General features: G+C 44.6%; 3 protein-coding genes, 1 long non-coding RNA gene and 1 pseudogene across 7 annotated transcripts in view; 4 read left to right on the top strand and 1 right to left on the bottom strand.

Annotated features, from left to right (window-relative positions):
- Positions 1-11,485, top strand: part of LOC135531299 (synaptogyrin-1-like) — a 12,322-nt gene extending 837 nt beyond the window's left edge. The window contains exons 2-5 of one of the 2 annotated variants that reach the window (XM_064959420.1): positions 6,229-6,317; positions 6,496-6,644; positions 8,229-8,374; positions 10,613-11,485. In XM_064959420.1, coding sequence (XP_064815492.1) covers positions 6,229-6,317; positions 6,496-6,644; positions 8,229-8,374; positions 10,613-10,834 — 606 coding nt within the window. In that variant the 3' untranslated portion in view covers positions 10,835-11,485. Of the gene's footprint in view, positions 1-6,228; positions 6,318-6,495; positions 6,645-8,228; positions 8,375-9,172 lie in introns of both variants that reach the window. The other variant, XM_064959421.1, reaches the window with a different exon arrangement.
- A 366-nt stretch (positions 11,486-11,851) lies between these two features.
- On the top strand, positions 11,852-14,956 carry LOC135531298 (protein CutA homolog). The gene is made up of 7 exons (XM_064959419.1): positions 11,852-11,960; positions 12,346-12,435; positions 12,709-12,857; positions 13,854-13,913; positions 14,153-14,198; positions 14,341-14,390; positions 14,665-14,956. Exons 2-7 carry the CDS (start codon positions 12,361-12,363, stop codon positions 14,762-14,764), a joined length of 480 nt encoding a protein of 159 aa, XP_064815491.1. The 5' UTR covers positions 11,852-11,960; positions 12,346-12,360; the 3' UTR covers positions 14,765-14,956.
- A 13,819-nt stretch (positions 14,957-28,775) lies between these two features.
- Positions 28,776-31,396, top strand: LOC135531296 (protein CutA homolog). 3 transcript variants are annotated; one of them, XM_064959415.1, is made up of 7 exons: positions 28,776-28,864; positions 29,250-29,330; positions 29,612-29,760; positions 30,482-30,541; positions 30,781-30,826; positions 30,969-31,018; positions 31,271-31,396. In XM_064959415.1, the coding sequence occupies exons 2-7, from the start codon at positions 29,265-29,267 to the stop codon at positions 31,368-31,370; spliced, it is 471 nt and encodes a 156-aa protein (XP_064815487.1). In that variant the 5' UTR covers positions 28,776-28,864; positions 29,250-29,264; the 3' UTR covers positions 31,371-31,396. The 3 variants fall into 3 exon arrangements, with proteins under 3 accessions (XP_064815487.1, XP_064815490.1, XP_064815489.1); XM_064959417.1 differs by lacking the exon at positions 28,776-28,864 and adding an exon at positions 28,871-29,015; XM_064959418.1 differs by lacking the exon at positions 30,482-30,541.
- A 3,414-nt stretch (positions 31,397-34,810) lies between these two features.
- LOC135531297 (uncharacterized) lies at positions 34,811-35,243 on the top strand. Its single transcript, XR_010453993.1, has 3 exons — positions 34,811-34,858; positions 35,076-35,157; positions 35,196-35,243. It is a non-coding gene; the product is annotated as an uncharacterized LOC135531297 (long non-coding RNA).
- Positions 35,244-37,525: 2,282 nt separating this feature from the next.
- LOC135531294 (somatostatin receptor type 5-like) lies at positions 37,526-61,928 on the bottom strand (annotated as a pseudogene).
- Positions 61,929-72,089: the final 10,161 nt, after the last annotated feature.

Genomic DNA, 72,089 nt, shown 5'->3' with positions numbered 1-72,089 from the left:
CTCTCCAGTGGCTCAGCAGTCTAAGGCACTGCATCCCAGTGCTTGAGACCTCACTACAGCCCCGGTTTCAATCCCCGGTTTTGTCAGAGCCGGCCGTGACCGGGAGAATCCTGAGGCCAGATTTTCCTTGTTAGATCGTGCTCTAGCGACTCCTTGTGGCAGACTTGGTGCCTGCAAGCTGACCTCGGTTGCCAGCTGTACGGTGTTTCCTCTGACACATTGGTGCGGGTTAAGTTAGCAATGTGGCTTGTAAGGGTCTTGTTTCGGAGGACGCATAGCACTCCTGGGTCCATACGGGAGTTTCAGCGATGGGACAAGACTGTAACTACCAATTGGGGTAAAAAAGTACCAAAAATATACAAAGATTCATGCCTTTCTATTCCTTACTAAATTAACTTGAAACTAGTCCACATATAGTCTAGATATTGTTTATTTATAGTGATCCAGTGGGCCTATAGTACAAGAAAAAAACTGTCTGGTGTAGCAGCCTTCACAGGGGGGTGTGGGTGTGTTTTCAGAGGGTTATACATACCATTGAATGGTCACCTATAGGCCACAACAATGACAGAATAAGAAGTTTCACTGATAAGAAATACCCCTTTAGGGACAGACAGACGGAGAGACAGACAGACATGTAGTCTACTCATCCATTTCGTACCAATGCTACAGAACAGAAATAACATAACTCATCCACTCCCTGTAGTTTATGTGATGGATAACCATAGAAATATAATCTATAGAAGGGACCTTACCATTCAAGGCAATTATGGTATAATGGGTGGTAGATTGTATTTCTATGGGATAACAGTGTTGAGGTCGCAGCTCAATGAATAGACTCTGATTAGAGATGACATGTTGTGGGAAGGGAAGTGTGTGTGTGTGTTTATGTGTACGCGCACACATTTTTCACATTCACCATTAGTACAACTGTGTCACTTCCTGTTTTCACTTTGTGGATGATAATAATTTCCTGTGTAGACATCTGCAGCTCCGCCTCCAGGCGTGACCTCAGAGAAACACCTTGGTTACTGTACCTATGGTAACAGCAGCAATTAGGATTAAACATATAAAGGTGTCAGTTGTTTTCATGTTTTCCCTCTTTCTTATTCTTTCTCTCGAATCTCTCTTTATTCTCTTTCTCCTTATTCTCTATCTATCGCTCGCTCTCTCTCTCTCCTTATTCTGTCTGTCTCTACCTTTCTCTCTCCCTCTCCATCTCTCTGGCTGGTGTTGTTACAGTATATACAGGTTAAGTAGCAATAACGTTGCAGGATCACACATAGGTAGCAGAGAGAGAGAGAGAGAGAGAAAGGGACAGCTCTCATCTAACATCTTTCTTTCTCGTTCTCTCTTGTTTTCTTTCTCTCTCCTCCTGTAAAGTCATATGGACTACGCATGTATATTAGTAGTATAGTACCTATATGTTCAGTAGTGGAGGCTTTGGTAGTGGAGGCAACAGTGTAGAAATATAATCTCTAGAAGGGGCTTGGAACCTCTTGAATGGGCAGGAATCAGGATTCTATGTTTGGTACTGACAGGCCCCCGATGTGCCCCACATTCTGACACCATACTGCTAAACACATTAGGCTTAATGACTAGAGGTCAGAGTACTGTACACTCACTCACACACTGTCACACACGCAGGCATGCATGCTAATGCAGACACATACGCACACAGGCTCACATGCACACACAAATATAAATTATTCTGGCAAATCTAATGCCTACTTTCAAAATGTCCCATCGGATTGTCACAAGATCAGGACCCCACGTGGTGGCCTGCACAATGCCTGCTTTGATTTGGGCCTGGGGCCTTGAGATGAGAAGGCTACAGGACAGGGCCTTGGAGAAAACACATTTACCTACTAGAGGGAGAAAGGGAGAGAGAAAGAGAGAGCGAGAGAGGGGGTAGAGAGCGAGAGGAGAACAGAGGGAGGGAAAGAGAACATTCCATGTGATGCCAAATACAATTCTGACCCAAGACCTTTTCTAACCCAATTAGCTACTAAGTGTGAGTCCCAAATGGCACCCTATTCCCTAAATAACATAGGGTAATGATCAAAAGTAGTGTACTATATAGGGAATAGGATGCCATTTAATTTGCCTGTTGATCTGAAATGCAGTGGTGTGTGTGTGTAAGAGATCACTAAGTCCCAAGGGGGATGTTGATTCCCAAAGCATTGTGGGGGTTTTACTGGGGGAAACACCAGGGGGTTTTAATATAGAGAGTAAAAGGTCCAATTAATATGAAGGGAACTCCCCTATATACACTGCTCAAAAAAATAAAGGGAACACTAAAATAACACATCCTAGATCTGAATGAATGAAATATCCTTATTAAATACCTTTTTCTTTACATAGTTGAATGTGCTGACAACAAAATCACACAAAAATTATCAATGGAAATCAAATGTATCAACCCATGGAGGTCAGGATTTGGAGTCTTAAATTAAAGTGGAAAACCACACTACAGGCTGATCCAACTTTGATGTAATGTCCTTAAAACAAGTCAAAATGAGGCTCCGTAGTGTGTGTGGCCTCCACGTGCCTGTGTGACCTCCCTACAACGCCAGGGCATGCTCCTGATGAGGTGGCGGATGGTCTCCTGAGGATCTCCTCCCAGACCTGGACTAAAGTATATGCTAAAGCGAGACATGATGTCCCAGATGTGCTAAATTTGATTCAGGTCTGGGGAACGGGCGGGCCAGTCCATAGCATCAATGCCTTCCTCTTGCAGGAACTGCTGACACACTCCAGCCACATGAGGTCTAGCATTGTCTTGCATTAGGAGGAACCCAGGGCCAACCGCGCCAGCATATGGTCTCACAAGGGGTCTCAGGATCTTATCTCGGTACCTAATGGCAGTCAGGCTACCTCTGGCGAGCACATGGAGGGCTGTGCGGCCCCCCAAAGAAATACCATCCCACACCATGACTGACCCACCGCCAAACCGGTCATGCTGGAGGATGTTACAGGCAGCAGAACGTTCTCCACAGCGTCTCCAGCCTGTCACGTCTGTCACATGTGCTCAGTGTGAACCTGGTTTCATCTGTGAAGAGCACAGGGCGCCAGTGGCGAATTTGCCAATCTTGGTGTTCTCTGGCAAATGCTAAACGTCCCACCTGTGGACGTCGGGCCCTCATACCACCCTCATGGAGTCTGTTCCTGACCGTTTGAGCAGACACATGCACCTTTGTGGCCTGCTGGAGGTCATTTTGCAGGGCTCTGACAGTGCTCCTCCTGCTCCTCCTTGCACAAAGGTGGAGGTAGCGGTTCTGCTGCTGGGTTGTTGCCCTCCTACGGCCTCCTCCACATCTCCTGATGTACTGGCCTGTCTCCTGGTAGCGCCTCCATGCTCTGGACACTACGCTGACAGACACAGCAAACCTTCTTGCCATAGCTCGCATTTATGTTCCATCCTGGATGAGCTGCACTACCTGAGCCACTTGTGTGGGTTGTAGACTCCATCTCATGCTACCACTAGAGTGAAGGCACCGCCAGCATTCAAAAGTGACCAAAACATCAGCCAGGAAGCATAGGAACTGAGAAGTGGTCTGTGGTCACCAGCTGCAGAACCACTCCTTTATTGGGGGTGTCTTGCTAATTGCCTATAATTTCAACCTGTTGTCTATTCCATTTGCACAACAGCATGTGAAATGTATTGTCAATCAGTGTTGCTTCCTTAGTGGACAGTTTGATTTCACAGAAGTGTGATTGACTTGGAGTTACATTGTGTGTTTAAGTGTTCCCTTTATTTTTGGAGCAGTGTATATACTCACACACACACACTCTGATTTGAGTCTTCATGTGGAACGATATGCTTCCTTTCAGCTCCAATGGCAGGTGTAATATTCAAATAAGGCATCAGAAACCATTCTACCAAAAAGAATACCAAAAAGGTATGCATGAACGCCTTTCATGTGTGTATGTTTGGTCTATTTTGACATTAGAATGATAGACAAGGATTGGAATGAGGTGTGTGTGTGTGCTTCCTTTCTCAAGAGGAGCAAGGGGAGATGAGAGATCAGTAGCATCCATCCCTCCCTCTAGCCATCCCTCTCTCTCTCTCTTTCTTCACAGATCACTTCAATTAGATGAGTGCTGAAGAGGGACCAGTGCTCAAAATAGAAGAAAATAAAGGCACCCAGAACAGGAAAGGGGGGACACTTTTTCTCCCAGTGGTTTAGATAGATGGAGAGGACCTTTTCTCCCAGTGGTTTAGATAGATGGAGAGGACCTTTTCTCCCAGTGGTTTAGATAGATGGAGAGGACCTATCCATCTCCCAGTGGTTTAGATAGATGGAGAGGACCTATCCATCTCTCAGTGGTTTAGTTAGATGGATAGGACCTTTTCTCTCAGTGGTTTAGATTGATAGAGCCTTTTATCTTAGGGCAATTCATAATTCCATTGACATCAATAAACAACTAAGTGAACATTTGACTTGAGTGAAATATAGGATTTGCCCCTTCGTAGAAATAGCATGAGCCCTATATTCTGCCTGTGTTTAGTACTGTAGGTATATTCTGCCACTGTTTATACTGTAGTGTAGTACTGTAGGTATATTCTGCCAGTGTTTATACTGTAGTGTAGTACTGTAGGTATATTCTGCCAGTGTTTGTACTGTAGTGTAGTACTGTAGGTATATTCTGCCAGTGTTTATACTGTAGTGTAGTACGGTAGGTATATTCTGCCAGTGTTTATATTGTAGGTATATTCTGCCAGTGTTTATACTGTAGTGTAGTACTGTAGGTATATTCTGCCAGTGTTTATACTGTAGTGTAGTACTGTAGGTATATTCTGCCAGTGTTTGTACTGTAGTGTAGTACTGTAGGTATATTCTGTCAGTGTTTATATTGTAGGTATATTCTGCCAGTGTTTATACTGTAGTGTAGTACTGTAGGTATATTCTGCCAGTGTTTATACTGTAGTGTAGTACTGTAGGTATATTCTGCCAGTGTTTGTACTGTAGGTATATTCTGACAGTGTTTATACTGTAGTGTAGTACTGTAGGTATATTCTGACAGTGTTTATACTGTAGTGTAGTACTGTAGGTATATTCTGACAGTGTTTATACTGTAGTGTAGTACTGTAGGTATATTCTGCCAGTGTTTATACTGTAGTGTAGTACTGTAGGTATATTCTGACAGTGTCTATACTGTAGGGCAGTACTGTAGGTATATTCTGACAGTGTTTATACTGTAGTGTAGTACTGTAGGTATATTCTGCCAGTGTTTATACTGTAGTGTAGTACTGTAGGTATATTCTGACAGTGTCTATACTGTAGGGCAGTACTGTAGGTATATTCTGACAGTGTTTATACTGTAGTGTAGTACTGTAGGTATATTCTGACAGTGTTTATACTGTAGTGTAGTACTGTAGGTATATTCTGACAGTGTCTATACTGTAGTGTAGTACTGTAGGTATATTCTGACAGTGTCTATACTGTAGTGTAGTACTGTAGGTATATTCTGACAGTGTTTATACTGTAGGGCAGTACTGTAGATATATTCTCTCTGTGTGTTTCAGTAGAGATATCAATCAAATGTATTTATAAAGCCCTTCTTACATCAGCTGATGTCACAAAGTGCTGTACATAAACCCAGCCTAAAACCCCAAACAGCAAGCAATGCAGGTGTAGAAGCACGGTGGCTAGGAAAAACTCCCTAGAAAGGCCAGAACCTAGGAAGAAACCTCGAGAGGAACCAGGCTATGAGGGGTGGCCAGTCCTCTTCTGGCTGTGCCGGGTGGAGATTATAACAGAACATGTTCAAATGTTCATAAATGACCAGCAGGATCAAATAATAATAATCACAGTGGTTGTAGAGGGGTGCAGCAAGTCAGCACCTCAGGAGTAAATGTCAGTTGGCTTTTCATAGCTGACTATTCAGAGTATCTCTACTGCTCCTGTTGTCTCTAGAGAGTTGAAAACAGCAGGTCTGGGACAGGTAACACGTCCGGTGAACAGGTCAGGATTCCATAGCCGTAGGCAGAACAGTTGCAACTGGAGCAGCAGCACGGCCAGGTGGACTGGGGATAGCAAGGAGTCATCAGGCTAGGTAGTCCTGAAGCATGGTCCTAGGGCTAGTGTGTGTATAGTAGGAATAGACTATTATCTTGGTGTGTATGGTTGACACTCAACACACTTCTTTCTGATCCTTCCCTCCTCCCCTTTCCTAATCTCTCCCTCCCATCTTCCCTCTCTCCCTCCTATCCTTCTCTCGTTACAGTTTTTCTCTATTGTGATCTTTGGTTCGATAGCCAACGAGGGTTACGTGAACCGACCGGACGAGGCCCAGGAGTTCTGTATTTTCAACAGGTGACACACACACACACACACACACACACACACTGTAGTAGTTACTGCTCCTCTTCTATGACTCTGTCTGATCTCTTTGATATTCCATATGTGCATCTCATCTGTTATGGCTGTTGTTACTTGTTGTTGCCCGACACATTTCCCCATCGGGACAATACAGATATTGATTGATTGACAGGAACCAGAATGCGTGTAACTATGGACTCTTCATGGGAACCTTGGCCTTCCTCTGCTGTCTGGTCTTCCTGGCCCTGGATGTCTACTTCCCACAGATCAGCTCCGTCAAGGACCGCAAGAAGGCTGTACTGGCAGACGTAGGGGTTTCAGGTGAGTGGAAAGGGGGAGCAAGGAAGAGAGAGGGAGGAGATATATGGAGAGGGAGTAAAGGGAAATGAGCGAGAGGTTGGATGGAAAGAGGGGAGAGAGGGGATAGATGTGTGTGGAGGGAGAGGATGGAGAGATGTGTGTAGAGGGAGAGAGGGGAGAGATGTGTGTAGAGGGAGAGAGGGGATAGATGTGTGTAGAGGGAGAGGATTGAGAGAGGGGAGAGATGTATGTAGAGGGGGATAGATGTGTGTGGAGGGAGAGGATGGAGAGATGTGTGTAGAGGGGAGAGATGTGTGTAGAGGGGGAGAGATGTGTGGGGAGAGATGTGTGTAGGGGGAGAGGATGGAGAGAGGGGAGAGATGTGTGTAGGGGGAGAGGATGGAGAGAGGGGAGAGATGTGTGTAGAGGGAGAGGATGGAGAGAGGGGAGAGGTGTGTAGAGGGAGAGGATGGAGAGATGTGTGTAGAGGGAGAGGATGGAGAGAGGGAGAGATGTGTGTAGAGGGAGAGGATGGAGAGAGGGAGAGGTGTGTAGAGGAGAGGATGGAGAGAGATGAGGGAGAGGATGGAGGGAGAAGAGAGATGTGGAAGAGGGTGGGTAATGTCTGTGTCCCACCTGCTCATTTAATGAGATGGAGCTTAACAACAGAAAACAAAAACAAAATGGTCGATCTTCAGTGGTTTTCAACTACTGGTTGTCTATTGTTGCTGCTCACTTCCTGTCATGGGAGAGGGAGAGAAAGACACATCCATTACAAGCATATTAGACTGTGTGACGGGTTCTGCCTTCTGAGGTGGATGTAGTTACCGTAGGAACAGGTTTCTGAGTGACAAGAGGGTATGACATGGTCGCTGACTGTTGAGTTGTATAGTGAGCCTGCTTCTTTATTTCAAATCAAATCAACGTTTATTGGTTGCGTACACAATGTGCCGATGTTATCTCTCTCTCTCGCCATCTCTCCCTCTTTCTCTCTTCCTCTCTCTCTGTCTTGTTTTCTCTCTCTCTATTTCTCCATCTTTCCATGTATGTAACAAGCTGTATGTAACAAGCTGTATGTAACAAGCTGTATGTAACAAGCTGTATGTAACAACCTGTATGTAACAACCTGTATGTAACACAGTGATGAGGTAATATGTATCAGCAACCTCCCGTCTTCCACTCACCCCCCCCTGTCTTCCACTCACCCCCCCCCCCCCCCCTGTCTTCCACTCACCCTCCCCTGTCTTCCACTCAACCCCCCTGTCTTCCACTCACCCCCCTGTCTTCCACTCACCCCCCCCCCTGTCTTCCACTCACCCCCTTCTCTTTATCCTTTCTGTCCCTTTAGTTCTAGTGAACTGACATGTAAGATTCAATGTGACCTTTCTAACTTCTGTTTTCTCCCTCCTTTCCTTCCTTTCTGCTCCCTCATCCTCCTTTCATTCCTCCCTCCCCTCTCTCACCCTGTCCCTCTACCTCCCTCTTTCCCTTCCATCCTCCTCCTCTTCTCTCCCTCTCTCCCTCCTCCTTTTCATCCCTCTCTTTTCTCGCGTTTTCTCTCTCACTCACATATATTTATTTATTTATTTATTTTTCTCCCTGCAGCATTCTGGTCCTTCATGTGGTTTGTGGGGTTCTGTTTCCTGACCAACCAATGGCAGGTGGCAAAGCTGGAGGACAACCCCCTGAGGGAGGGAGGGGATGCCGCTCGTGCTGCTATCACCTTCGCCTTCTTCTCCATATTCACCTGGGTACGGTACACTTTACTCCTTTATAACACTATCACCTTCTTCTCCATATTCACCTGGGTACGGTACACTTTACTCCTTTATAACACTATCACCTTCTTCTCCATATTCACCTGGGTACGGTACACTTTACTCCTTTATAACACTATCACCTTCTTCTCCATATTCACCTGGGTACGGTACACTTTACTCCTTTATAACACTATCACCTTCTTCTCCATATTCACCTGGGTATGGTACACTTTACTCCTTTATAACACTATCACCTTCTTCTCCATATTCACCTGGGTACGGTACACTTTACTCCTTTATAACACTATCATCTTCTTCTCCATATTCACCTGGGTACACTCCTTTTGTAGCTTTTCAACTCACCTTCTTCATATTCACTTTATAACACTATCACCTTCTTCTCCATACTCACCTGGTACACTTTACTCCTTTATAACACTATCACTTCATCCCTGTCTTCATTTTACGGTATCTTCATTTTACGGTATCTTCATTTTACGGTATCTTCATTTTACAGTATCTTCAGTGAAAATGTTCAGAAGAACAGCCACCAATGGGCCTAGACATCTAAGTATAGGACCCTCGTCGTTTAGCAGGCACTTCTATCCAGAGCAACTTATTAAACTGTCAACACTGCAACATATTATTAGTACATGATCCATGTGGGAAGGGACTCCACAAAACTGTTGTTGCCAGCACCACGCTCAAGCCACTGAGCCATCGGGACCAACCAGCACCTCTGCCATGACCTTTGATCCCTAAGTCCTACCTGCTCTCTCTCTCCTCTAGGGTGGGCTGACTCTCTTCTCTATGGAGAGGCTAAAGAGTGTGTCCTTCCAAGAGGAATACCAGAAGCTGTTCACCCCTCAGCCCCCCATCCCACTAATATAATCTGTGTTCTTCTAATAACCTTCCAGCTCCCTTTGCTTTTAAAACTGCAGTCTGCAATTACAGCTTTTCACCCCCAGCCCCCCATTCCACTAATATAATGTGTTGTTCTTGTAGGAAACCTAGATCTCCAATCCCTCTTCAGCTAACCTCTTATTGCTTCTAGTCAGACGCTGCAGTGACTGTGATATCTCTGTATCACACACACACACGCGCAGACACGCAGATACACACAGATACACACACACACACGCAGACACACACACACACACGCAGACACACATACAGCGTCGGCAGGCATCTACGGTAGGCTACCTCCACAATTTTGTGAAAGGCTGGCAAATTAGTTTGGTGTCTTTATAACTCAAAAGTCTTTAAAATGTTTTAGCTATTCAATAAATATGCACATTTAGCGAAAATACATTTTTATCACAGTTACTGCATATCTTCTTGTGCTCTTGTCTTTTTTATCTGACGAGTGTGAATGATTGTTTGTTTTTACCAAACCAAAGAGTGAGATGTGAATGGCTAAACGACTGCTTTGATAACTAACTAACCTGAGTGACTCAAGGCTCGCGTCTCAAAGGGCACCCTAGTCCCTATGTAGTGCACTACTTTAGACCAGAGCCCTATTCCCTATGTAGTGCACTACTTTAGACCAGAGCCCTATTCCCTATGTAGTGCACTACTTTAGATCAGAGCTATAAAGGGAAAAGGGTGCAATTTGGGACACATTCAAGCAATTTAATAAAGATTTAACCTGGCTTTCCAGACAACTAATTCAATTCACTACCCTTTCCCTCTTTCTTTCTTTCTTTCTTTCTTTCCTTCTTTCTTTCAAACCTAATCCACAAATGCTGCATTTGTTTATCATCTCTTACACCTCTACCTAACCACACCCCATCCACCCCAAACCTCCACCTTCTACGATACCCATCCACCGTTCAACTACCCCCTCAAAACATCCCTTTCCAACCTACCCACTCCTCTCTACCTTACCCCTTAGCCTCTTCCACCTTCTTCACCCTCCTCCCTTCTATTTACCTCCACCTCACCACCCAATCTACACACCTCTATCTCTCTCCACCTACCCCATCCCCACCCTAACCTCCTCAACCCTCCCACCGCACCTTCTTCACCCCACCTCCGTCCCTCTTCCCTTCATCTCACCCCCAACCTACACCCCGCTACCTCCCCACCTCCGTCCCTCTTCCCTTCATCTCACCCCCAACCTACACCCCTCTACCTCCCCACCTCCTTTCCCTCTTCACTTCATCTCACCCCCAACCCCAACTATGCCCTACCACACCACTCTCTTCACCCACCTCCTCCCTCCCCAAGGCGGCCCAGTCCTTCTTCGGCTATCAGAGGTACCAGCTGGGGGCAGACTCTGCTCTCTTCTCCCAGGACTACATAGACCCCAGCCTGGATGCTGGGGCGGCCGGGGACCCCTACACCTCCTTCACGGCCGGGGGGGACGATCTGGGACAAGGAGCCCCTGTGGGGGGGTCCTCCTATCAGGGGATAAATGGCGAGGGGGGTGGGGGGTACCAGGAGTACTGAGGGAGGAAAGGGGGTGGGGCATTGGAGGGTTGAAGGGTAGGGAGCGGGACGGAGTGAAAAATGAAGGAGGCGTGGACCAGAGGGATGGAGGAAGGACAGGAGGAGGGGGAGTGGTTGGAGGGATGGACTGTAGTTTGACGTAGCCTATCGACCGACCGAATCTGTAATTTAATCTACGGATATTGGGGTGTTCAAAAATAACATGACTATATTTAAGGACATTACTATGTGCTTTCTGTAAAAAGTTTAACTTGGGCTACTCAGTCAGTATGCTGTGTTATTGTGCTCAGATACAAGGAGAGGAACTAGTTTTATCTCTCCCTTGACCTATTTCCTTTCAGGGTCCAGAGAATTCGTTTTTATTTTGGAATAAAAATAATTTCAGTTTAAATACTCAAATTTGGTTATTTACCAAACTATGGGGAAAAAAACGTTTGTTTTAATGTAACCTTTATTTAATTAGGCAAGTCCGTTAAAAACAAATTCTTATTTACAATGACCGCCTACACTGGCCAAACCTGGACGACGCTGGGCCAATTGTGCGCCGCCCTATGGACTCCCAATCACGGCCGGAAGTGATGTAGCTAGGAATGTGTGAACTTTCTTTCTTACAATAAACTGCAACAAACAAAAATATGGTGTTACATTTTTTTTGTTCTTGATGTGATGCTTTTTAAACAATTAAAAGAAAAGAAAATACAACACTGACAAACTTTACAGTGAACTCATTTCTGGTCTTGCTTGTCGTGGTGGTGTTATATATTTTATGGTTTAAGGTTGCCATCTGCTGGCCATTGCAGCCATAAACATTTACATTTTACATTTAAGTCATTTAGCAGAAACCAGTTTACAAATTTATATACGCTTACATCAATAAGCGAAACGACGTCAATAAAATCCCTACCACTGTCTGTATACCACTAGCATTACTACTAATAATACATTTTCCACATAATACGTTTGAAAATGTTACCATATCGACATAAATCTCGTGCGTCCAGCTCTGCTTTTGCATTTACGACCAATTGGTAAACAACCTATCCTGATTTACGGCAGAGCTTAATCTTTACGTTAGGGAGTGGCAACAGTACACATTGCATCTAAACTGCTAACATACTGTCTAAAGGTAATTTTAGCTGGGCAGTTTGAGTTGCTGTAGCATATGAATGTATTTGCTTTCCCGATATTGAAGAGCCTTTGGATGACATGATTGTGCATTTCGTATAGGAGGATTCTTTCGTTTCAAACCATTTCCGCAAAAGTCCTGTCCTGCATTTGTACGTGCCAAGTTACAGCGAGTTGAGCAAACACACAGTAAAGCAAATTATCCGCTAGCTTCGTATCGTATGCTGTTTTTATCTAGTGTTAGTCCATAAGCAGAATTGTACTTTTCACTATTTGGACGTTTGCCTGTGGTCGAACTTGTCATGCTATGAACTCATTGAACGTCATCTCTTCCGGGCTGCCATGTTTGATTGCTAATGCATGTATGTCACTTGCCCCTGCTGCAGAGTGCTGAATAGGCAATGCGCTTTGGACTGCCTGCTACAGAAGGATTGCAGGCTGGTGGACCTCTGAGGGTTATTCTTTGTGGTGAGTATGTGTCCCAAACCACAAGTAGTCAAGCTGTAGTCAAGTAGAATAGACACATTCAAGAAGTTGCTTAGCCGTCTGCAATCCAGTTTGTATATGCTTGTTGTCTTGCCAAATGTAACCTACAGTGTAGCAAAATGTAGCCTCGTCCTAGCCATTGTAATATGCAGAAACAGTGAAGTGGGTGGTTTGATTTAATGTATTTCTTGTGAAATATTTCCACCATAGAACATTGTCTGTCAGTTCTTCTCCTAACCTCTGTTTACATGGCGACCCCCTAGATTGCGTTGCTTAGCGTGTTGACGCTCACGCTGCTGAGGACTGTGGGATTGAGAGCGTTCTCCATGGCGTCCGAGACCTACATGTCGGGCACACACTCTGCTGCCTTTGTCACCTGCCCCAACGAACAGGTGGCCAAAGATCTGGCCAGGTAACGGATAGACACAGACATACACAAACATTCTAATCTGCTATGTATAATTGGGAATCAAGTCAGATGTCACCTCTATAAGACATTTCTATCGGCAATGTTCAGAAAGTTGCACTCTCCCGAATGCGCCGTTGATTCACACTATAGAGCCAAACTGAGCCAAGTTGAGCTGAACTGGTTACACATCCACCAGGGCTGAACTGGTTACACATCCACCAGGGCTGAACTGGTTACACACCCACCAGGGCTGAACTGGTTACACAAAGGGCTGAGCTGGTTACACACCCACCAGGGCTGAGCTGGTTACACACCCACCAGGGCTGAGCTGGTTACACACCCAGCAGGGCTGAGCTGGTTACACACCCCAGGGGCTGAGCTGGTTACACACCCACCAGGGCTGAGCTGGTTACACACCCACCAGGGCTGAGCTGGTTACACACCCACCAGGGCTGAGCTGGTTACACACCCACCAGGGCTGAGCTGGTTACACACCCACCAGGGCTGAGCTGGTTACACACCCACCAGGGCTGAGCTGGTTACACACCCACCAGGGCTGAGCTGGTTACTGAGCTGGTTACACACCCACCAGGGCTGAGCTGGTTACACACCCACCAGGGCTGAGCTGGTTGCACACCCACCAGGGCTGAGCTGGTTGCACACCCACCAGGGCTGAGCTGGTTGCACACCCACCAGGGCTGAGCTGGTTACACACCCACCAGGGCTGAGCTGGTTACACACCCACCAGGGCTGAGCTGGTTACACACCCACCAGGGCTGAGCTGGTTGCACACCCACCAGGGCTGAGCTGGTTGCACACCCACCAGGGCTGCTTGAACCGTGCTGGAAAGGACCCTGTCAAAAGAAACTATCAGAGCCGGTATGGTTCGTTGCCCTGTAGTCTGAATCATGGATTTGTTCACCATATTGTGCTGGATGCAGTTAATTGATCCAGTCTGATTGGTTGTTGTCATTGTCTCCCCCCCCCCCCACCTGACAGGGGAATCGTTGAGAAGAAGCTGGCTGCTTGTGTCAACATCGTCCCCCAAATCACATCTGTGTAAGTGTGGACCATGACGGATCAGAGATTAGAAACTGTGTGGTTTAAGTCCTGAATGCTGATTGGCTGACAGCCGTGGTATATCAGATCGTATACCATGGGTATGACACAACATGTATTTTTACTGCTGTAATTACGGCACCACGGCTAAGGGCTGTATCCAGGCACTCCACCACACATATGAAGGGAATGGAAGGGTTACTGATTGGGATTGGCAACATGTCTCTGTTTCCTGTCAGATATGAGTGGCAGGGGAAGATCCAGGAGGATGGTGAAGTTTTGCTGGTGCGTATTCACACCTTTTTATTCCTGGTTCCACATGGACCTACAGTGTCTGTAAACATTGAATGAAGACTATGTATATATGTGCTTGGTTTATCTGAGTGTGGTGTAGCTAATGTTCTAACTAGTTTCTTCCTGCTTTTAGATGATAAAGACCAGAAGTTCTAAGGTTGCATCTCTGGCCGAATATGTTAGGTAAGCTGTGTGTGTGTGTGTGTGTGTGTGCATATGTGTGTGCGTTCTTGTATTTCCCTCAGTTATAGGGATGATATGTTGTCTTCATACCAAATCAGGCAGTGGGGGTGTTTAATCATTTTTTTCCCAGAATGACCATTGACATTTATCAGTGACTCATAGTAGCTGTGTACTGTCTGTGTGTGTGTGTGTGTGTGTGTGTGTGTGTGTGTGCGCGTTCATGCATTTGTCTATCTGGGTGTGTGTGACTCATGCTGTGTTTGCTTGCTAACAGGTCCAACCACCCGTATGAAGTAGCAGAGGTCATCAGCCTACCCATAGAGCAGGGCAACCCACCCTACCTCAAGTGGCTTGGTGACACTGTACCAGAATGATGGGTGGATGGAGAGAGGAAGGGATGGGTGGATGGAGAGAGGAAGGGATGGGTGGATGGAGAGAGGAAGGGATGGGTGGATGGAGAGAGGAAGGGATGGGTGGATGGAGAGAGGAAGGGATGGGTGGATGGAGAGAGGAAGGCTGCGTGAAATGTATTTGGAATAATAAAATCTGCAGAAATGTGACTAAAAGTTATTTTTACTGTTTCAGTGTTGTCCTAGTTTTGACCAATAGAGGGATGCAGTGAAAGGTGTCTATCTACAGTCAGGTCCAAAATGATTGGCACCCTTGAAAAAGATGAGAAAAAAAGTCTGTATAAAAAATAAATACTACTAGTACTGAGCGTTATTGTATCATATATTTTATGCTAATAAAGATGGGGGTCAGAATGATTGTTTTCAAACCCACACCCTGTGAGGATAACAGCACAAAGCCTTTTTGTAAAATATTTCACGAGATTGGAGGACACGTTGGAGGGACCTTAGTCTTTAAGGATCCTTTCTATCATTTGTCTGCTCTTATGGACTGCCCATGGGGTTATTTTTGGCTTACACATCTTTTTTTCAACTGAAAACCCACCACTGGTGTGCGTGACCAAAGAGCTCTATTTTAATGTCATCCAGCAGATGTAAACACCACTGGTGTGCGTGACCAAAGAGCTCTATTTTAATGTCATCCAGCAGATGTCAACACCACTGGTGTGCGTGACCAAAGAGCTCTATTTTAATGTCATCCAGCAGATGTCAACACCTCTGGTGTGCGTGACCAAAGAGCTCTATTTTAATGTCATCCAGCAGATGTCAACACCACTGGTGTGCGTGACCAAAGAGCTCTATTTTAATGTCATCCAGCAGATGTCAACACCACTTGTGTGTGTGACCAAAGAGCTCTATTTTAATGTCATCCAGCAGATGTCAACACCACTGGTGTGCGTGACCAAAGAGCTCTATTTTAATGTCATCCAGCAGATGTCAACAGCACTGGTGTGTGTGACCAAAGAGCTCTATTTTAATGTCATCCAGCAGATGTCAACACCACTGGTGTGCGTGACCAAAGAGCTCTATTTTAATGTCATCCAGCAGATGTCAACACCACTGGTGTGCGTGACCAAAGAGCTCTATTTTAATGTCATCCAGCAGATGTAAACACCATTGGCTCATGGACTGGATCTGGTGCTTTATCCTCGCAAGGTGAGGTGTTGAAAACGGGCGCCAATCATTTTAGCAAAAAGATAGAGGTGAGAAAAATATTACTTCTCAAAATCTTTCTCTGAGCGTATTAGTATAAAATAATATAATAACTGAGCATATAATACAGCTCACTATTTGAATTATTTAATTTATACAGACTTTTTTTGCTCATCTTTTATCAAGGGTGCCAATAATTTTACACCTGACTATTTCCCTACGTTACTGCCTCAGGCTCGTCATAGATCAGGGGTTTCAATAATTTTAGACCTGACTATTTCCCTACGTTACTGCCTCAGGCTCGTCATAGATCAGGGGTTTCAATAATTTTAGACCTGACTATTTCCCTACGTTACTGCCTCAGGCTCGTCATAGATCAGGGGTTTCAATAATTTTAGACCTGACTTTCCCTACGTTACTGCCTCAGGCTCGTCATAGATCAGGGGTTTCAATAATTTTAGACCTGACTATTTCCCTACGTTACTGCCTCAGGCTCGTCATAGATCAGGGGTTTCAATAATTTTAGACCTGACTATTTCCCTACGTTACTGCCTCAGGCTCGTCATAGATCAGGGGTTTCAATAATTTTAGACCTGACTATTTCCCTACGTTACTGCCTCAGGCTCGTCATAGATCAGGGGTTTCAATCATTTTAGACCTGACTATTTCCCTACGTTACTGCCTCAGGCTCGTCATAGATCAGGGGTTTCAATAATTTTAGACCTGACTATTTCCCTACGTTACTGCCTCAGGCTCGTCATAGATCAGGGGTGCCAATAATTTTAGACCTGACTATTTCCCTACGTTACTGCCTCGGGTGTCAAACTCATTTCCCCTGCGGGCCGCATTCGGTCTTCACCCAATTTGTCCGGATCCGTCTCGTGGACCTTAAGTTTGACACGTCATACATTATCTGATTGCTTCTCCACAATCAATACTGCTGTTAATTCAAAGAGCCGACAAACCGTTGCCTTAACACTCATCAATACTGTTGGAAAGTGACAGAAGGGTTGTCCCTCTGTGATCAGAATATCTGATTGCTCTGATGAACATGTATCTCTTCCATACTGAGACCAATGGTATACCAGTGACTTGGAATAAATACAAAAATCACATAAGACATTTATTTTTTTCTTCAAACTTCACATTTAATTTGAGGCTTTCTCGTCAGCAGCATACACAGTACACAGACACTATCTAAACATAGAAATACAATTTACATAGCCTGGTCCCAGATCAGTTTGTGCTCTTGCCAACTCCATTGCTGTTATTGTCAACCCTAACATGTTTGACATCACAATGAGTGACAAGGAGTTGGCATGGTGGAACAAACAGACTGGCACTAAGGCTACCATGTACACACTATCAGAAAAAAGTTGAGATTTTCACCAAAGCAGGAGCTGGGTTCCATCCACACTGGGTGACCAAAGCACCGGCCTGGTCCCAGATCTGTTAGTGCAGTCATCTCCTTGTGGTTGTCAACGTGTTTGGCATGACGAGGAGTGGTATGATGGCACAAACAGACTAGTAACCAGGCTACCAAAGCACCACCGTGGGTGAGACATAAGCGGAGACATAAGATCGTTACAAAGGAACTGATCATTCATCTAAGCTGTGTGACTTTTCCAAACATCTCTCCATACATCTCTTCTAATGCAGTGGTTCTCAAACCTCGGAGAATCCCAGACATTCCATGTATTTGAGATATTCCAGAGCTAGCACACCTGATTCAATTTGTCAACAAATAACTTGATCATTCATTTAAAGTATGACGAACACTTTTCCCAATCTTCTAACTTGTTAACTTCTAGCTGTGTGTAGACATAAACTGAGTGTACAAAACATTAGGAACACCTGCTTTTTCCATGCCATAATCCAGGTGAAAGCACAGGAGGTAGGTGGCATCTTAATTGGGGAGAACGGACTCATGCAAATGGCTGGAGTGGAATGGTATCAAATACATCAAACATGGTTTCCATTCACTCCATTACAGCCATTACTATGAGCCTTCCTCCCCTCAGCAGACTCTACGGGGTGAAAGCTATGATCCCTTATTGATGTCACTTGTCAGTGTAGATGAAGGGGAGGAGACACGTTAAAGAAGGATTTTCAAGCCTTGAGACAATTGAGACATGGATTGTGTCTGTGTGCCATTCAGAGGGTGAATGGGCAAGACAAAAGACAGGAGTGCCTTTGAACAGGGTATGGTAGTAGGTGACAGGAGTGTTTTTGAACAGGGTACTGTATGGTAGTAGGTGACAGGAGTGTCTTTGAACAGGGTACTGTATGGTAGTAGGTGACAGGAGTGTCTTTGAACAGGGTACTGTATGGTAGTAGGTGACAGGAGTGTCTTTGAACAGGGTATGGTAGTAGGTGACAGGAGTGCCTTTGAACAGGGTATGGTAGTAGGTGACAGGAGTGCCTTTGAACAGGGTATGGTAGTAGGTGACAGGAGTGCCTTTGAACAGGGTATGGTAGTAGGTGACAGGAGAGCCTTTGAACAGGGTATGGTAGTAGGTGACAGGAGAGCCTTTGAACAGGGTACTGTATGGTAGTAGGTGACAGGAGTGCCTTTGAACAGGGTATGGTAGTAGGTGACAGGAGTGCCTTTGAACGGGGTACTGTATGGTAGTAGGTGACAGGAGTGTCTTTGAACGGGGTACTGTATGGTAGTAGGTGACAGGAGTGTCTTTGAACGAGGTACTGTATGGTAGTAGGTGACAGGAGAGCCTTTGAACAGGGTACTGTGTGGTAGTAGGTGACAGGAGAGCCTTTGAACGGGGTACTGTATGGTCGTAGGTGACAGGAGTGTCTTTGAACGGGGTACTGTATGGTAGTAGGTGACAGGAGTGTCTTTGAACGAGGTACTGTATGGTAGTAGGTGTCAGGAGAGCCTTTGAACAGGGTACTGTGTGGTAGTAGGTGACAGGAGAGCCTTTGAACGGGGTACTGTATGGTAGTAGGTGACAGGAGTGCCTTTGAACAGGGTACTGTGTGGTAGTAGGTGACAGGAGAGCCTTTGAACGGGGTACTGTATGGTAGTAGGTGACAGGAGTGCCTTTGAACAGGGTACTGTATGGTAGTAGGTGACAGGAGTGTCTTTGAACGGGGTACTGTATGGTAGTAGGTTGTCAGGAGAGCCTTTGAACAGGGTACTGTATGGTAGTAGGTTGTCAGGAGAGCCTTTGAACAGGGTACTGTATGGTAGTAGGTGACAGGAGTGCCTTTGAATGGGGTATGGTAGTAGGTGACAGGAGAGCCTTTGAATGGGGTACTGTATGGTAGTAGGTGCTCCGGTTCAAGTGTTCATGAACTGCAACACTGATGGATTTTTCAAGCTTAACAGTTTCCCGTGTGTATCAAGAATGGTCCACCACCCAAAGGACATCCAGCCAATTTGACACAATTGTGGGAAGCATTGGAGTCAACAAGGGCAAGCATCCCTGTGGAACACTTTCAACACCTTGTAGAGTCCATGTCCTGGCTAACTGAGGCTCGGAAAACAACATGACAAAACACTCAGGCTACAGCTACAAAACAACATGACAAAACATTCAGGCTACAGCTACAAAACAACATGACAAAACTCAGGCTACAGCTACAAAACAATTATGTTCAGATACAAAGTGAACTTAAAGACCACATTTGATACATTCTCTTATTGAATATGGCACTATGTACTGCCTGCATACAGTACATACAAAGAAATACTGTATATTGAAATACTGCATTGCTTGCTGCTTGGGGTTTTAGGCTGGGTTTCTGTACAGCACTTTGAGATATCAGCTGATGTACGAAGGGCAATATAAATACATTTTGATTTGATTTGATATAGCTCTGCTCCGTAGAAAAACAGCTTTGTTCCTATGCAACTACCCAGAAACATAGTATCTCAATCTAAATATCAACAAATATGGCTCTGCAAATATCTATCATTAGTTCCAAAGGCCAACTGCTTTCTAATGGTTCAGCTGCTTCACTCACATAAACAGCATCCTTCTAAAAGGTTCACTAACATTCTCCCCAAACAAAATAGCATCCGACATCAATGTCCACCACAACGTCGCTCAGAAGATATTCAGCTGGATGCCGATCAAATTAACCGAAGGTAGATATCAGAGTGCACACAGCTCTTTGATATACCATCCGCCATAATTTAATCGACTCGACTCCCGTCATCATGAATATGTATGAGAGTTAATCGTGCAGGTGCGCTTCGGTGACATCATTCACTTTAATGATTCCATTCATTCTGATAGATGAAGCGTTCCACCAGGGACAAGGTGAGATAGCAATAGAACGGAACTAGATGTCTGTTTGCTTTCGCTTTCAACAGAAGGACACTAATTTGCACTTGTATTGTAAAGCCTCAGACAGAGGCAGTATGAACTCTCATTGAAATAGCTTCTATGACATTTAGAAGAAGTGTTACATGATGCTGTTCTTGGATGAAAGGGAACAGTTTGTTCCCTGTGATTTTAGGGTCATCATGAGACTTTTATACTCTGTCTGAAGGCTACTGTTGAAAACATACTGCACTATGAAACTGTAACATAGATACATCATTCAAATACTGACAATCTAGTATGTGTTTTTCTCCTTGTGTGCATCTCTGAATAGCCTATTCAAAACTGTATTATGATTCTCAAACATATCTGTACATTTTTACATTGCGCACTAAGCGTAATACTGAAATTGTTCTGTAAAGATTTGCACATTCTCAGTCCAATAAAATAACTGATCATCAATTTTTGGCCAAAAAGCTTGGAATTTGAGGCAAGGCAGTTGGTATCATTGTACGTTCACAGTTGATACTCAAAAGTGTCAATTTAAATGATACAATAACAAACTAGGGGGGTAGCCCCAACTGGGGTCTGAACCCAGGTCCAGTGACTGTCAAGCCAACACCTTAATTGTTACCCTAAGAGCTCCAAACCTCTTAACAAGGTTGCTAGGTGTTGGGTCAATGTCGCTACATTCAATCCATATATCTCTGTTCCAATCGACACAGTAGCTCACTACTTAGAATGAGTCACTGGACCGGACATGCAATCTAGCTCCTGGGTAACGTTTCCCCTCGGTACAGATCTAGGATCAGCTTCCCCTCCCCCCCTTAACCATGAGTGGGGAAAATGCAAAACTGACCCAAGATCAGCGTCTCTAGGGGCAGCTTCACCCTCATTCTATACACTGTACAGTGTCCATATTAGGACAGCCTCAGTCTCAGCAAGACGTGTCCGTATCAGTGGTATACTAGTATGGACATTGGGAAAAAGATGATTTATGAGTTACAGGTGGCTGATCTCTAGCTTGGTGCTCTTCTCCACTGTCTCTGTACGTGACCTGTTACTTTCACTCTTTGATCCATTGGCAAGAGTGGAGACAGCGACAGTAGGCCCCAATTCTAAGCCTGGGCCATTCTCAGCCTCCTCCCCAGCTTTAGCCCTCTGCCCCAGGGGTACCGTCTCCACCTTTCTCCCTGGAGTGAACAAGATCCTGGAGCTCTCAACTTGTCCTCCTCCGTTCCCGTTCTGTGCAATCCTGTAGTTCTCTCTAATCTGAGTGGCGTCTTCTCTTCTCTCCATCTCTATCCCATTCTCTTCTTCCTCCTCCACTTCTTCCTCCCCTCCTTCATGAGACTTGGTGACCCCCAGGCCATCTCGCGGCTCGGGCACAATTTCCCTCCAGAGCTCTGCAGGGCGCTGCAGCTCGGTGGCTGCCGCCCTCTCGTGGTTCTCCACCTTCCTCGAAGAACGACAAAGAGCCTTCCGGAACCCTCTCTTAAAATTATCGGACAGGAATCCGTAAATTATTGGGTTAGCGCAGCTATTAGCGTACGATAGGACCACCACAAAGTAGTAGAGCCCCCGGAATTCGCCCGGTAACAGGATTAGCAGGTTAACGATGTTGAGGATGTAGAATGGGAGCCAGCACAACACGAACACTGCTACCACGACAACCACCATGCGGGTGATCTTGCGTTCGGACTTCCTGCGTCGGGAGGAGGTGGACCGGGCCCGTTTCCCCGCGTTGCGCACCTTTGAATCAAAACAAAACAATTCAACTTTATTGGCAGTTAAAACATCTCAGCACACTTTACAATAAAATATAATATAAAAGTTAAGTCAGCAATATAACACATGTAGGGTAGGCCCCTGTAGGGTAGACCACTGTAGAGTAGGCCCCTGTAGGGTAGGCCACTTTAGGGTAGGCCAATGTAGGGTAGGCCACTTTAGGGTAGGCCACTTTAGGGTAGGCCAATGAAGGGTAGGCCACTTTAGGGTAGGCAACTGTAGGGTAGGCCACTGTAGGGTAGGCCACTTTAGGGTAGGCCACTTTAGGGTAGGCCAATGAAGGGTAGGCCACTTTAGGGTAGGCAACTGTAGGGTAGGCCACTATAGGGTAGGCCACTGTAGGGTAGGACGCTCAGATGTAACGGGTCAGATGTAACGGGTCAGATGTAACGGGTCAGATGTAACGGGTCAGATGCAACGGGTCAGATGCAACGGGTCAGATGTAGCGGGTCAGATGCAACGGGTCAGATGCAACGGGTCAGATGCAACGGGTCAGATGCAACGGGTCAGATGCAACGGGTCAGATGCAACGGGTCAGATATAACGGGTCAGATATAACGGGTCAGATATAACGGGTCAGATGCAACGGGTCAGATGCAACGGGTCAGATGCAACGGGTCAGATGCAACAGGTGCGGTACACTTTACTCCTTTATAACACTATCACCTTCTTCTCCATATTCACCTGGGTACGGTACACTTTACTCCTTTATAACACTATCACCTTCTTCTCCATATTCTCCTGGGTACGGTACACTTTACTCCTTTATAACACTATCACCTTCTTCTCCATATTCTCCTGGGTACGGTAGACTTTACTCCTTTATAACACTATCACCTTCTTCTCCATATTCACCTGGGTACGGTACACTTTACTCCTTTATAACACTATCACCTTCTTCTCCATATTCACCTGGGTACGGTAGACTTTACTCCTTTATAACACTATCACCTTCTCCATATTCACCTGGGTGCGGTACACTTTACTCCTTTATAACACTATCACCTTCTTCTCCATATTCACCTGGGTACGGTACACTTTACTCCTTTATAACACTATCACCTTCTTCTCCATATTCACCTGGGTACGGTAGACTTTACTTTACTCCCTTTATAACACTATCACCTTCTTCTCCATATTCACCTGGGTGGGTACGGTACACTTTACTCCTTTATAACACTATCACCTTCTTCTCCATATTCACCTGGGTACGGTACACTTTACTCCTTTATAACACTATCACCTTCTTCTCCATATTCACCTGGGTACGGTACACTTTACTCCTTTATAACACTATCACCTTCTTCTCCATATTCACCTGGACTTTGTCCTTTATAACACTATCACCTTCTTCTCCATATTCACCTGGTAGACTTTACTCCTTTATAACACTATCACCTTCTTCTCCATATTCACCTGGGTACGGTACACTTTACTCCTTTATAACACTATCACCTTCTTCTCCATATTCACCTGGGTACGGTAGACTTTACTCCTTTATAACACTATCACCTTCTCCATATTCACCTGGGTACGGTACACTTTACTCCTTTATAACACTATCACCTTCTTCTCCATATTCACCTGGGTACGGTACACTTTACTCCTTTATAACACTATCACCTTCTTCTCCATATTCACCTGGGTACGGTACACTTTACTCCTTTATAACACTATCACCTTCTTCTCCATATTCACCTGGGTACGGTACACTTTACTCCTTTATAACACTATCACCTTCTTCTCCATATTCACCTGGGTACGGTAGACTTTACTCCTTTATAACACTATCACCTTCTTCTCCATATTCACCTGGGTACGGTACACTTTACTCCTTTATAACACTATCACCTTCTTCTCCATATTCACCTGGGTACGGTACACTTTACTCCTTTATAACACTATCACCTTCTTCTCCATATTCACCTGGGTACGGTAGACTTTACTCCTTTATAACACTATCACCTTCTTCTCCATATTCACCTGGGTACGGTACACTTTACTCCTTTATAACACTATCACCTTCTTCTCCATATTCACCTGGGTACGGTAGACTTTACTCCTTTATAACACTATCACCTTCTTCTCCATATTCACCTGGGTACGGTACACTTTACTCCTTTATAACACTATCACCTTCTTCTCCATATTCACCTGGGTACGGTACACTTTACTCCTTTATAACACTATCACCTTCTTCTCCATATTCACCTGGGTACGGTACACTTTACTCCTTTATAACACTATCACCTTCTTCTCCATATTCACCTGGGTACGGTACACTTTACTCCTTTATAACACTATCACCTTCTTCTCCATATTCACCTGGGTACGGTACACTTTACTCCTTTATAACACTATCACCTTCTCCCATATTCACCTGGGTACGGTACACTACACTTTACTCCTTTATAACACTTTACTCCTTTATCACCTTCTTCTCCATATTCACCTGGGTACGGTACACTTTACTCCTTTATAACACTATCACCTTCTTCTCCATATTCACCTGGGTACGGTACACTTTACTCCTTTATAACACTATCACCTTCTTCTCCATATTCACCTGGGTACGGTACACTTTACTCCTTTATAACACTATCACCTTCTCCATATTCACCTGGGTACGGTACACTTTACTCCTTTATAACACTATCACCTTCTTCTCCATATTCACCTGGGTACGGTACACTTTACTCCTTTATAACACTGTCACCTTCTTCTCCATATTCACCTGGGTACGGTACACTTTACTCCTTTATAACACTATCACCTTCTTCTCCATATTCACCTGGGTACGGTACACTTTACTCCTTTATAACACTATCACCTTCTTCTCCATATTCACCTGGGTACGGTACACTACTCCTTTATAACACTATCACTTCATCCCTGTCTTCATTTTACAGTATCTTCATTTTACGGTATCTTCATTTTACGGTATCTTCATTTTACAGTATCTTCAGTGAAAATGTTCAGAAGAACAGCCACCAATGGGCCTAGACATCTAAGTATAGGACCCTCGTCGTTTAACAGGCACTTCTATCCAGAGCAACTTATTAAACTGTCAACACTGCAACATATTATTAGTACATGATCCATGTGGGAAGTGACTCCACAAAACTGTTGCCAGCACCATGCTCAAGCCACTGAGCCATGGGGACCAACCAGCACCTCTGCCATGACCTTTGATCCCTAAGTCCTACCTGCTCTCTCTCTCCTCTAGGGTGGGCTGACTCTCTTCTCTATGGAGAGGCTAAAGAGTGTGTCCTTCCAAGAGGAATACCAGAAGCTGTTCACCCCTCAGCCCCCCATCCCACTAATATAATCTGTGTTCTTCTAATAACCTTCCAGCTCCCTTTGCTTTTAAAACTGCAGTCTGCAATTATAGCTTTTCACCCCCAGCCCCCCATTCCACTAATATAATGTGTTGTTCTAGTAGGAAACCTAGATCTCCAATCCCTCTTCAGCTAACCTCTTATTGCTTCTAGTCAGACGCTGCAGTGACTGTGATATCTCTGTATCACACACACACACGCAGATACACACACACACGCAGATATACACACACACGCAGATACACACAGATACACACACACACAGATACACACGCACACACGCAGACACACAGACACACACACACGCAGACACACACACACACACACACACGCAGACACACACACATACAGCGTCGGCATGCATCTACGGTAGGCTACCTCCACCATTTTGTGAAAGGCTGGCAAATTAGTTTGGTGTCTTTATAACTCAAAAGTCTTTAAAATGTTTTAGCTATTCAATAAATATGCACATTTAGTGAAAATACATTTTTATCATAGTTACTGCATATCTTCTTGTGCTCTTGTCTTTTTTATCTGACGAGTGTGAATGATTGTTTGTTTTTACCAAACCAAAGAGTGAGATGTGAATGGCTAAACGACTGCTTTGATAACTAACTAACCTGAGTGACTCAAGGCTCACGTCTCAAAGGGCACCCTATTCCCTATGTAGTGCACTACTTTAGACCAGAGCCCTATTCCCTATGTAGTGCACTACTTTAGACCAGAGCCCTATTCCCTATGTAGTGCACTACTTTAGATCAGAGCTATAAAGGGAAAAGGGTGCAATTTGGGACACAATCAAGCAATCTAATAAAGATTTAACCTGGCTTTCCAGACAACTAATTCAATTCACTCCCCTTTCTTTCCTTCTTTCTTTCCTTCCTTCTTTCCTTCCTTCTTTCCTTCTTTCCTTCCTTCTTTCTTTCCTTCCTTCTTTCCTTCTTCCTTCCTTCTTTCCTTCCTTCCTTCCTTCCCTTCCTTCTTTCCTTCCTTCCTTCTTTCCTTCCTTCTTTCCTTCTTTCCTTCTTTCTTTCTTTCAAACCTAATCCACAAATGCTGCTTTTGTTTATCATCTCTTACACCTCTACCTAACCACACCCCATCCACCCCAAACCTCCACCCTCTACGAGACCCATCCACCGTTCAACTACCCCCTCAAAACATCCCTTCCCAACCTACCCACTCCTCTCTACCTTACCCCTTAGCCTCTTCCACCTTCTTCACCCTCCTCCCTTCTATTTACCTCCACCTCACCACCCAATCTACACACCTCTATCTCTCTCCACCTACCCCATCCCCACCCTAACCTCCTCAACCCTCCCACCGCACCTTCTTCACCCCATCTCCGTCCCTCTTCCCTTCATCTCACCCCCAACCTACACCCCTCTACCTCCCCACCTCCGTCCCTCTTCCCTTCATCTCACCCCCAACCTACACCCCTCTACCTCCCCACCTCCGTCCCTCTTCCCTTCATCTCACCCCCAACCTACACCCCTCTACCTCCCCACCTCCGTCCCTCTTCCCTTCATCTCACCCCCAACCTCCGTCCCCTTCACCCCTCTACCTCCCCACCTCCATCCCTCTTCCCTTCATCTCACCCCCAACCTACACCCCTCTACCTCCCCACCTCCTTCCCTCTTCACTTCATCTCACCCCCAACCTACACCCCAACTACCTCCCCACCTCCTTCCCTCTTCACTTCATCCCACCCCCCCTCCCCCTCTACCTCCCCAGTCCTTCCCTCTTCACTTCATCTCACCCCCAACCTACCCCCTGGGGGCCCCACCTCCTTCCCTCTCTTCATCCCAGGACCACCCCATAGCCCTACCCCAGCCTGGATCCTCCCTCCCCGGGGCCCAGTCCTTCTTCAGCTATCAGAGGTACCAGCTGGGGGCAGACTCTGCTCTCTTCTCCCAGGACTACATAGACAAGGAGCCCCTGTGGGGGGGTCCTCCTATCAGGGGATAAACGGCGATAGGGGTGGGGGGTACCAGGAGTACTGAGGGAGGAAAGTGGGGATGAAAGGAGGATGGGGGAGTAGAGGGGGGTGGGGCATTGGAGGGTTGAAGGGTAGGGAACGGGACGGAGTGAAAAATGAAGGAGGCGTGGAGGGGGAGGACCAGAGGGATGGAGGAAGGACAGGAGGAGGGGGGAGTGGTTGGAGGGATGGATGGAGAAGTGGAGGGGGAGGAGTCAGGATAAGTGTGTGTGGGGGCGGGGTGGCCGGGGGGGACATTCAGTCATATAACTGACTTATAACAGACTTACATTCATTAGTTGGACCAAAGCATAGTTCTTAGGCTGTAGCGAGAAGGCAAAGCTATTGTGGTGTAGATAGTTCATCACAGCTACTACCAAAACAGATCTCTTCATCACATATATATTTTTTATAGTTAGAAAATTACAAATCCCAAGTTTCAATGTACATAAGTATGCTTAATAGATCATGTTTTTCATGTATCATTGGACAAAACATGCCTCTAAGTATACTGTATATTGAAACTAATCTCTGACTGTAGTTTGACGTAGCCTATCGACCGACCGAATCTGTAATTTAATCTACAGATATTGGGGTGTTCAAAAATAACATGACTATATTTAAGGACATTACTATGTGCTTTCTGTAAAAAGTTTAACTTGGGCTACTCAGTCAGTATGCTGTGTTATTGTGCTCAGATACAAGGAGCGGAACTAGTTTTATCTCTCCCTTGACCTATTTCCTTTCAGGGTCGAGAGAATTCGTTTTTATTTTGGAATAAAAATAATTTCAGTTTAAATACTCAAATTTGGTTATTTACCAAACTATGGGGAAAAAACGTTTGTTTTAATGTAACCTTTATTTAATTAGGCAAGTCCGTTAAAAACAAATTCTTATTTACAATGACCGCCTACACTGGCCATACCTGGACGACGCTGGGCCAATTGTGCGCCGCCCTATGGACTCCCAATCACGGCCGGAAGTGATGTAGCTAGGAATGTGTGAACTTTCTCGGTGTTACAATAAACTGCAACAAAACAAAAATATTGTGTTACATTTTTTTTGTTCTTGATGTGATGCTTTTTAAACAATTAAAAGAAAAGAAAATACAACACTGACAAACTTTACAGTGAATTCATTTCTGGTCTTGCTTGTCGTGGTGGTGTTATATATTTTATGGTTTAAGGTTGCCATCTGCTGGCCAAAGCTAACATTTACATTTTACATTTAAGCCATAAACCAGTTTAGCATTTATATACGCTTACATTAATAAGCGAAACGACGTCAATAAAATCCCTACCACTGTCTGTATACCACTAGCATTACTACTAATAATACATTTTCCACATAATACGTTTGAAAATGTTACCATATCGACATAAATCTCGTGCGTCCAGCTCTGCTTTTGCATTTACGACCAATTGGTAAACAACCTATCCTGCTTTACGGCAGAGCTTAATCTTTACGTTAGGGAGTGGCAACAGTACACATTGCATCTAAACTGCTAACATACTGTCTAAAGGTAATTTTAGCTGGGCAGTTTGAGTTGCTGTAGCATATGAATGTATTTGCTTTCCCGATATTGAAGAGCCTTTGGATGACATGATTGTGCATTTCGTATAGGAGGATTCTTTCGTTTCAAACCATTTCCGCAAAAGTCCTGTCCTGCATTTGTACGTGCCAAGTTACAGCGAGTTGAGCAAACACACAGTAAAGCAAATTAGCCGCTAGCTTCGTATTGTATGCTGTTTTTATCTAGTGTTAGTCCATAAGCAGAATTGTACTTTTCACTATTTGGACGTTTGCCTATGGTCGAACTTGTCATGCTATGAACTCATTGAACGTCATCTCTTCCGGGCTGCCATGTTTGATTGCTAATGCATGTATGTCACTTGCCCCTGCTGCAGAGTGCTGAATAGGCAATGCGCTTTGGACTGCCTGCTACTGAAGGATTGCAGGCTGGTGGACCTCTGAGGGCATTCTTTGTGGTGAGTATGTGTCCCAAACCACAAGTAGTCAAGCTGTAGTCAAGTAGAATAGACACATTCAAGAAGTTGCTTAGCCGTCTGCAATCCAGTTCGTATATGCTTGTTGTCTTGCCAAATGTAACATACAGTGTAGCAAAATGTAGCCTCGTCCTAGCCATTGTAATATGCAGAAACAGTGAAGTGGGTGGTTTGATTTAATGTATTTCTAGTGAAATATTTCCACCATAGAACGTTGTCTGTCAATTCTTCTCCTAACCTCTGTTTACATGGCGACCCCCTAGATTGCGTTGCTTAGCGTGTTGACGCTCACGCTGCTGAGGACTGTGGGATTGAGAGCGTTCTCCATGGCGTCCGAGACCTACATGTCGGGCACACACTCTGCTGCCTTTGTCACCTGCCCCAACGAACAGGTGGCCAAAGATCTGGCCAGGTAACGGATAGACACAGACATACACAAACATTCTAATCTGCTATGTATAATTGGGAATCAAGTCAGATGTCACCTCTATAAGACATTTCTATCGGCAATGTTCAGAAAGTTGCACTCTCCCGAATGCGCCGTTGATTCACACTATAGAGCCAAACTGAGCCAAGTTGAGCTGAACTGGTTACACATCCACCAGGGCTGAACTGGTTACACATCCACCAGGGCTGAACTGGTTACACACCCACCAGGGCTGAACTGGTTACACACCCACCAGGGCTGAACTGGTTACACACCCACCAGGGCTGAGCTGGTTACACACCCACCAGGGCTGAGCTGGTTACACACCCACCAGGGCTGAGCTGGTTACACACCCAGCAGGGCTGAGCTGGTTACACACCCAGCAGGGCTGAGCTGGTTACAGGGCTGAGCTGGTTACACACCCACCAGGGCTGATCTGGTTACACACCCACCAGGGCTGAGCTGGTTACACACCCACCAGGGCTGAGCTGGTTACACACCCACTGAGCAGGGCTGAGCTGGTTACACACCCACCAGGGCTGCTTGAACCGTGCTGGAAAGGACCCTGTCAAAAGAAACTATCAGAGCCGGTATGGTTCGACGCCCTGTAGTCTGAATCATGGATTTGTTCACCATATTGTGCTGGATGCAGTTAATTGATCCAGTCTGATTGGTTGTTGTCATTGTCTCCCCCCCCACCTGACAGGGGAATCGTTGAGAAGAAGCTGGCTGCTTGTGTCAACATCGTCCCCCAAATCACATCTGTGTAAGTGTGGACCATGACGGATCAGAGATTAGAAACTGTGTGGTTTAAGTCCTGAATGCTGATTGGCTGACAGCCGTGGTATATCAGATCGTATACCATGGGTATGACACAACATGTATTTTTACTGCTGTAATTACGGCACCACGGCTAAGGGCTGTATCCAGGCACTCCACCACACATATGAAGGGAATGGAAGGGTTACTGATTGGGATTGGCAACATGTCTCTGTTTCCTGTCAGATATGAGTGGCAGGGGAAGATCCAGGAGGATGGTGAAGTTTTGCTGGTGCGTATTCACACCTTTTTATTCCTGGTTCCACATGGACCTACAGTGTCTGTAAACATTGAATGAAGACTATGTATATATGTGCTTGGTTTATCTGAGTGTGGTGTAGCTAAAGTTCTAACTAGTTTCTTCCTGCTTTTAGATGATAAAGACCAGAAGTTCTAAGGTTGCATCTCTGGCAGAATATGTTAGGTAAGCAGTGTGTGTGCGTGCGTTCTTGTATTTCCCTCAGTTATAGGGATGATATGTTGTCTTCATACCAAATCAGGCAGTGGGGGTGTTTAATCATATTTTTCCCAGAATGACCATTGACATTTATCAGTGACTCATAGTAACTGTGTACTGTCTGTGTGTGTGTGTGTGTGTGTGTGTGTGTGTGTGCGCGCGTTCATGCATTTGTCTATCTGGGTGTGTGTGACTCATGCTGTGTTTGCTTGCTAACAGGTCCAACCACCCGTATGAAGTAGCAGAGGTCATCAGCCTACCCATAGAGCAGGGCAACCCACCCTACCTCAAGTGGCTTGGTGACACTGTACCAGAATGATGGGTGGATGGAGAGATGAATGGATGGGTGGAGAGGAGAGGGGGATGGGTGGATGGATGGGTGGATGAGAGAGGAAGGGATGGGTGGATGGAGAGAGGAAGGGATGGGTGGATGGAGAGAGGAAGGGATGGGTGGATGGAGAGAGGAAGGGATGGGTGGATGGAGAGGAAGGGAGAGGAAGGCTGGGTGGATGGAAGGAAGGGATGGGTGGAATGTATTTGGAATAATAAAATCTGCAGAAATGTGACTAAAAGTTATTTTTACTGTTTCAGTGTTGTCCTGGTTTTGACCAATAGAGGGATGCAGTGAAAGGTGTCTATCTACAGTCAGGTCCAAAATGATTGGCACCCTTGAAAAAGATGAGAAAAAAAGTGTATAAAAAATAAATACTACTAGTACTGAGCGTTATTGTATCATATATTTTATGCTAATAAAGATGGGGGTCAGAATGATTGTTTTCAAACCCACACCCTGTGAGGATAACAGCACAAAGCCTTTTTGTAAAATATTTTACGAGATTGGAGAACACCTTAGTCTTTAAGGATCCTTTCTATCATTTGTCTGCTCTTATGGACTGCCCATGGGGTTATTTTTGGCTTACACATCTTTTTTTCAACTGAAAACCCACCACTGGTGTGCGTGACCAAAGAGCTCTATTTTAATGTCATCCAGCAGATGTAAACACCACTGGTGTGCGTGACCAAAGAGCTCTATTTTAATGTCATCCAGCAGATGTCAACACCACTGGTGTGAGTGACCAAAGAGCTCTATTTTAATGTCATCCAGCAGATGTCAACACCAGCTGGTGTGTGTGACCAAAGAGCTCTATTTTAATGTCATCCAGCAGATGTCAACACCACTGGTGTGCGTGACCAAAGAGCTCTATTTTAATGTCATCCAGCAGATGTCAACACCACTTGTGTGTGTGACCAAAGAGCTCTATTTTAATGTCATACAGCAGATGTCAACACCACTGGTGTGCGTGACCAAAGAGCTATATTTTAATGTCTTCCAGCAGATGTAAACACCACTGGTGTGTGTGACCAAAGAGCTCTATTTTAATGTCATCCAGCAGATGTCAACACCACTGGTGTGTGTGACCAAAGAGCTCTATTTTAATGTCATCCAGCAGATGTCAACACCACTGGTGTGTGTGACCAAAGAGCTCTATTTTAATGTCATCCAGCAGATGTCAACACCACTGGCTGCGTGGACTGAGCTCTATTTTATCCTCATCCAGCAGATGTTGAAAACACCCAATCATTTTAATGCAAAAAGATAGAGGTGGAAAAATCTTACTTTATCCTCTGAAGGTGAGGTAGTATAAAATAATATAATCATTTTAGCAAAAAGATAGAGGTGAGAAAAATATTACTTTCAAAATCTTTTTTGCTCATCGTTTAGTATAAAATAATATAATAACTGAGCATATAATACAGCTCACTATTTGAATTATTTAATTTTTACAGACTTTTTTGCTCATCTTTTATCAGGGTGCCAATAATTTTAGACCTGACTATTTCCCTACGTTACTGCCTCAGGCTCGTCATAGATCAGGGGTTTCAATAATTTTAGACCTGACTATTCCCTACGTTACTGCCTCAGGCTCGTCATAGATCAGGGGTTTCAATAATTTTAGACCTGACTATTTCCCTACGTTACTGCCTCAGGCTCGTCATAGATCAGGGTTTCAATAATTTTAGACCTGACTATTTCCCTACGTTACTGCCTCAGGCTCGTCATAGATCAGGGGTTTCAATAATTTTAGACCTGACTATTTCCCTACGTTACTGCCTCAGGCTCGTCATAGATCAGGGGTTTCAATAATTTTAGACCTGACTATTTCCCTACGTTACTGCCTCAGGCTCGTCATAGATCAGGGGTTTCAATCATTTTAGACCTGACTATTTCCCTACGTTACTGCCTCAGGCTCGTCATAGATCAGGGGTGCCAATAATTTTAGACCTGACTATTTCCCTACGTTACTGCCTCGGGTGTCAAACTCATTTCCCTGCGGGCCGCATTCGGTCTTCACCCAATTTGTCCGGATCCGTCTCGTGGACCTTAAGTTTGACACGTCATACATTATCTGATTGCTTCTCCACAATCAATACTGCTGTTAATTCAAAGAGCCGACAAACCGTTGCCTTAACACTCATCAATACTGTTGGAAAGTGACAGAAGGGTTGTCCCTCTGTGATCAGAATATCTGATTGCTCTGATGAACATGTATCTCTTCCATACTGAGACCAATGGTATACCAGTGACTTGGAATAAATACAAAAATCACATAAGACATTTATTTTTTCTTCAAACTTCACATTTAATTTGAGGCTTTCTCGTCAGCAGCATACACAGTACACAGACACTATCTAAACATAGAAATACAATTTACATAGCCTGGTCCCAGATCAGTTTGTGCTCTTGCCAACTCCATTGCTGTTATTGTCAACCCTAACATGTTTGACATGACAATGAGTGACAAGGAGTTGGCATGGTGGAACAAACAGACTGGCACTAAGGCTACCATGTACACACTATCAGAAAAAAGTTGAGATTTTCACCAAAGCAGGAGCTGGGTTCCATCCACACTGGGTGACCAAAGCACCGGCCTGGTCCCAGATCTGTTAGTGCAGTCATCTCCTTGTGGTTGTCAACGTGTTTGGCATGACGAGGAGTGGTATGATGGCACAAACAGACTAGTAACCAGGCTACCAAAGCACCACCGTGGGTGAGACATAAGCGGAGACATAAGATCGTTACAAAGGAACTGATCATTCATCTAAGCTGTGTGACTTTTCCAAACATCTCTCCATCATCTTTCTAATGCAGTGGTTCTCAAACCTCGGAGAATCCCAGACATTCCATGTATTTGAGATATTCCAGAGCTAGCACACCTGATTCAATTTGTCAACAAATAACTTGATCATTCATTTAAAGTATGACGAACACTTTTCCCAATCTTCTAACTTGTTAACTTCTAGCTGTGTGTAGACATAAACTGAGTGTACAAAACATTAGGAACACCTGCTTTTTCCATGCCATAATCCAGGTGAAAGCACAGGAGGTAGGTGGCATCTTAATTGGGGAGAACGGACTCATGCAAATGGCTGGAGTGGAATGGTATCAAATACATCAAACATGGTTTCCATTCACTCCATTACAGCCATTACTATGAGCCTTCCTCCCCTCAGCAGACTCTACGGGTGAAAGCTATGATCCCTTATTGATGTCACTTGTCAGTGTAGATGAAGGGGAGGAGACACGTTAAAGAAGGATTTTCAAGCCTTGAGACAATTGAGACATGGATTGTGTCTGTGTGCCATTCAGAGGGTGAATGGGCAAGACAAAGGACAGGAGTGCCTTTGAACAGGGTATGGTGCAGGAGTGTTTTTGAACAAAGTAGGTGACAGGAGTGCCTTTGAACAGGGTACTGTATGGTAGTAGGTGACAGGAGTGTCTTTGAACAGGGTACTGTATGGTAGTAGGTGACAGGAGTGTCTTTGAACAGGGTAGGTGACATGTAGGTGACAGGAGTGCCTTTGAACAGGGTACTGTATGGTAGTAGGTGACAGGAGTGAACAGGGTCGTAGTGACAGGAGTGCCTTTGAACGGGGGTATGGTAGTAGGTGACAGGAGTGTCTTTGAACAGGGTACTGTACTGGTAGTAGGTGACAGGAGTGAACGGGGTACTTATGGTCGTAGGTGACAGGAGTGTCTTTGAACGGGGTACTGTATGGTAGTAGGTGACAGGAGTGTCTTTGAACGGGGTACTGTATGGTAGTAGGTGACAGGAGTGAACCTGTTGTTTGAACATGGTAGTAGGTGACAGGAGTGTCTTTGAACAGGGTACTGTATGGTAGTAGGTGACAGGAGTGCCTTTGAACAGGGTACTGTATGGTAGTAGGTGACAGGAGTGTAACGGGGTACTGTATGGTAGTAGGTGCAGGGTGCTGTAAGTAGGTGACAGGAGAGCTGTATGGTAGTAGGTGACAGGAGTGCCTTTGAACAGGGTACTGTATGTAGGTTGTAGTAGGTGTCAGGAGAGCCTTTGAACAGGGTACTGTATGGTAGTAGGTGACAGGAGTGCCTTTGAATGGGGTATGGTAGTAGGTGACAGGAGAGCCTTTGAATGGGGTACTGTATGGTAGTAGGTGCTCCGGTTCAAGTGTTCATGAACTGCAACACTGATGGATTTTTCAAGCTTAACAGTTTCCCGTGTGTATCAAGAATGGTCCACCACCCAAAGGACATCCAGCCAATTTGACACAATTGTGGGAAGCATTGGAGTCAACAAGGGCAAGCATCCCTGTGGAACACTTTCAACACCTTGTAGAGTCCATGTCCTGACGAACTGAGGCTCGGAAAACAACATGACAAAACACTCAGGCTACAGCTACAAAACAACATGACAAAACATTCAGGCTACAGCTACAAAACAACATGACAAAACTCAGGCTACAGCTACAAAACAATTATGTTCAGATACAAAGTGAACTTAAAGACCACATTTGATACATTCTCTTATTGAATATGGCACTATGTACTGCCTGCATACAGTACATACAAAGAAATACTGTATATTGAAATACTGCATTGCTTGCTGCTTGGGGTTTTAGGCTGGGTTTCTGTACAGCACTTTGAGATATCAGCTGATGTACGAAGGGCAATATAAATACATTTTGATTTGATTTGATATAGCTCTGCTCCGTAGAAAAACAGCTTTGTTCCTATGCAACTACCCAGAAACATAGTATCTCAATCTAAATATCAACAAATATGGCTCTGCAAATATCTATCATTAGTTCCAAAGGCCAACTGCTTTCTAATGGTTCAGCTGCTTCACTCACATAAACAGCATCCTTCTAAAAGGTTCACTAACATTCTCCCCAAACAAAATAGCATCCGACATCAATGTCCACCACAACGTCGCTCAGAAGATATTCAGCTGGATGCCGATCAAATTAACCGAAGGTAGATATCAGAGTGCACACAGCTCTTTGATATACCATCCGCCATAATTTAATCGACTCGACTCCCGTCATCATGAATATGTATGAGAGTTAATCGTGCAGGTGCGCTTCGGTGACATCATTCACTGTAATGATTCCATTCATTCCGATAGATGAAGCGTTCCACCAGGGACAAGGTGAGATAGCAATAGAACGGAGCTAGATGTCTGTTTGCTTTCGCTTTCAACAGAAGGACACTAATTTGCACTTGTATTGTAAAGCCTCAGACAGAGGCAGTATGAACTCTCATTGAAATAGCTTCTATGACATTTAGAAGAAGTGTTACATGATGCTGTTCTTGGATGAAAGGGAACAGTTTGTTCCCTGTGATTTTAGGGTCATCGTGAGACTTTTATACTCTGTCTGAAGGCTACTGTTGAAAACATACTGCACTATGAAACTGTAACATAGATACATCATTCAAATACTGACAATCTAGTATGTGTTTTTCTCCTTGTGTGCATCTCTGAATAGCCTATTCAAAACTGTATTATGATTCTCAAACATATCTGTACATTTTTACATTGCGCACTAAGCGTAATACTGAAATTGTTCTGTAAAGATTTGCACATTCTCAGTCCAATAAAATAACGGATCATCAATTTTTGGCCAAAAAGCTTGGAATTTGAGGCAAGGCAGTTGGTATCATTGTACGTTCACAGTTGATACTCAAAAGTGTCAATTTAAATGATACATTAGCAAACTAGGGGGGTAGCCCCAACTGGGGTTTGAACCCAGGTCCAGTGACTGTCAAGCCAACACCTTAATTATTACCCTAAGAGCTCCAAACCTCTTAACAAGGTTGCTAGGTGTTGGGTCAATGTCGCTACATTCAATCCATATATCTCTGTTCCAATCGACACAGTAGCTCACTACTTAGAATGAGTCACTGGACCGGACATGCAATCTAGCTCCTGGGTAACGTTTCCCCTCGGTACAGATCTAGGATCAGCTTCCCCTCCCCCCCCTTAACCATGAGTGGGGAAAATGCAAAACTGACCCAAGATCAGCGTCTCTAGAGGCAGCTTCACCCTCATTCTATACACTGTACAGTGTCCATATTAGGACAGCCTCAGTCTCAGCAAGACGTGTCCGTATCAGTGGTATACTAGTATGGACATTGGGAAAAAGATGATTTATGAGTTACAGGTGGCTGATCTCTAGCTTGGTGCTCTTCTCCACTGTCTCTGTACGTGACCTGTTACTTTCACTCTTTGATCCATTGGCAAGAGTGGAGACAGCGACAGTAGGCCCCACTTCTAAGCCTGGGCCATTCTCAGCCTCCTCCCCAGCTTTAGCCCTCTGCCCCAGGGGTACTGTCTCCACCTTTCTCCCCGGAGTGAACAAGATCCTGGAGCTCTCAACTTGTCCTCCTCCGTTCCCGTTCTGTGCAATCCTGTAGTTCTCTCTAATCTGAGTGGCGTCTTCTCTTCTCTCCATCTCTATCCCATTCTCTTCTTCCTCCTCCACTTCTTCCTCCCCTCCTTCATGAGACTTGGTGACCCCCAGGCCATCTCGCGGCTCGGGCACAATTTCCCTCCAGAGCTCTGCAGGGCGCTGCAGCTCGGTGGCTGCCGCCCTCTCGTGGTTCTCCACCTTCCTCGAAGAACGACAAAGAGCCTTCCGGAACCCTCTCTTAAAATTATCGCACAGGAATCCGTAAATTATTGGGTTAGCGCAGCTATTAGCGTACGATAGGACCACCACAAAGTAGTAGAGCCCCGGAATTCGCCCGGTAACAGGATTAGCAGGTTAACGATGTTGAGGATGTAGAATGGGAGCCAGCACAACACGAACACTGCTACCACGACAACCACCATGCGGGTGATCTTGCGTTCGGACTTCCTGCGTCGGGAGGAGGTGGACCGGGCCCGTTTCCCCGCGTTGCGCACCTTTGAATCAAAACAAAACAATTCAACTTTATTGGCAGTTAAAACATCTCAGCACACTTTACAATAAAATATAATATAAAAGTTAAGTCAGCAATATAACACATGTAGGGTAGGCCCCTGTAGGGTAGACCACTGTAGAGTAGGCCCCTGTAGGGTAGGCCACTTTAGGGTAGGCCAATGTAGGGTAGGCCACTTTAGGATAGGCCACTTTAGGGTAGGCCACTGTAGGGTAGGCCCCTGTAGGGTAGGCCACTGTAGGGTAGGCCAATGTAGGGTAGGTCACTTTAGGGTAGGCCATGGAAGGGTAGACAACTGTAGGGTAGGCCACTGTAGGGTAGGCCAATGTAGGGTAGGCCACTGTAGGGTAGGCCACTGTAGGGTAGGACGCTCAGATGTAACGGGTCAGATGTAACGGGTCAGATGTAACGGGTCAGATGTAACGGGTCAGATGTAACGGGTCAGGACCGGAGTAGAGAAACGCACAAGGAAGGGTTCCCTGGAAGAGGGCCAAACGGTCCCGCCCCTCAAAACAAATGCCTCTCACAATGTCTGTCTGATTTAAGGGAAGTATAAGTAAATCAGTGGTAATATGAGACAAAGACATCAGAACACATTTATTTAATGTAACAACGGAGGTGTAGCAACACCTGGGTCTATGTTACCAATCAACAATGATGTTTCCTCCCAAAGGACACACTGGTTCAGTCTAAGTATAACAGACAGGCCTCCCAAGTAGTGTAAAATAGCTATTTTTTCCCTTTTAAGTGAGGAAGAAGTCCTAGATTCTGACCTTGATCACAATGAGCAGGTAGCAGAGACAGATGACGAGTAGCGGTCCGAAGAACCCGACCGTGCATGTGTACACGATGAACGATGCCTTCCAGACCTCGGCTGGCTCAGGCCACACGATACTACAGTTCCCATCATCCTCCAGTACGTCTGCGAACACCACCACGGGCAGCACCACCACAAACGACACCGCCCACACCGCCGCGTTCACCGCCTTGGCCACGTGCGGTCGCCTCCACCACGACGACCGTATGGGATGGACCACTGCGAGGTAGCGGTCAATGGACATGACCGTGAGACAGAAGATGGCAGTGAACTGGTTGATGGCGTCCACAGTCATGACCACACGGCACATGAGAGAACCAAACGGCCAGGAGAGCAGAGCGTTCTGGACCGCCAGGAAGGGGAGGCCTAGGGGAAGTCAAATCAAATCTAACTATATTGACAGTGCAATTAGTCACTTCTCCCCCACCTACATGTACAGATTACCTCAACTAACCGGTACCCCTGCACACTGACTGTACCGGTGCCCCCTGTATATTCTTATTGTGTTACTTTTTGTTATTACTTTTTATTTTAGTCTAAATATTTTCTTCTTCTTGAACTGCACTGTTGGTTAAGGGCTTGTAAGTCAGCATTTCACGGGAAAGTCTACACATGTTGTATTTGGCATGTGGCAAATACAGTTTGATTTGATTTGAATTAAAAAATCTTTCAACCGCACACTTACATTGGATTTGAAGTGCATTTAAAACTGCAACACACTTCACAGTAAAATGATGAAATGAAAGGAACACTGTAACATGATGACAAAGCAGACTGACCGCTGAGGTCATATGTAGTTACATTTCAAGTCAAACAGAATGTGAGCTTGCAAAATGAGGCTGGTTTAACAAGGCTAATAACAGAGTTGAATAAACAACACCTTGAAAAACCACAATGAAACCACAAAAGAAACACTGACCTAGCATGAATAGCTCATCAGCGATGGCCAGGTTGAGTATATAGATGTTAGTGACCGACTCCGTCCTCACATAGTGTAAAACAATGTAGATGACCAATGTGTTGCCCACCAGGCCGATCACACAGACTGCTACATAGATGAGGGGAATAATGACCCCTGCTATAGTGAGTTGGAAACCCCCCACGCCTCCGCCGCCAGGGTTGGTCCAGTTGTGGTAGGATCCATTGAAGAAAGGGTCGGGGGTGAGGAGGAAGAGAGGGGAGGGGGGAAGGTGTTGGGCTCAGGCATTGAGGGGGCGGCTGTGGGGAGGTAGATGGTCGGGGCACTTGGACAAGCTCAATGGAGGTCAGAGGTGATGATATGTTGTTGGTTGTGGTATAATGGGTGGGTGGGTTGAGGTTGACCTCAGTGCGTAGCAACTGGACCTGTCTGGGAGACAGCAAGAGAAGTCAGTGTGTGAGAGAAAAAATACTGATATCTTTATGCATTCTCAAAATAACAACGCTATTCTGTTAAAGCATCCAAGAGACTACAGGACATGAGCAACAATCAAAGAAAATAACCCTCTAATATTTTTAGAATATTTTTCTCCCAAATTCTCCATTTTGTTTTTCTAGGTGTCCATTTTTGTCCAGTTTTCCCTCTCAAAGTCACACCTTTTTTTATATAGAAAAGTCCACAAAAATGGTTAAACCACATCAAGAGACCTCTTTTGAGGTCTTGATTTTTGTAAATATTTGTACATTTTTGGCTGTAGTTACCCTTTAATTCCAGTGGGCACCAGCAAGAGGCTGTTATTAAGATATGTGAAACAAAACAAATCCCCACTGGATTGATGCACATAGTCCTGATAATAGTTCAGGAAAGCATAGGCTACTTTGTAGTCAACATTTAATTGAGAATATTGTTGGAAAAGCCTTTCCATCTACCAGAAGACGTTTCACAAGCGCCATCGCTAACGGCTACACAAAATGGTAGACGCGCTCCGCACACACACAGACAGGGCATTGTTGTTGCCTCTTCAGACAGTTGCAGGAAATAAGAATCACTGATGCATTCTGTTCATGGTTTATAATACAATAATACATTTTCAGTACATTTAGTTGATTCCTTACTAAGTTCAATACATTTAGTTGATTCCCTACTAAGTTCAGTACATTTAGATGATTCCCTACTAAGTTCAGTACATTTAGTTGATTCCCTACTAAGTTCAATACATTTAGTTGATTCCCTACTAAGTTCAATACATCTAGTTGATTCCCTACTAAGTTCAATACATTTAGTTGATTCCCTACTTAGTTCAGTACATCTAGTTGATTCCCTACTAAGTTCAATACATGTAGTTGATTCCCTACTAAGTTCAATACATTTAGTTGATTCCCTACTAATTTCAATACATTTAGATGATTCCCTACTAAGTTCAATACATCTAGTTGATTCCCTACTAAGTTCAATACATTTAGTTGATTCCCTACTTAGTTCAGTACATCTAGTTGATTCCCTACTAAGTTCAATACATTTAGTTGATTCCCTACTAAGTTCAATACATTTAGTTGATTCCCTACTAAGTTCAATACATTTAGTTGATTCCCTACTAAGTTCAATACATTTAGTTGATTCCCTACTAAGTTCAATACATATAGTTGATTCCCTACTAAGTTCAATACATTTAGTTGATTCCCTACTAAGTTCAATACATTTAGTTGATTCCCTACTAAGTTCAATACATTTAGTTGATTCCCTACTAAGTTCAATACATATAGTTGATTCCCTACTAAGTTCAATACATTTAGTTGATTCCCTACTAAGTTCAATACATTAAGTGTCACGTTTGTTGGAATGAATATCGGACCAAGGCGCAGCATATGTTGAGTTCCACATAATTTTAATGAATAAAGTGAAACTTAGCAAAGACAAAAACAAATAAACAATCAACTAACAACGAACCGTGACGACAGAGATGCTACGTGCAATAACTCAAAACAGTATCCCATAACACACAGGTGGAAAAAATGCTACTTAAGTATGATCCCCAATTAGAGACAACGATAGCCAGCTGCCTCTAATTGGGAATCATACCAAAACACCAACATAGAAAAAACAAACTAGAACCCCACATAGAAAATATAAACTAGACTAAACTAAGGCTTTCTATGGTCAGGACGTGACATTAAGTTGATTCCCTACTAAGTTATAACATGTTGTGTCATGAAGGCTTTATGAATGCTTAGTGCATAGGACAACCACAGTAAAGTGTTACCCATTCTAATTGTGAACTACATTAACTACAGACCCCAGCAGCAACATCAGCTGAGGTTAATGGAGAAAGAACCAGAACACAACAACAACACACACAGGACCTGGACAGGCGTGGGCGCCAGGCTAATATGTTCACAACTTGTTGTTTTTGTAGTCGCCATCATCGCTCCTTAATAAAGTGGACGCTGTATGCGCACGTGCACGTATACACACACACACGCACACAAACACACACACACACACACTCCTGTACTGCAGTAATGGAAGGTAATTGGCTCTCTATTAGTGGACGCAACCCAGACGCTCATGTCGAGAACAGGGCATGACTTCTACAACACTGTTGGTGATTAACTGCTGAACAAGGGAACAAGGGAGTGAGAAAGGGTAGGGATGGGGGGGTGGAGGAAAAAAGAAGATGGAGAGAGAGATGAGGAGTGATAGAATGAGGGGGAAGGACATATGGAGAGAAAGAGAGAGAGATTTGGAGAGAGAGAGAGAAAGAGAGAGATATGGAGAAAGAGAGAGAGACAGAGAGAGAGAGAGAGAGAGAGAGACAGAGAGAGAGAGACAGAGAGAGAGAGATAGAGAGAGAGAGACAGAGAGAGAGAGAGAGAGAGAGAGATAGAGAGAGAGACAGAGAGAGAGGGAGAGAGAGAGATGTTAATGACATGAGAGATGGAGACATGACGGCCAGCTCAGATGCGGATTGGTACAGTTTGAGGTTTCGTTTCGTTTCCTCCCAGATGTTTGCCTTATAAATACATGGGTGTGTTTGAAGAAGACTTTCCCAGAGGAAGTCCCATAATCTGCCATACAACCGACACCCGATGCTTCCTATGTGCTTCCTATGTGCTGCTCCAATACAGAAACCATTCAAACACACGCTGAAAAATCTCTGAAACTGGAAACACTTATCTCCCTCACTAGCTTTAAGCACCAACTGTCAGAGCAGCTCACAGATTACTGCACCTGTACATAGCCCACCTATAATTTAGCCCAAACAACTACCTCATTTCCCTACTGTATTTAATTTATTTATTTATTTTGCTCCTTTGCACCCCATTATTTCTATTTCTACTTTGCACATTCTTCCATTGCAAATCAACCGTTCCAGTGTTTTACTTGCTATATTGAATTTACTTTGCCACCATGGCCTTTTTTTGCCTTTACCTCCCTTATCTCACCTCATTTGCTCACATCGTATATAGACTTGTTTATACTGTATTATTGACTGTATGTTTGTTTTACTCCATGGTAACTCTGTGTCGTTGTATGTGTCGAACTGCTTTGCTTTATCTTGGCCAGGTCGCAATTGTAAATGAGAACTTGTTCTCAACTTGCCTACCTGGTTAAATAAAGGTAAAATAAAAAAATAAAAAAACTGAGTAAAAGCCTATTATGAATCAAGTTGTTTCCATTTCAGTCCGAAAATGTATATCAGTTGATGTAAAAAAGGAAGATTGAATTGGTGAAGATGGTCACTAGAGAATGGAAGAAAGGAGGTTTTGTAAATAAGAATAATGAAATAAAAGGTGTAATGTATATTTTTTCCTTTATTTAACTAGTGAAGAACAAATTTGTATTTACAAAGGCGGCCTAACCTGGACTCCCCTATTGGACTTCCAATCAAGGCTGGATGTGGTGTAACCTGGATTTGAACCAGGTACCAGCAGTGATGCTTATTTCACTGAGATGTAGTGTCTCAGACCACTGCACCTGACAGGAGCCCAAGAGAAGGCAGGAACTAGAGAGAGAGAAAGAAACATGGACACTAATGCTCAACATCACTCTACTGCACCTCACAGTCTATACCACTCATACAGCACAGACCTTAGATCTATTAGACAACAGAGAGGCTCTTAGAGATAGAGGACGTGACTTCACTCTACTGCACCTCACAGTCTATACCACTCATACAGCACAGACCTTAGATCTATTAGACAACAGAGAGGCTCTTAGAGATAGAGGACGTGACATCACTCTACTGCACCTCACAGTCTATACCACTCATACAGCACAGACCTTAGATCTATTAGACAACAGAGAGGCTCTTAGAGATAGAGGACGTGACATCACTCTACTGCACCTCACAGTCTATACCACTCATACAGCACAGACCTTAGATCTATTAGACAACAGAGAGGCTCTTAGAGATAGAGGACGTGACATCACTCTACTGCACCTCACAGTCAATACCACTCATACAGCACAGACCTTAGATCTATTAGACAACAGAGAGGCTCTTAGAGATAGAGGATGTGACATCACTCTACTGCACCTCACAGTCTATACCACTCATACAGCACAGACCTTAGATCTATTAGACAACAGAGAGGCTCTTAGAGATAGAGGACGTGACATCACTCTACTGCACCTCACAGTCTATACCACTCATACAGCACAGACCTTAGATCTATTAGACAACAGAGAGGCTCTTAGAGATAGAGGACGTGACATCACTCCACCCTCCACAGAGAGAGGCTCTTAGAGATAGAGGATGTGACATCACTCCACCCTCCACAGAGAGAGGCTCTTAGAGATAGAGGACGTGACATCACTCCACCCTCCACAGAGAGAGGCTCTTAGAGATAGAGGACATGACATCACTCCACCCTCCACAGAGAGAGGCTCTTAGAGATAGAGATAGAGGATGTGACATCACTCCACCCTCCACAGAGAGAGGCTCTTAGAGATAGAGGACATGCCATCACTCCACCCTCCACAGAGAGAGGCTCTTAGAGATAGAGATAGAGGACGTGACATCACTCCACCCTCCACAGAGAGAGGCTCTTAGAGATAGAGATAGAGGACGTGACATCACTCCATCCTCCACAGAGAGAGGCTCTTAAAGATAAAGGAAGTGACATCACTCCACCCTTGATAGAGGAAGATACATGGGGCATAACTAGGGTGTCACAATCCAAAACGCATCTGTTTCAAAGTTATAGGTGTTTTTACCCATGTAGGAGGGTGAATAAATCAATGGAGGCATGAGAAAAGAAAGTGGTCATAAACCAGGAGAATAGCCAGGTGTCAGCCAGGCTGGATGCTGTGAGAGAATATAGGCTAACTGACAGGCTCACCGTTGAACCCATCATCTTCTTGAATCAAGAGAACATAGAACAATATAGAGGTAAGATAGACATCGATTTTGAGACATGACATCTAGTATTTTCATATTTTAGTAATTCAAAGATTTCTCACGAAAACAAACATATCTCTCTGGAATGTCAATGGAGTACTGAGCGTACCCCAAGATTTTTTATTGTCAAAGCCTTCTACAGTTATTAAAGCTCCTGTCGTGCTCATTTAGCTATTTACAACCCGGGGAAACAACGTGGAAGACATGACCACAAAATGTCAAATCCTCAAAACTTTCAGCTATAAAACTGCACCGCTGTCGACAGAGCTCAATGCTTATTATGGGATGTAATTAGGTTACGACAGCTGAATATTAGGATATAATGTCAATGATATGGTAGAGAAAGACCCCACAGGACGATTCAGGACATGAAGAATCATGATTGTCTTGGTAAAATGTACTGTATAACATAAGGAAGTGAAATGTCATCACCAAAGTGTGTTATCACCTACATCCACACACACATGTACACACACGCATGCACACACACATGCACACACACACACATGTATACACACACACACACACAACACACACACACACACACACATATGCACACACACACACACACACACGCAAACACACAAACACACCACACACAACACAACACACACACACAACACAACACACACACACACACATACACCACACACACACACAACACAACACACACACACGCACACACACAAACATACCACACACACACACAACACAACACACACAACACAACCCACACACACACTTCAGGATATATGACACCACTTCACACTACACAGATAGAACATGGGGTGGAAAGGATTTTCCCTAAAAGCCTTTTCCAACTTCACCTCCACTCAAATATACACACACACACACACACACACACACACACACACACACACACACACACACACACACACACACACACACACACACACACACACACACACACACATACACATGCACACGCACACACTCTCGCACATAGACACGCACATACACACGCACATACACACCCACATACACACGCACACACACACGCACACACACACGCACATACACACGCACACACTCACGCACATACACACGCACACACTCACGCACATACACACGCACATACACACGCACACACACACACACACAGCCCTGATTGCCTAATGCCCTTTCTGTCCGATGAATTGTCCTTATATACCCAGGACCAATGTATTGGTCACTAGGGAGTGATACTGTGACTGTAGGGGGATCCACTGCACAACTGGCACAATAGCTGGTAGCCTAATCTCTACCAGCCACAATAAAAACAGAGGCCAATCTCTCGCTACAGAGCCATGTTCCTGGAACTACATTACCATGGCAACACGGGTCACGACCATAAGGTGCCACATTACCCATTTGGAACTAATTGGAGGGGGAGGGATAAGATTAATGGAAGGACATCTTGTCATGCTATGGCATTGCAATAGCTGGAAGAATCCCAAACAGCACCATATTCACTATATAGTGCACTACTTTTAACTGGATCCCTATGGGCCCTGGTCAAAAGTAGTGCACTATAGGCAATTAGGGCACCATTTGTGAAGCAAGACCACTGTCATTCTGCTATTCCCATTCTATCCAGCTGTTTGGTTGAGGTGGAAGGCTGGAATAAGGGCATCTATACTACTGTTGTAGAGGAGACTAATACAGCTTGGAGAGCGAACGAGATAGAGAATGAGAGAGAGAACGAGAGAGAGAGAATGTGAGAGAGAACGAGAGAGAGAATGAGAGAGGGAGAACGAGAGAGAGAACGAGAGAGAGAGAACGAGAGAGAGAACGAGAGAGGGAGAACGAGAGAGAGAACGAGAGAAGGAGAATGAGAGAGAGAACGAGAGAGAGAACAAGAGAGAGAACGAGAGAGGGAGAATGAGAGAGAGAACGAGAGAGAGAACAAGAGAGAGAACGAGAGAGAGAACGAGAGAGAGAACGAGAGAGGGAGAACGAGAGAGAGAACGAGAGAGAGAGAACGAGAGGGAGAACGAGAGAGAGAACGAGAGAGAGAGAACGAGAGAGAGAACGAGAGAGAGAGAACGAGAGAGAGAGAACAAGAGAGAGAGAACAAGAGAGAACGAGAGAGAACGAGAGAGAACGAACAAGAGAGAGAGAACAAGAGAGAGAGAACGAGAGAGGGAGAATGAGAGAGAGAACGAGAGAGAGAACGAGAGAGAGAGAACGAGAGAGAGAACGAGAGAGGGAGAACGAGAGAGAACGAGAGAGAGAACGAGAGAGAGAACGAGAGAGAATGAGAGAGGTAGAACGAGAGAGAGAACAAGAGAGAGAACAAGAGAGAGAGAACGAGAGAGAATGAGAGAGAGAACGAGAGAGAGAATAAGATAGAGAACAAGAGAGAGAACGAGAGGGAGAATGAGAGAGAGAGAACAAGAGAGAGAACAAGAGAGAGAGAACAAGAGAGAACGAGAGAGAGAACAAGAGAGAGAGAACGAGAGAGAGAGAACGAGAGAGGGAGAACGAGAGAGAGAACGAGAGAGAGAACGAGAGAGAGAGAACGAGAGAGAGAGAACGAGAGAGGGAGAACAAGAGAGAGAACAAGAGAGAGAACGAGAGAGAATGAGAGAGGGAGAACAAGAGAGAGAGAATGAGAGAGAGAACGAGAGAGAGAGAACGAGAGAGAGAATAAGATAGAGAACAAGAGAGAGAGGGTCAGACTTCTATAGACAGGGTTACTGATATACACACAGTTTACTGCAGTCAAAACACCTAGTGACCTCATGGGTGGAATGTTATTCATATTTTTCTTAATTTTATAACTAATACATATTATTTTTAAAAACCTGCCGATAATACAGTGTTTTTATGTCAAATGGTTATGTTATATTTCAGTCTTCTGTAATGTATATCAAGTGTTATATTGGGATGCAAACTCAAAGTGTAATACATTTCAACTCTATATCTGACATGGTAAAGATGTCTTATTTTTGTTAAGCCCATAACCATGTGTGTGAAGTGTTTGTTTCAAAGTAGACCTGTTTAAAACTACCATGAAACAATCTGTGTGACCCTGATTTATCCCACAGCAGTAAAAGGTTTAAAGGGGATATTGAAGTGGAGGGTTGCTGGAAATTACAAGCCCGTCACCACACACACGCACGCACGCACGCACGCACGCACGCACGCACGCACGCACGCACGCACGCACGCACACACACACACACACACACACACACACACACACACACACACACACACACACACACACACACACACATCCCTAAGTGGGCAAACTGAATCCAATTTAACTGTTTCCTCTTATGCAGGGTTGGAAGTGCCGGACGAGGCACATTTAATTGAATAAAACATTTATTCTTTCTACAAAGAAGCAGAATTGAATAAGCACAAAAGCCTCACAAAGCTCTGATTCAAGGTTTGCTAAATCAAAACAGACATGAACATTTAATTCCATAAACAGGTCAGATCAAACCATAGAACAACATTTTACCCTGATCCTTGACTGATCCCTGACTGATCCCTGACTGATCCTTGACTGATCCCTGACTGATCCCTGACAGATCCCTGACTGATCCTTGACTGATCCCTGACTGATCCCTGACTGATCCCTGACTGATCCCTGACTGATCCCTGACTGATCCCTGACTGATCCCTGACTGATCCCTGACTGATCCCTGACTGATCCCTGACTGATCCTTGACTGATCCCTGACTGATCCTTGACTGATCCCTGACTGATCCCTGACTGATCCTTGACTGATCCCTGAATTGGCTTAAAGGGGAAATGTGGGATTGGTACAGCCATCTTTCTACTTGATTGGTTGTCAAACTCATCCCAATATCCTGTGGTCTTAGATTCCTAGTTTAGCCAACCCTCTACCTCCATGTCTAATAGTTCATTTGAATAAGGCCATGTGGTCCTTGGGGATGGGATTGACAGTGTGTGTGTTGTGTCTGTGTGACCATTGATTGGTCCAGAGTTAATCTGATGGGTCTTGTTACGGTTGATTTATGATGTAGGACCAACGTCTCTTATACCACAGCATCTTAACTCTATTTCTTGCTCTGCCTTGTTGGTTAAGGCTTGTAAGTAAGCATTTGACGGTAAGGTTTACACCTGTTGTATTCGGCGCATGTGACAATAAAAATTGAATTAATTTGTTAGAAGCCTGTTAATATGATTCACCATTATTATGATTCTCCTGTTATTATGATTCTCCTGTTATTATGATTCTCCTGTTATTATGATTCTCCTGTTATTACGATTCTCCTGTTATTATGATTCTCCTGTTATTACGATTCTCCTGTTATTATGATTCTCCTGTTATTACGATTCTCCTGTTATTATGATTCTCCAGTTATTATGATTCTCCAGTTATTATGATTCTCCTGTTATTATGATTCTCCTGTTATTATGATTCTCCTGTTATTATGATTCTCCTGTTATTATGATTCTCCTGTTATTATGATTCTCCAGTTATTATGATTCTCCTGTTATTATGATTCTCCAGTTATTATGATTCTCCAGTTATTATGATTCTCCTGTTATTATGATTCTCCAGTTATTATGATTCTCCAGTTATTATGATTCTCCAGTTATTATGATTCTCCTGTTACTGTTATTCTCCTGTTATTATGATTCTCCAGTTATTATGATTCTCCTGGAGAATATTGATGGAATGTGTCTCCCGACCTGCTATCACTTTGTCTATGCCACACCTGACCATTTCAATTGAAACCAAGCTTCAGTCCTGTAATTTGAGAGGTTGAGGGGATGTGCCTGCCTGACTGGGTGATAGGGGGATTGGGACTAGAGTATTTGGACACATACACGCACAGAGGATTTAGACAATCACAGTATCACTCCCTAGTGACCAATACATTGGGCCTGGGTATAGAAGGACAATTCATCGGACAGAAAGGGCATTAGGCAATCAGGGCTCTGTCTGTGTGTGTGTGTGTGTGTGTGTGTGTGTGTGTATGTGTATGTGTGTATGTGTGTATGTGTGTATGTGTGTATGTGTGAAAGGAAACATAAACCATTTTACTTCCTTTGCCTCTACTGATTTAATGAGGCACCAAACATGTATGAACTATCAAGTGTCCAAGACTTACAGTGCATTCAGAAAGTGTTGACCTTCCACATGTTGTTACATTACAGCCTTATTCTGGATTTAATAGTTTTTCCCCCTTAACAATCTCCACACAATACCCCATAATGACAAAAGCAAAAACAGTTGTTGTGTTTATCCCTTTACTGTTATAATCTCCACCCGGCACAGCCAGAAGAGGACTGGCCAGCCCACATAGCCTGGTTCTTCCTAGGTTTGGCCTTTCTAGGGAGTTTTTCCTAGCCACCGTGCTTCTACACCTGCATTGCTTGCTGTTTGGGGTTTTAGGCTGGGTTTCTGCACAGCACTTTGAGATATCAGCTGATGTATATAAATAAATTTGATTTGATTTTGATTTGAAAGGTTCCCCCATCTTCACAGACAAACTCTGGAGCTCTGTCAGAGTGACCATCGGTTTCTTGGTCACCTCCCTGACCAAGGTCCTTCTCCTCCGATCGCTCCGTTTGACCGGGCCGCCAGCTCTAGAAAGATTCTTGGTCTTTCCAAACTTCTTCCATTTAACAGTGTAGAAAGTTGTAACGAGTGTGCTGGGAGTCAGGAAGCAAGTTCAGGGAGTGTATAATTTAATAAACAAATGAACAAAATAAGAAACACAAACAACACACATACAGGGAACTGAAACAGAAACAATAACGCCTGGAGAAAGGACCAAAGGGAGTGACAGATATAGGGAAGGTAATCAGGGAGTGATGGTGTCCAGCTGAGTCTCATGACGCACAGGTGCGCGTAACGATGGTGACAGGTGTGCGCTATAACGAGCAGCCTGGTGACCTCTAGGCTGGAGAGGGAGCACACATGACAAAAGTACAGGTCTTCATGGGCCCAAAAAGATGGACCTGTTCCGAAATGGACCAATGGGATTCCAAACAGGACCCTACCTGAATAAATACAGTTCCTCCGAGCAGCCAGATCTAGGAAGAGTCTTGGTGGTTCCAAACTTCTTCCATTTGAGAATGATGGAGCCACTGTGTTCTTGGGGGCCTTCAATGCTGCAGAAATGTTTTGGTTCCCTTCCCCAGATCTGTGCCGCGACACAATCCTGTCTCGGAGCTCTACGAACAATTCCTTCAACCACATGGCTTGGTTTTTGCTCTGACATGCACTGTCAACTGTGGGACCTTATATAGACAGATGTGTGCCTTTCCAAATCATGTCCAATTAATTGAATTTACCACAGGTGGACTACAATCAAGTTTTAGAAACATCTCAAGGATGATCAATGGAAACAGGATGCACCTGAGCTCAATTTCAAGTCTCATAGCAAAGGGTCTGAATACTTCTGTAAATAAGATATTTCTGTTTATTTTTATTTTTAATACACTTGTGAAAATGTCTAAAAACCTGTTTTCGCTTTGTCATTATGGGCTGTTGTGTGTAGATTGATGAGTGGGGAAAATGTATAATCCATTTTAGAGTAAGGCTGTAATGTAACAAACCGTGGAAGAGGTCAAGGGGTCTGAATACTTTCTGAATATACTGTAAGTCTGTCAATTAACAAGATAGGCTGTTACAATGCTGTTATATGAATTCCCAGGTAGCCAACATAACTGCACTTAACATGACATCTCCCTACGTCACATGACAGAACACCTCAGTTGACGCGGAACAAACGGAGACATAAACACATTTCAATGGGGGCCAGATTACCCAATCGAGCAGCGGATGGAAACGAGTGCCGCTAAGTGGTTGATTGGGTTGGATGGATAGAATAAAAAAGTTAAATGGAGGAAGGGGGGAGAGAGAGGGGAGAGATACAGCAACGGGGAAAGAGGAGGGAGAAAGAGAGAGAGAGGGGAGAGATACAGCAACGGGGAAAGAGGGAGAAAGAGAGAGAGGGGGGAGAGATACAGCAACAGGGAAAGAGGAGGGAGAAAGAGAGAGAGAGAGGGGAGAGATACAGCAACGGGGAAAGAGAGGGAGAAAGAGAGAGAGAGAGGGGAGAGATACAGCAACGGGGAAAGAGGAGGGAGAAAGAGAGAGAGAGGGAGAGATACAGCAACGGGGAAGAGGAGGGAGAAAGAGAGAGAGAGGGAGAGATACAGCAACGGGGAAAGAGGAGGGAGAAAGAGAGAGAGAGGGAGAGATACAGCAACGGGGAAAGAGGAGGGAGAAAGAGAGAGGGAGAGATACAGCAACGGGGAAAGAGGAGGGAGAAAGAGAGAGAGAGGGGAGAGATACAGCAACGGGGAAAGAGGAGGGAGAAAGAGAGAGAGAGGGGAGAGATACAGCAACGGGGAAAGAGGAGGGAGAAAGAGAGAGAGAGGGGAGAGATACAGCAACGGGGACAGAGGAGGGAGAAAGAGAGAGAGAGGGAGAGATACAGCAACGGGGAAAGAGGAGGGAGAAAGAGAGAGAGAGGGGAGAGACACAGCAACGGGGAAAGAGGAGGGAGAAAGAGAGAGAGAGGGGAGAGATACAGCAACGGGGAAAGAGGAGGGAGAAAGAGAGAGAGAGGGGGGAGAGATACAGCAACGGGGAAAGAGGAGGGAGAAAGAGAGAGAGAGGGGAGAGACACAGCAACGGGGAAAGAGGAGGGAGAAAGAGAGAGAGAGGGAGAGATACAGCAACGGGGAAAGAGGAGGGAGAAAGAGAGAGAGAGGGGGAGATACAGCAACGGGGAAAGAGGAGGGAGAAAGAGAGAGAGAGGGGGAGAGATACAGCAACGGGGAAAGAGGAGGGAGAAAGAGAGAGAGAGGGGGGGAGAGATACAGCAACGGGGAAAGAGGAGGGAGAAAGAGAGAGGAGGGAGAGACACAGCAACGGGGAAAGAGGAGGGAGAAAGAGAGAGAGAGGGAGAGATACAGCAATGGGGAAAGAGGAGGGAGAAAGAGAGAGAGAGGGGGGAGAGATACAGCAACGGGGAAAGAGGAGGGAGAAAGAGAGAGAGAGGGGAGAGACACAGCAACGGGGAAAGAGGAGGGAGAAAGAGAGAGAGGGGGAGAGATACAGCAACGGGGAAAGAGGAGGGAGAAAGAGAGAGAGAGGGGAGAGATACAGCAATGGGGAAAGAGGAGGGAGAAAGAGAGAGAGAGGGGGAGAGATACAGCAACGGGGGAAAGAGGAGGGAGAAAGAGAGAGAGAGGGGAGAGATACAGCAATGGGGAAAGAGGAGGGAGAAAGAGAGAGAGAGGGGAGAGATACAGCAATGGGGAAAGAGGAGGGAGAAAGAGAGAGAGAGGGGAGAGATACAGCAACGGGGAAAGAGGAGGGAGAAAGAGAGAGAAAGGGGGGAGAGACAGGGAGAAAGGAGGGAGAGATTGAGAGATTGAAAGATTGAGAGATTGAAAGAAAGAAAGAAAGAAAGAACGAAAAGAAAGAAAGAACGAAAGAAAGAAAGAAAGAAAGAGGGAGCTCGAGAGAGAAAATATATAGGTGGAGGGGGTGGGAGGTAAAAAAGAGAGATAGTGACAGAATAAATGATGGAGAGAGAGAAAGAGAGAACAGAACTGCTAATTGCAGTGAAGGAGAGTGGCGGCGGCGTGTGTATTACCACATCTCACTGTTGTCTCTCTCTCTGAGCACTCAGTCTGTATAGGAACAGATGTGTACTAATGTAGATGAATGGGAAGAGGAGGGACACTGACTGACTGACTGGCTGACTGCCTGGCTGGCTGATTGAGAGAGTGATTGAGTGAGTGAGCGGTTGGCTGACTGATGCCAAGTTTCCATTGAGGATTTATCCTGGTGTTTCACCAAATAGGCTCAGACTTTTCTGTTTCCATCTACGCAGACCGGCACCCATGTCTCACTGGGCCACGGCTCCGGCAGACCTGCTCTAACTTGGAGCCAAGGCCCTGGGTACTTTTCAGCTTCATTTACATAACATGATTGGGAGTCCCATAGAGTGGCGCACAATTGGCCCAGGGTCGTCCGGGTTTGGCAAGTGTAGGCCGTCATTGTAAATAAGAATTTGTTCTTAACTGACTTGCCTAGTTAAATATATATATATATTTTTTAACAACGGCTGACGGTGGGCTTTAACACCATGTCACAAAGACACAGTCTTGATTGATGCAGATGTTGTTGATTCTGCTCGCCACAAGTCCTTAGAGTCCTGATGGATACACAATTACACTAAATCAAATCAAACTTTATTTGTCACGTGCTGAATACAACATGTGTAAACCTTACTGTGAATTACTTACTGACAAGCCCTTAACCAACAGTGCAGTTCAAGAAAGAGTTAAGAAAATATTTACCAAATATACTAAAGTAAAAAATTATAAAAAGTAACATAATAAAATAACAATAATGAGGCAATATACAAGGGCTACCGGTACCGAGTCAATGTGTGGGGCTATATACAGGGGGTACCGGTTCTCTAGTCAATGTGTGGGGCTATATACAAGGGCTACCGGTACCGAGTCAATGTGTGGGGCTATATACAGGGGGTACCGGTTCCCTAGTCAATGTGTGGGGCTATATACAGGGGGTACCGGTTCCCTAGTCAATGTGTGGGGCTATATACAGGGGGTACCGGTTCCCTAGTCAATGTGTGGGGCTATATACAGGGGGTACCGGTTCTCTAGTCAATGTGTGGGGCTATATACAAGGGCTACCGGTACCGAGTCAATGTGTGGGGCTATATACAGGGGGTACCGGTTCCCTAGTCAATGTGTGGGGCTATATACAGGGGTACCGGTTCCCTAGTCAATGTGTGGGGCTATATACAGGGGGTACCGGTTCCCTAGTCAATGTGTGGGGCTATATACAAGGGTTACCGGTACCGAGTCAATGTGTGGGGCTATATACAGGGGGTACCGGTTCCCTAGTCAATGTGTGGGGCTATATACAAGGGTTACCGGTACCGAGTCAATGTGTGGGGCTATATACAGGGGGTACCGGTACCGAGTCAATGTGTGGGGCTATATACAGGGGTACCGGTTCCCTAGTCAATGTGTGGGGCTATATACAAGGGCTACCGGTACCGAGTCAATGTGTGGGGCTATATACAAGGGTTACCGGTACCGAGTCAATGTGTGGGGCTATATACAGGGGGTACCGGTTCCCTAGTCAATGTGTGGGGCTATATACAGGGGCTACCGGTACCGAGTCAATGTGTGGGGCTATATACAGGGGGTTACAGGTTAGTCGAGGTAGGGGTGTAGGTAGGGGTGTAGGAAGGGGTGTAGGTAGGGGTGTAGGTAGGGGTGTAGGAAGGGGTGTAGGAAGGGGTGTAGGTAGGGGTGTAGGTAGGGGTGTAGGAAGGGGTGTAGGTAGGGGTGTAGAAAGGGGTGTAGGTAGGGGTATAGGTAGGGGTGTAGGAAGGGGTGTAGGTAGGGGTGTAGGTAGGGGTGTAGGAAGGAGTGTAGGAAGGGGTGTAGGTAGGGGTGTAGGAAGGGGTGTAGGTAGGGGTGTAGGAAGGGGTGTAGGTAGGGGTGTAGGTAGGGGTGTAGGAGGGGGTGGTAGGGGGGTGTAGGAAGGGGTGTAAGTAGGGGTGTAGGTAGGGGTGTAGGAAGGGGTGTAGGTAGGGGTGTAGGTAGGGATGTAGGAAGGGGTGTAGGTAGGGGTGTAGGAAGGGGTGTAGGTAGGGGTGTAGGAAGGGGTGTAAGTAGGGGTGTAGGTAGGGGTGTAGGGAGGGGTGTAGGTAGGGGTGTAGGTAGGGGTGTAGGAAGGGGTGTAGGTAGGGGTGTAGGAAGGGGTGTAGGTAGGGGTGTAGGAAGGGGTGTAGGTTGGGGTGTAGGTAGGGGTGAAGTGACTATGCATAGATAACAAACAGCGAGTAGCAGCAGTGTACAGAACAAATGAAGGGGGGGGGTGTCAATGTAAATAGTCTGATGGCCAATTGACTAATTGTTCAGCAGTCTTATGGCTTGGGGGTAGAGCCTACATTAACGTAAAACACTGGTGGCCCACTGGTGTGGGGGTAAGTCTCAGTGGAAAAGCACCCTGAATGACTTGGAGAATATCAATAGCATTTCCTTCACGTCCTCTCTCCTCTCGCCTCACATCCTTCTCAAAACCCATTGGATGAGAAAGTCAGAAGTTCCTCCCCGGGTTTTGAGAAGGAGGTGAGGAGAGAGGAAAGACCATGCGAGGAGTATGCAGTTGAGATTCTCCCAGTGAGTGAGTGAGTGAGTGAGTGAGTGAGTGAGTGAGTGAGTGAGTGAGTGAGTGAGTGAGTGAATGACAGGTTGGCTGGCTGGCTGGCTGGCTGGCTGGCTGGCTGGCTGGCTGACTGTCTGTCTGTCTGTCTAGCTGACTGGCTAACTTTCTGACTGTCTGGCTGGTTGACTGATTGACTGTCTGACTGACTGTGTGGATTGCAGGGCTGTGATTTGGGCCAATCAGTCATTCTCTGCCTGGCTGAACTCTGTATGCTATTATATCAGGGACCAACACAATGATGTTTTAGATGCTAAACTTTAGAGATGTTATTATGGGAGGGGTGAGGAGGAGGGGGGGGGGAGTGATTCAAAATGATGATGTGATTAAGATGATGATGAGATGCTTATTGCATTTTTTATGAGGTAATCAGACATAAACGCCCTGCAAGAACACTTGTATTTACTGTATGGGAACCAACTATAAACATGAGAACCATGCAGTATACTGTAGCTCTTTACATGAGCACACTTGATGCTTTGACAAGATCACAGAAAGAAAATAAAACATACAATTACAGACTTTTTAGTCAACATTAGGTTATCTATATTGTTAGATATAAAATGACAGAATATTATTGATCAATGACTATAGCCTACTGTGATGTATCAATTTCGTATCGAATTTGTCCACAAGTCCACAACGAAAAAACAACTCACCTTTCTTTAAATTCTTACTGTGGTCTTGTTTGGCTATCCCGACTTTTTCAGTTGCATAAAGGCTGAGATCAAACACATGAACAAAATGTAGGCTACAACAAAGAAGCAATAATAATAAGTATCGGTGAATTACATAACGACTTTCAATGTCACTGAAGAACGACCATTGTCTGAACTTGGATTTGCTACATTTCAGCCCGCGTGCCGCGCACGAGCAGCATCCTGGTCGGGCATCTAAGTCACCAGTCTCCGGGTTTAACGGGGCTGCAGATATAACGAGATAAACCAATATGTTCAATGGGGTCACGGCGCGTGTGCGCGCGAGAGAGAGAGCGAGAGGGAGAGAGAGAGTAGACAATGTATCTCAGATACACTCCCCTATATGTATTTATTTGGACCGTGAAGCTAAAACTTTTAATTTGGGTATTCTCCAGCATTTTGGATTTGAGCTCAAATGTTGCTCTTGAGGTAACAGTAGGTAACTTTATATTTGAGGGTATTTTTATACATACAGTAGGTATATCCGTTTTACCATTTTAGAAATGAAAGCACTTTTGTGTAACAGTCTCCCCATTTGAAGGTGTCATAAGTATTTGGACTACTTCACTTGTAGTGTATTACATTGTAGTGTATTACATTTAGTCAAATGTTGAGTATTTGGTCCCGTATTCCTTGCACGTAAAGTCTACATCAAGCATATGACTCTACAAACGTGTTTGTTTTGGTTGTGTTTCTGACTGACTGACTTGCTGACTGGCTGGCTTACTTACTGGCTGACTGGCAGCCTGACTTGCTAATTGTTTTACTGGTTGACTGTCTAATTGGCTGGCTGTCTGGCTGACTGTTGGACTGGCTGACTGTGTGGATTGCAGGGCTGTGATTTGGGCCAATCAGTCATTCTCTGCCTGGCTGAACTCTGTATGCTATTATATCAGGGACCAACACAATGATGTTTTAGACGCTATACTTTAGAGATGTTATTACGGGAGGGGTGAGGAGGAGGAGGAGGGGGGTGATTCAAAATGATGATGTGATTAAGATGATGATGAGATGCTTATTGCATTTGTTATGAGGGAAGCAGACAAACGCCCTGCAAGAACACTTGTATTTACTGTATGGGAACCAACTATAAACATGAGAACCATGCAGTATAGCTCTTTATATGCGCACGCATGTAAACAAACATCACAGAAAGAAAATAAAACATAAAATTACAAACCTTTTAGTCAACATTAGGTTATCTATACTGTTAAATATAAAATGACAGAATATTATTGATCAATGACTAGCCTACTGTGATGTATCCATTTCGTATCGAATTCGTTATTATCTACGTCCGCAAATTCAAATAATTGTACGAAAAATCAACTTACGCTTCTTCAACTGTTGGTCTTGTTTGGCTTTCCCGAATTTCCCAGATACAAAACGACGGACGATAGCAACAACATTAGCATAATGTTGGCTATAACAAAGTAACAGTAATAATCATTATCAGTGAATTAGATAATAACGTTCAATATCACTGAATAAAGATCATATCAACTGATTGTCTGAACTGAGATTTGCCACATTTCAGCGCGCCCAAGGCGCACAAGCGCTATTCCGGTAGGGTATCTAAGTAACCAGTCTCCGGTTTAACGGAGCTGCTGCGATGCCGAGATAAAGCACGATGTTCAGTGGGGTCAGGGCGTGTGTGTGTGTGTGTGTGTGTGTGTGTGTGTGTGTGTGTGTGTGTGTGTGTGTGTGTGTGTGTGCGACAGAGAGGGAGGGAGAGCGAGAGAGAAATAGAGAGTAGTTTTTTTTATCACACATACACTCAGTGGCGATTTTAGCATGTTCATCTTGGTTGGGCAAAAACAAAAAAGGTGTTATGCATGCCAGCAAAGCGACTACGCAACACAATACTAAACAATACATGAATTGCACTATAACGGTGACAAACGGTGCCCATAAACTGTTAGAGCCTACATGAAGCTGTCCCAACAGCAGTCCCAACATCTTACCACTAAAACACCTGGCTATCAGAAGAGCCTTGTCTGGCAGTGAAACAGTTAATTCAGCCTCATTTACTGCCTTTAGAAAAACCGTGCTGATATGGCTGACACAGCCTAAATACCTCTTATAGATCAGAACCTTTTTTCAATTTAAATTTCACCTAAAATGACAAAAACAAAAAAGCTCAGGACCTGAAGCAAGGATATGTATATTGTTGATATCACTTGAAAGGAAACACTTTGAATGTTGTGGAAATGTGAAATGAATGTAGGAGAATATAACACATTAGATCTCGTAAATATAATAAAAATAAAAAAACATGCATTTTCTATAAAAAGTTTTGTTCCATCATCTTTGAAATGCAAGTGAAAGGCCATTATATCACTTCGGAGTCTAGGCGCAATTTAGACTTTGGCCACTAGATGGCAGCTATGTATGTGCAGTTTTGGACTGATCCAATTAATCAAATCAAATCAAATTTATTTATATAGCCCTTCGTACATCAGCTGATATCTCAAAGTGCTGTACAGAAACCCAGCCTAAAACCCCAAACAGCAAGCAATGCAGGTGTAGAAGCACAATGAACAATGTATTACTGTTCACAATGTTGTATCAAGTCTGCTCAAATGTGCCCAATTGGTCAATTGATACTTTTTCAAGTACATAACTATAGAGAACATACAACAATTATATGGTAATAAGACATTTAAAATTACACACTCCCAGGAACGTCATAAATTATGCATAATTAGCTTCCCTACAGAAAAGACACTAACCTTCACACATCTAGATGGGGGCGGCAGACACAGCAGGGGTTCAAACTGTAGAACCGTTCCTACATTTTAATATAAAAATGGATTTTATCAAACATAACAATGCTACATTTATCTCTGGGACCCTCAGGAAGACAAATCAGAGCAAGATTACTGAATGTAAGTACATTATTTACCTTCAGAGGTGAATGCATCAAACCAGTTGCCTTGATACATTTTTTGTTGTTGTTGTGCACTCTCCTCAAACAATAACATGGTATTTTTTCACTGTAATAGCTACTGTAAATTGGACAGTGCAGTTAGATTAACAAGAATTTAAGCTTTCTACCCATATAAGACATGTCTATGTCCAGGGAAATGTTCTTGTTACTTACAACCTCATGCTAATCACATTAGCTCAACCTTCCCACAGGGGGACAATCACATCCCTTGGTTTTTCTCAGGGGCTCCTCCATCTGGCTTCCCCGTATACACTTGCAGGCAGCCCAGATCTTGATTCCATATTTTACGGGTTTAGACGGTATGTACTGTCTGAAGGGTCAGTGACCCCTAAATGGCATAAAGTGCTCATGAACAGTAACGTTGTGCACAAAGTTGTAAAACAGGGAAGGTAGTCCACCAACATGTCCCACACTGACCTGATTGCAGCTAGCTTATCTCTGCTGCCGAGCTGGGTTTGTCTCTCGGTTATCGAAGCGGATAATCCTGGAAATAATGAAAAGTTCTCAGCCAGTTTCTGCATCCCACAGCGATTCTGTGGATTCCCCAAAGTACGCATGTAAATGAGTTTGGTCCATCTCATTCCATCTCTCTCCAAATTAGTGCAGTTCAGAATGATTCTCTGGATGGTGTCTGGGATGAACAGTTCAAAAGAAGACTTTATGTTCTGCACATGAATAACCGCCATCCGTGCCATGTGGGGGGGGGCTCATTCCCTGGTTGCATCCTTCACATTGGCAGCCATGTGGGGGGGCTCATTCCCTGGTTGCATCCTTCACATTGGCAGCCATGTGGGGGGGCTCATTCCCTGGTTGCATCCTTCACATTGGCAGCCATGTGGGGGGGCTCATTCCCTGGTTGCATCCTTCACATTGGCAGCCATGTGGGGGGCTCATTCCCTGGTTGCATCCTTCACATTGGCAGCCATGTGGGGGGCTCATTCCCTGGTTGCATCCTTCACATTGGCAGCCATGTTGGGGGGCTCATTCCCTGGTTGCATCCTTCACATTGGCAGCCATGTGGGGGGCTCATTCACTGGTTGCATCCTTCACATTGGCAGCCATGTGGGGGGGCTCATTCCCTGGTTGCATCCTTCACATTGGCAGCCATGTGGGGGGGCTCATTCCCTGGTTTCATCCTTCACATTGGCAGCCATGTGGGGGGGCTCATTCCCTGGTTGCATCCTTCACATTGGCAGCCATGTGGGGGGGCTCATTCCCTGGTGTCATCCTTCACATTGGCAGCCATGTGGGGGCTCATTCCCTGGTTGCATCCTTCACATTGGCAGCCATGTGGGGGGGCTCATTCCCTGGTTGCATCCTTCACATTGGCAGCCATGTGGGGGGGCTCATTCCCTGGTTGCATCCTTCACATTGGCAGCCATGTGGGGGGGGCTCATTCCCTGGTTGCATCCTTCACATTGGCAGCCATGTGGGGGGGCTCATTCTTTGGACAATTTCAAAATATTTTGACATCCATATTTCTCCTCCTGCAGGCTGCTGATGAGCTGGTTGCTGACGGGCTGGTCCTGGGGCTGGTTGCTGACGGGCTGGTCCTGGGGCTGGCTGAGTGTCAATCTCATCCTCTTCTTCCAACTCACTGTCAGACTCCGAATTGACAGAGACATGATCTTCATATTTGGAAAATTCTTCATCTTCCAAAGTGGAAGACGCTCCTTCCACACTAGCTTCTCTCTCTGCAAAAATTATTTCTAAGGCCCTCTGAGCAGAGATTCTATTTGCCATACTGATTGAGGAGCCACACATGCAAAGCTTTTTTATTTGTTGTGTCCCTCCCCAATTTGCACCTGGCTGGGGTAGTGTGTGGGAAAATGTATCTGTAATGGTCTTATGTGTAGCTGGTGTAGAGAGTCAGGCGCAGGACAGCAGATATGAGTAATACAACATACTTTACTCAAAAAGACAAATATACAAAGTAAAATCACGAGCTCACAAAGATGGACCGAATTACAATAAACAATCACTCACAAACACAACATGGGGAACAGAGGGTTAAATAATAAACAAGTCATTGGTTGACTGAAGCCAGGTGTGTAAGACAAAGACAGAACAAATGGAAAATGAAAAGTGGATCGGCGGTGGCTAGAAAGCCGGTGACGTCGACCGCCGCCCGAACAAGGAGAGGGACCGACTTCGACGGAAGTCGTGACAGTATCGAAATAATGTATTATAATAACATTGTGCAGGTTCCCGCAAAACGTTGTATAGTTTCACACACTACAAAGGGTCAAGGGTGTGAGAAAAGCGGGAGACAGGCAGACAGGCAGGGAGACAGACAGGTTATGACATTGATATTGATAGAAATATGATATTTTAGAACAAAAAAATATTCAATGTATCATATTTATTTTAGTAAACATTGAAAATGGGTCCCACAGACCCGAACACCGCATATTGGTTAAACTTAGTTCAACATTTAATATTACTATTTGGTATTTGGTTTCATATTCCTAGCACGCAGTGACTACATCAAGCTTATGACTCCACAAGCATTTTTGTTTTGGTTGTGTTTTAGATTATGTTGTGCCCAATAATGAAACGAATGGTATATAATGTAGTGTAATGTTGAAGTAACTTTAATTGTAAATAAGAATATACTCTTTTTCTGAACACCTTTACATTAATGTGGATGCTACCACGATTACAGATAATCATAAATATTTTGTGAATAATGATAACATGCTAACCCAGCGGTTCCCAAACTAGGGGTTGTGGCCATGTTTTTGTATATATATACAAAAAAGAATATTTTAATATTGGCTCTGTATCTCGAAATCATTATAATGTGGTTAATCTTACCAATTTAAATGAAAATTATTCAAATCTATTGTTCTGTCTCACGATTCCCGAGCATGAAGGTGCACAGGGAATGTTCAGTGTGCTGTGTGGCTACATTGACCCATAACAGATTCCATATGGGTCCGAATGGCGCGGCGTTTCACAGCTCCGTCTACAAGACTCTAGTTATGAATGTTTCTCCCTCCGGATGCATTGTATGATACACCGAGAGCAACAGGCGGCAAAGAGCTGAGCACAGATCTCAGACATGTACTGCAGCAGGTAACTTTGACTGTAAACTACATCAAACCACATCCACTGCACCGCCTGCTCGTACAACTATGTGGAGATATGGGATCAGATCTGTTGTCATTCACAATGAATGTAAAAAAAAACTGACTTGGTGGACTTTTTTGTGTAATGAAAAGAAAATGTGACTCCTTGCCTATATAACAGAAATATTTTGGAAACTGAAATAACTAAACGCAAGCATGCTGGGAAAATACACAAACATTCTACAGATGAGTGACACAATCAATGGATTCAGAGGAAAGAATTCTTATTGGAGAAAAGTTAACCAAGCCCCCTTCCCTCGGCTGTGCATGTATCTAACAGAAAACAGCATCAGTAAGTGTCCCACACGAGTGATGACTGCATACCTACAAACGCTTGGAAGAGCACCTTGTGACCTGCTTCCCAATCCGTTTTGACTGTGATCCTGGCTCTGTTGACATGCCGGTAAGTAAAATCGAACAGCTGATCGACCTGTCATGTGACCGAATGCGTTCAGGGGTCACTAAAGAAGAGTTTTGGTTCCTGACTCAAAGGGAATACCCTATCTTCTTCCTCTGAGCATTAATGCCACGTTCAAAACAACTGGGAACTGGGAACTCGGAAATCTCCCACTTCCGACTTCAGTGCATTCAAGACAACTGGGAACTCTGAAAAAACTCTGAACAGTCATCCAACTCGAAATTCCAACTCAGGATCTTGGGCATCTTTCTAGAGCTCCGATTTTCCGACTTCATATTTTTCTGAGTTCCCAGTTGTCTTGAAAGCACCATAAAACTGGTGGTAACCTTCGTCAGCTCATGTCTGTGTGAAGCTGGATTCAGTGCTCTCGTCTGCACTGGTCCAATCCCTCTAAGGGATTGTGCACAGTTTTTGGCCAAACTTTGGGGGAAGACATCGAAACCAGATGAGTTCCAAACAGTTCATATTGCAGGCTATGCTGCCACTACACCTGCTGCACCTGATGCTGGAGAGCTGGTGGGAGGTTGACACCTCACACCCCATTGTAAATTAAAGGAGAGGAGATCATGAGACTCCCTCTCCAAATTCAGGGATTAAGAATGAACGTATCAGGCCAGAGAGGCGTGTAGCTGCAGCTCATGTCCAATGTGGTTTGAGCTGTCCTAAGTAAAGTTTCTAGAAAAGCACATTTAAGTGGGACCATTCTACTACTCTTTTCAAACCATCGTATTCTACTACTCTCATCCCCCCACTGGGAACCATTGACACGGCTGGCTAGCCTATCTTCAAAGAAGCATCTCCCAGAGCGAATGGAAGAATAACAGTATAAGAGATGGGTGGGGACTCCTTTTGGAAAATCAGAGCCTGACAAGCATGCGGCACAATGGCACTACACCCTTTCCAGAAGGCCTGGCTCAGACAGAAAAACACCAAGAACCAGGACATTTACAGGTAAATACAGTCATGATTTCTTACTCCAAACGGGTGGCGGTTTGTGTGCAAAGTATCTGATTACTGTGAGAGTCATTTCTAAATGTAACAAAGTATTATGTCTCTGTCTCTCTTGCTCACCCTCTCCATCACTTTTGTAACAAGTCTCAATATTGTGTCAGTCCGCTAGGGACCTGTTTCTAAATGTATTAAGTGTGTATGTTTATCCTGTGTTACCATTCAGTTAGCTAGTAAATAAGTAATTAAACCAATTTGTGTCGTACTGATTCATAAGTAAGGCTGTTTTTTTTGCAGATGCCGAGGTTACGACTGTTCAGAATGATGATACGATACGAAGTTATGATTAACACGTTGACTGTTTCATGGATGTGATAGGCAAAGACCTTTAAGGTGTCATGGATGTGATAGGTAAAGACCTTTACAGTTTCATGGATGTGATAGGTAAAGACCTTTAGAGTTTCATGGATGTGATAGGTAAAGACCTTTAGAGTTTCATGGATGTGATAGGTAAAGACCTTTAGAGTTTCATGGATGTGATAGGTAAAGACCTGTAGAGTTTCATGGATGTGATAGGCAAAGACCTTTAGAGTTTCATGGATGTGATAGGTAAACACCTTTAGAGTTTCATGGATGTGATAGGTAAAGACCTTTAGAGTTTCATGGATGTGATAGGTAAAGACCTTTAGAGTTTCATGGATGTGATAGGTAAAGACCTTTAGAGTTTCATGGATGTGATAGGTAAAGACCTGTAGAGTTTCATGGATGTGATAGGCAAAGACCTTTAGAGTTTCATGGATGTGATAGGTAAAGACCTGTAGAGTTTCATGGATGTGATAGGCAAAGACCTTTAGAGTTTCATGGATGTGATAGGTAAAGACCTTTAGAGTTTCATGGATGTGATAGGTAAAGACCTTTAGAGTTTCATGGATGTGATAGGTAAAGACCTTTAGAGTTTCATGGATGTGATAGGTAAAGACCTGTAGAGTTTCATGGATGTGATAGGTAAAGACCTTTAGAGTTTCATGGATGTGATAGGTAAAGACCTTTAGAGTTTCATGGATGTGATAGGCAAAGACCTGTAGAGTTTCATGGATGTGATAGGTAAAGACCTTTAGAGTTTCATGGATGTGATAGGTAAAGACCTTAAGAGAAGACATGTAAAGACATGTAGAGTTTCATGGATGTGATAGGTAAAGACCTTTAATAGTGTATATCCCACTGGAACTTTGTCTCCCTTTACACACTAAGGCAGGGATTCTATCCAAGGTGCATAGTTGACAAGCACAATGCGCTATCCACAATACACATTTTAATTTAAGGCAATTTAATAAAATTAATGAATAAAGCTCTCTAACAGAAAGCCATTTATACTGAGTGTACAACACATTAACAACACTTTCCTGATATTGAGTTGCACCCCCCAAACCCCCCACCCCCTATGGTGTCGAAACTTTACACAGGGATGCTTCCCATGTTGACTTCAATGCTTCCCATAGTTGTTTCAAGTTGGCTGAATGTCCTTTGAGGGGTGGAAAATTCGTGATACACAAGGGAAACTGTAGCGAAAAACCCAGCAGCGTCTCAGGTCCATCTTTAACCTGTCTCCTCCCCTTCATCTTTAACCCGTTTCCTCCCCTTCATCTTTAACCCGTCTCCTCCCCTTCATCTTTAACCTGTCTCCTCCCCTTCATCTTTAACCCGTTTCCTCCCCTTCATCATTAAACTGTCTCCTCCCCTTCATCTTTAACCCGTCTCCTCCCCTTCATCTTTAACCTGTCTCCTCCCCTTCATCTTTAACCTGTCTCCCCCCTTCATCTTTAACCCGTCTCCTCCCCTTCATCTTTAACCCGTCTCCTCCCCTTCATCTTTAACCTGTCTCCTCCCCTTCATCTTTAACCTGTCTCCTCCCCTTCATCTTTAACCCGTCTCCTCCCCTTCATCTTTAACCTGTCTCCTCCCCTTCATCTTTAACCTGTCTCCTCCCCTTCATCTTTAACCTCTCTCCCCCTTCATCTTTAACCTGTCTCCTCCCCTTCATCTTTAACCTGTCTCCTCCCCTTCATCTTTAACCTGTCTCCTCCCCTTCATCTTTAACCTGTCTCCTCCCCTTCATCTTTAACCCGTCTCCTCCCCTTCATCTTTAACCTGTCTCCTCCCCTTCATCTTTAACCTGTCTCCTCCCCTTCATCTTTAACCTGTCTCCTCCCTTCATCTTTAACCTGTCTCCTCCCCTTCATCTTTAACCTGTCTCCTCCCCTTCATCTTTAACCTGTCTCCTCCCCTTCATCTTTAACCTGTCTCCTCCCCTTCATCTACACTGATTGAAGTGGATTTAACAAGTTACATCAATAAGGGACCATAGCTTTCATCTGGATTCACCTGGTCAGTCTATGTCATGGAAAGAGCAGGTGTTCATAATGTTTTGACTTGTCCCCAAGGCATTTCTATTTGATCGCCAAACATTCCTGTAAAAAACCCAACGATAAAGCCTCGGGCTGTTAGTGGCAGGTGCAGCCAACTCAGCTGCCCTGCGCGCCGGGTAGGCAAACTGTTGCCATTTCATGTGTCTGAAGGTACAAACTCTGTCTTCCCGGTGGGCCTGGAGAGGAAATCAAGTGCCTATGACACCGCTGGCCAATCAGATTGCTCAGATGATAGAGTCTGCAGTAAAGTAGCAGGCATAAAAGAAAGCTTAGGCAAAATTGATACTGTGAGATTTCAAAACGTTTAAAAACATAACTAGAGAGAGACTGTCAACGAATACAGCAAAGAGCTGCTGTTTTTGTGAGTGAGTTCATGTTTAAGTTCTTACTCAGCACTGTCAACACTGTTCTTCTGTCAGCACTGTTCTTCTGTCAGCACTGTTCTTCTGTCAACACTGTTCTTCTGTCAACACTGTTCTTCTGTCACCACTGTTCTTCTGTCAACACTGTTCTTTTGTCAGCACTGTTCTTCTTTCAGCACTGTTCTTCATATTTCCACTCAGCGCTACAACAAGCAGTGCAGAAGTAATCAATGAGTAGGAAAGTGCATCTATAGACCTGCATTGTTGTTATTGTTTGCGGATTGGGTCTTTTTTATTATCAAGGAATATTTCACTTTCTCTGTTCATAGGAGTAACAACATGAATTGGTGCATGAGGCAGAAATAATACGGTGGAGTTTTGCCATCAGCTGGAAGACGGTGTTCCTTTTTGATCAGTGTCAGTGGAGGAAAGGGAGAACGGAGGGCTGTTGAGAGATGGACCCTCAGTCTGCTGCTCTCTCCCTCCGCTGAGACTGACCCTCAGTCTGCTGCTCTCTCCCTCTGCTGAGACTGACCCTCAGTCTGCTGATCTCTCCCTCTGCTGAGACTGACCCTCAGTCTGCTGTTCTCTACCGCCGTTAAGACTGACCCTCAGTCTGCTGCTCTCTCCCTCTGCTGAGACTGACCCTCAGTCTGCTGCTCTCTCCCTCCGTTGAGACTGACCCTCAGTCTGCTGCTCTCTACCGCCGTTAAGACTGACCCTCAGTCTGCTGTTCTCTACCGCCGCTGAGACTGACCCTCAGTCTGCTGCTCTCTCCCTCTGCTGAGACTGACCCTCAGTCTGCTGCTCTCTCCCTCCGCTGAGACTGACCCTCAGTCTGCTGTTCTCTACCGCCGTTAAGACTGACCCTCAGTCTGCTGCTCTCTCCCTCTGCTGAGACTGACCCTCAGTCTGCTGCTCTCTCCCTCCGCTGAGACTGACCCTCAGTCTGCTGATCTCTCTCCCTCCGCTGAGACTGACCCTCAGTCTGCTGCTCTCTCCCTCCACTGAGACTGACCCTCAGTCTGCTGCTCTCTCCCTCCGCTGAGACTGACCCTCAGTCTGCTGTTCTCTACCGCCGTTAAGACTGACCCTCAGTCTGCTGATCTCTCTCCCTCCGCTGAGACTGACCCTCAGTCTGCTGCTCTCTCCCTCCGCTGAGACTGACCATCAGATGCAGGCTCCATCAGCCCAGTAAAATAAAAAGCAAATTATGTAAATGTATGCTCACTCAGCTGTGCCCCACAAGTAATACAACAATGGATCTATTACCGGTGTGATCATATAGCCTATCTCATATTGTGAAATATAATTTAAAAAAAGGTCAATTCAAGCAAAGCCAGTATGCAGTGATAATGTATTGAGCATCTAGCTTACTGCACAAACCTCACTGCTACAGTACTGTTTTTAATTGGTTCATGTTGCAAAGGCGTACATTTCTTAAGTCAAGTTAATAAAAATCAGAGTGGTAGATCTCAGCATTTTGACCCCGAAAGAGATCTTGACTCAGAAAAGGTTGGTGACCACTGATCTAACATAACTGTTGGTTGGGATGTGTATTTCCCTGAGGGCCACCAGGGGGAGTCATACATACAGCTGACCTCTAGTACAACACCACTACATTTCTGATGAACACCATAGTTACAGTAACTAACACATACACTATGTCAACTGTTATAATAAGCAGCCTTACTGCTTATTACTGTTGACTATGAAAATGATTGGTTCTGGAATAGTTTGGCAGTTTGTGACTGGTTCAGGTTGTATGAGGCCACTCTGTAAACGACAGAGACAGTCAATTCCTGATGAACAAGTCAACAAAAATGAGGTCAACTAATAATTAAGAGGCTACATTTTGGCTGTATTCAAATAGTCTACGTTTCTCCAGAAGTGTGCACTCATTCCCTCCCCTTCGTGTATTTATTCTTATATTAGTAATACCACACTACATACTCCATTACAACGTCCAAAATAACTAGGAGAAATAAGGAAATTGATATGTTTAAAGTTGTATTCAGTATTGTGGCGCCCTGAGGGGTTGACACCTATCAGCCTCACCAGCGCCATAAACCATGTCGTCAGCCTGGAAGTTATTCAGTGTGTGTTGCCAGGACAACAACCTCTCTCTTAACGTTATCAAGACAAAAGAGATGATTATGGACTACAGGAAAAGGAGGACCGAGCACGCCCCCATTCTCATCGATGGGGCTGTAGTGGAGCAGGTTGAGAGCTTCAAGTTCCTTAGTGTCCACATCACCAACAAACTAACATGGTCCAAACACACACCACCACCACCAGCTTTCATATGTTCTCATGTTCTGAGCAAGGAACAGTAGTGAAGAGGGCACAACAAAACCTATTCCCCCTCAGGAGACTGAAAATATTTGGCATGGGTTCTCAGATCCTCAAAAGGTTGTACAGCTGCACAATCGAGAGCATCACTGCCTGGTATGGCAATTGCTTGGCCTCTGACAGCAAGGCACTACAGAGAAGAGGTCGACCGATTAATCGGGATGGCTGATTAATTAGGGCCGATTTCAAGTTTTCATAACAATCGGATATCGGTATTTTTGGCGCCAATTTGCAGATTTAAAAATATATATATTTTTATTTATTTATTATACCTTTATTTAACTAGGCAAGTCAGTTAAGAACACATTCTTATTTTCAATGACGGCCTAGGAACGGTGGGTTAACTGCCTTGTTCAGTGGCAGAACGACAGATTTTCACCTTGTCAGCTCGGGGGCTTCAATCTTGCAACCTTACAGTTAACTAGTCCAACGCAATAACAACCTGCCTCTCTCTCGTTGTACTCCACAAGGAGACTGCCTGTTACGCGAATGCAGTAAGACAAGGTAAGTTGCTAGCTAGCATTACACTTATCTTATAAAAACAATCAATCACAATCACGAGTTAACTACACATGGTTGATGATATTACTAGATATTTTCTAACGTGTCCTACGTTGCGTATAATCTGACTGAGCATACAAGCATACAAGTATCTAAGTATCTGACTGAGCGGTGGTAGGCAGCAGCAGGCTGTACACATTCATTCAAACAGCACTTTAGTGCGTTTTGCCAGCAGCTCTTCGTTGTGCGTCAAGCATTGCGCTGTTTATGATTTCAAGCCTATCAACTCCCGATGAGGCTGGTGTAACCGAAGTGAAATGGCAAGCTAGTTAGCACGCACTAATAGCGTTTCAAACATCACTTGCTCTGAGCCTTCTAGTAGTTGTGAAATTGTGTTGCTGGTTCGAGCCCAGGGAGGAGCGAGGAGAGGGACAGAAGCTATACTGTTACACTGGCAATACTAATGTGTCTATAAGAACATCCAATAGTCAAAGGTTAATGAAATACAAATGGTATAGAGAGAAATAGTCCTATAATTCCTATAACTACAACCTAAAACTTCTTACCTGGGAATATTGAAGACTCATGTTAAAATGAACCACCAGCTTTCATATGTTCTCATGTTCTGAGCAAGGAACTGAAACGTTAGCTTTCTTACATAGCACATATTGCACTTTTATTGCACGGTACCCCCTGTATATAGCCTCCACATTGACTCTGTACCGGTACCCCTGTATATAGCCTCCACATTGACTCTGTACCGGTACCCCCTGTATATAGCCTCCACATTGACTCTGTACCGGTACCCCCTGTATATAGCCTCCACATTGACTCTGTACCGGTACCCCCTGTATATAGCCTCCACATTGACTCTGTACCGGTACCCCCTGTATATAGCCTCCACATTGACTCTGTACCGGTACCCCTTGTATATAGCCTCCACATTGACTCTGTACCGGTACCCCCTGTATATAGCCTCCACATTGACTCTGTACCGGTACCCCCTGTATATAGCCTCCACATTGACTCTGTACCGGTACCCCTGTATATAGCCTCCACATTGACTCTGTACCGGTACCCCCTGTATATAGCCTCCACATTGACTCTGTACCGGTACCCCCTGTATATAGCCTCCACATTGACTCTGTACCGGTACCCCCTGTATATAGCCTCCACATTGACTCTGTACCGGTACCCCTTGTATATAGACTCCACATTGACTCTGTACCGGTTCCCCTTGTATATAGCCTCCACATTGACTCTGTACCGGTACCCCCTGTATATAGCCTCCACATTGACTCTGTACTGGTACCCCTTGTATATAGCCTCGCTATTTTTATTTTACTACTGCTGTTTAATTATTTGTTACTTTTATTTTCAATGTTTTACTTATCTATTTTTTACTTAACACTTATTTCTTCTTAAAACTTTTTAAAGCATTGTTGGTTAAGGGCTTGTAAGTAAGCATTTCACTGTAAGGTCTACACCTGTTGTATTCAGCGCATGTGACAAATACAATTTTATTTGATTTGAATGCGCACGCTGGCTTGCAAGTGATCACAGCTGACCTCCATAGACTAGATAAGGATGTCTCTACCACGCAAAACAGCCACCACACTTATCAGCTGGTAGTTTTCCCTCACTCAGCGGAAAAGAG

Source organism: Oncorhynchus masou, unplaced genomic scaffold (assembly GCF_036934945.1).
Source record: "Oncorhynchus masou masou isolate Uvic2021 unplaced genomic scaffold, UVic_Omas_1.1 unplaced_scaffold_1576, whole genome shotgun sequence".
NCBI classification, from domain to species: Eukaryota; Metazoa; Chordata; class Actinopteri; order Salmoniformes; family Salmonidae; genus Oncorhynchus; species Oncorhynchus masou.
This window is presented reverse-complemented; position numbering and strand designations above follow the sequence as displayed.

Bases quoted from the DNA above. Each gene is read 5' to 3' on its own strand.
- LOC135531298 (XM_064959419.1), top strand. From the start codon at position 12,361: ATGCGCTTTGGACTGCCTGCTACAGAAGGATTGCAGGCTGGTGGACCT. The intron at 12,436-12,708 runs GTGTCCCAAACC...GCGACCCCCTAG, and splicing joins TTATTCTTTGTGGTGAGTAT to ATTGCGTTGCTTAGCGTGTT. The intron at 13,914-14,152 runs GTAAGTGTGGAC...GTTTCCTGTCAG, and splicing joins GTCCCCCAAATCACATCTGT to ATATGAGTGGCAGGGGAAGA.
- LOC135531296 (XM_064959415.1), top strand. From the start codon at position 29,265: ATGCGCTTTGGACTGCCTGCTACTGAAGGATTGCAGGCTGGTGGACCT. The intron at 29,761-30,481 runs GTAACGGATAGA...CCCACCTGACAG, and splicing joins GTGGCCAAAGATCTGGCCAG to GGGAATCGTTGAGAAGAAGC. The intron at 30,827-30,968 runs GTGCGTATTCAC...TCCTGCTTTTAG, and splicing joins AGGATGGTGAAGTTTTGCTG to ATGATAAAGACCAGAAGTTC.